General features: G+C 43.7%; 1 protein-coding gene and 1 long non-coding RNA gene across 2 annotated transcripts; one reads left to right on the forward strand and one right to left on the reverse strand.

Annotated features, from left to right (window-relative positions):
• Positions 1-32,220: 32,220 nt before the first annotated feature.
• Positions 32,221-34,281, reverse strand: LOC109766843 (pentatricopeptide repeat-containing protein At5g06540). Its single transcript, XM_020325605.4, has one exon. It carries the CDS (start codon positions 34,197-34,199, stop codon positions 32,400-32,402), a length of 1,800 nt encoding a protein of 599 aa, XP_020181194.1. The 5' UTR covers positions 34,200-34,281; the 3' UTR covers positions 32,221-32,399.
• A 792-nt stretch (positions 34,282-35,073) lies between these two features.
• On the forward strand, positions 35,074-38,357 carry LOC123495042 (uncharacterized). Its single transcript, XR_012190019.1, has 2 exons — positions 35,074-35,332; positions 35,409-38,357. It is a non-coding gene; the product is annotated as an uncharacterized lncRNA (long non-coding RNA).
• Positions 38,358-72,089: the final 33,732 nt, after the last annotated feature.

The following is a 72,089-nucleotide window of genomic DNA, read 5'->3' on the forward strand; positions in this document are numbered from 1 at the left end:
TCTAGAAGGGCAAGGGCAAGAAGGGATACTTCATGAAACGGCAAATCAGTTGCTGCTCTAGTGAAGAAACCCAAGGTTGAACCCAAACCCGAGACTAAGTGCTTCTGAAATGAGGGGAACGGTCACTGAAGCAGAACTACCCTAGATACTTCGTAGATGAGAAGGCTGGCAAGGTCGACAGAAGTATATTGGATATACATTATATTAATGTGTACTTTACTAATACTCCTAGTAGCACCAGGGTATTAGATACCGGTTCGGTTGCTAAGTGTTAGTAACTCGAAATAAAAGCTGCGGAATAAACGGAGACTAGCTAAAGGTGAGATGACAATATGTGTTTCCAAGGTTGATGTGATCAAGCATCGCATGCTCCCTCTACCATCGAGATTGGGGTTAAACCTGAATAGTTGTTATTTGGTGTTTGCGTTAAGCATAGACATGATTGGATTATGTTTATCGCAATACGGTTATTCATTAAAGGAGAATAATGGTTACTCTGTCTATTTGAATAATACCTTCAATGGTCTTGCACCTAAAATGAATGGTTTATTGAATCTCGATCGTAGTGATACACATGTTCATGCCAAAAGATATAAGATAGTAATGATAGTACCACATACTTGTGGCACTGCCACTTGAGTCATATTGGTATAAAACACATGAAGAAGCTCCATGTTGATGGATCTTTGGACTCACTCGTTTTTGAAAAGATTGAGACATGCGAACCATGTCTATTAGTATATATGCATGAAGAAAGTGCTTGAGACATGCAAATCATACCACATGGGCAAGATGACTGAAAGGCCTCGTTTTCAGTAAGATGGAACAAGAGAGCAACTTGTTGGAAGTAATACATTTGATGTGTGCAGTCCAATGAGTGTTGAGGCACGCAGTGGATATCGTTATGTTCTTACTTCACAGATGATTTGAGTAGATGCTGAGAATATTTACTTGATGAAACACAAGTCTGAATTATTGAAAGGTTCAAGTAATTTCAGAGTGAAGTTGAAGATCGTCGTGACAAGAGGATAAAATGTCTGTGATATGATCATAGAGATGAATATCTGAGTTACGAGTTTGGCACACAATTAAGAAATTGTGGAAATTGTTTCACGACTAATACCTCCTGGAACACCATATTGTGATGGTGTGTCCGAACATCATAACTGCACCCTATTGGATATGGTGCATACCATGATGTCTCTTATTGAATTACAACTATCGTTTATGGGTTAGGCATTAGAGACAACCGCATTCACTTTAAATAGGGCACCACGCAATTCCGTTGAGACAACACCGTATGAACTATGGTTTAGAGAAACCTAAGCTGTCGTCACTTAAAAGTTTGGGGCTGCAACGCTTATGTGAAAAAGTTTCACGCTGATAAGCTCGAACCCAAAGCGGATAAATGCATCTTCATAGAATACCCAAAACAGTTGGGTATACCTCCTATTTCAGATCTGGAAGCAAAAGTGATTGTTTCTAGAAACAGGTCCTTTCTCGAGGAAAAGTTTCTCTCGAAAGAATTGAGTGGGAGGATGGTGGAGACTTGATGAGGTCATTGAACCGTCACTTCAACTAATGTGTAGCAGGGCACAGGAAGTTGTTCCTGTGGCACCTACACCAATTGAAGTGGAAGCTTATGATAGTGATCATGAAACTTCAGATCAAGTCACTACCAAACCTCATAGGACGACAAGGATGCGTACTACTTCAGAGTGGTACGTAATCCTATCTTGGAAGTCATGCTGTTAGACAACAATGAACCTACGAGCTATGGAGAAGCGATGGTGGGCCCGGATTCCGACGAATGGCTTGAGGCCATAAAATACGAGAGGATCCATGTATGAAAACAAAGTATAGACTTTGAAAGAACTACTTGATGGTCGTAAGGCTATTGGGTACAGATGGGTTTTAAAAGGAAGACGGACAATGATGGTAAATGTCACCATTAAGAAAGCTCGACTTGTCATTAAGATGTTTTCCGACAAGTTCAAGGAGTTGACTACGACGAGGCTTTCTCACTCGTAGCGATGCTAAGAGTCTGTTGGAATTATATTAGCAGTTACTGCATTATTTTTGAAATCTTGCAAATAGGATGTCAAAACATTGTTTCCTCGACGATTTTCTTGAGGAAAGGTTGTATGTGATACAACCAGAAGGTTTTGCCAATCCTGAAATATGCTAACAAGTATGCAAAGCTCCAACAATCCTTCTAAGGACTGGAGTAAGCATCTCGGAGTTGGAATGTACACTTTGATGAGATGATCAAAGATTTTGGGTTTATACAAAGTTTAAGAGAAACTTGTATTTCCAAGGAAGTGAGTGGGAGCACTATAGAATTTTTGATGAGTATATGTTGTTAACATATTGTTGATCAGAAATGATGTAGAATTTCTGGAAAGCATCCAGGGTTATTTGAAAAGTGTTTTTTAATGGAAAACCTGGATTAAGCTACATGAACATTGAGCATCAAGATCTATAAGGATAGATCAAATACGCTTAATAGTACTTTCAAATGAATACATACCGTGACAGGATTTTGAAGGAGTTCAAAATAGATCAGCAAAGAAGGAGTTCTTGGCTGTGTTACAAGGTGTGAGTATTGAGTAAGACTCAAGACCTGACCACGGCAGAAGAGAGAGAAAGGACGAAGGTCATCCCCTATGCTTCAGACGTAGGCTCTACAGTATGCTATGCAGTGTACCACACCTGAAGTGTACCTTGCCATGAGTCAGTCAAGGGGTACAAGAGTGATCCAGGAATGGATCACATGACAGCGGTCGAACTTATCCTTAGTATCTAGTGGACTAAGGAATTTTCTCGATTATGGAGGTGGTAAAAGAGTTAGTCGTAAGGGGTTACGTCGATGCAAACTTTGACACTAATCCGGATGATTCTGAGTAGTAAACCGGATTCGTATAGTAGAGCAGTTATTTGGAATAGTTCCAAGTGGCGCGTGGTAGCTGCATCTACAAGATGACATAGAGATTTGTAAAGCACACACGGATCTGAATGTTGCAGACCCGTTGACTAAAACCTCTCTCGTAAGCATAACATGATCAAACCCTAGAACTCATTGAGTGTTAATCACATGGTGATGTGGACTAGATTATTGACTCTAGTAAACTCTTGGGTATTAGTCACATGGCGATGTGAACTTTGGGTGTTAATCACATGGTGATGTGAACAAGATTATTGACTCTAGTGCAAGTGGGAGACTGTTGGAAATATGCCCTAGAGGCAATGATAAAATGGTTATTATTGTATTTCCTTGTTCATGATAATTGTCTGTGGTTCATGCTATAATTGTATTAACTGGAAACCGTAATACATGTGTGAATACATAGACCACAACATGTCCCTAGTAAGCCTCTAGTTGACTAGCTCGTTGATTAATAGATGGTTATGGTTTCCTGACCATGGACATTGGATGTCATTGATAACGGGATCACATCATTAGGAGAATGATGTGATGGACAAGACCCAATCCTAAGCATAGCACAAGATCGTGTAGTTCGTTTGCTAGAGCTTTTCCAAATGTCAAGTATCATTTCCTTAGACCATGAGATTGTGCAACTCCCGGATACCATAGGAGTGCTTTGGGTGTGCCAAACGTCACAACGTAACTGGGTGGCTATAAAGGTGCACTACGGGTATCTCCGAAAGTGTCTGTTGGGTTGGCACGAATCGAGACTGGGATTTGTCACTCCGTATGACGGAGAGGTATCTCTGGGCCCACTCGGTAATGCGTCATCATAATGAGCTCAATGTGACCAAGTGTTTGGTCACGGGATCATGCATTATGGTACGAGTAAAGTGACTTGCCGGTAACGAGATTGAACAAGGTATTGGGATACCGACGATCGAATCTCGGGCAAGTAACGTACCGATTGACAAAGGGAATTGTATACGGGATTGATTGAATCCTCGACATCGTAGTTCATCCGATGAGATCATCGTGGAACATGTGGGAGCCAACATGGGTATCCAGATCCCGCTGTTGGTTATTGACCGGAGAGTCGTCTCGGTCATGTCTGCTTGTCTCCCGAACCCGTAGGGTCTACACACTTAAGGTTCGGTGACGCTAGGGTTGTAGAGATATTAGTATGCGGAAATCCGAAAGTCGTTCGGAGTCCCGGATGAGATCCCGGACGTCACGAGGAGTTCCGGAATGGTCCGGAGGTAAAGATTTATATATGGGAAGTCCTATTTTGGCCACCGGAAAATGTTCGGGATTTTTCGGTATTGTACCGAGAAGGTTCTAGAAGGTTCCGAAGTGGGGCCCACCTGCATGGGGGGACCCACATGAACGTGGGTAGTGGGGGCAAGGCCCCACACCCCTGGTCAAGGCGCACCAAGATCCCACCTTAGAAGGAATAAGATCATATCCCGAAGGGATAAGATCAAGATCCCTAAAAAAGGGGGATAACAATCGGTGGGGAAGGGAAATGATGGGATTTCTTTCCCGCACCTTTGCCAACGCCCCAGTGGACTTGGAGGGCAAGAAACCAGCCCCCTCCACCCCTATATATAGTGGGGAGGCGCATGGGAGCAGCACCCCAAGCCCTGGCGCCTCCCTCCCTCCCGTGACACCTCTTCCTCCCCGCTTGCGCTTGGCGAAGCCCTGCCGGGATCCCGCTACTTCCACCACCACGCCGTCGTGCTGCTGTATCTCCATCAACTTCTCCTCCCCCTTGCTGGATCAAGAAGGAGGAGACGTCCCCGCTCCGTACGTGTGTTGAACGCGGAGGTGCCGTCCGTTCGGAGCTAGGATCATCGGTGATTTGGATCACGACGAGTACGACTCCATCAACCCCGTTCTCTTGAACGCTTCTGCTCGCGATCTACAAGGGTATGTAGATGCACTCCTCCCCTCTCGTTGCTAGCATCTCCTAGATTGATCTTGGTGACACGTAGGAAAATTTTGAATTTCTGCTACGTTCCCCAACATCCACAACCTTGTTACTTCCGCTATTTGGATTGAGGTAATTGGTACTTACGTTATTTTATGCATGTGATTTACCTCTGTTACAAATCCTTCGAGTACTGTGTGTGTCAGCATACCGATCCAGGGATGACACTTAAGCACAGAGACTTGACCGTCTGAGGTCGGGTCGCTACAGCCTATGCCGATACCTGAATGGAAGTAGGATAAGCTTGGCATGGATTTCATTACCGGATTTCCCAGAACCCGAACGGGATATGATTCTATCTGGATAGTAATTGATTCGCTTGACCAAAGTGGCTCACTTTATCCTAGTGAAAACCACCTATACAAGTGCGAAGTTGGCCAAGATATATATGACCAGGATCGTATGTCTGCATGGAGTTCCGAGGACCATCGCATCGGATAGAGGAACACAGTTTACCTCAAAGTTTTGGAATCAGCTGCACCAGACTTTGGGTACTAGGCTAGAGTTCAGTACAACCTTTCATCCGCGGACAGATGGATAGACCGAGAGGGTCAATCAGATTCTGGAGGACATGTTGAGAGCGTGTGCACTAGATTATGGATCTAGTAGGGATGATAATCTACCTTACGCGGAGTTCTCATACAACAACAGTTACCAAGCCAGTTTGAAGATGGCCCTTTTGAAGCTTTGTATGGGAGAAGGAGCCAGACACCGTCGATGTGGGATGAAGTTGGAGACCGTCGGTTGCTTGGACCAAATGTGATCAAGGAGTCAGAAGAGAATGTTAAGTTGATTCGAGATAGACTGAAGGTAGCTCAGTCGAGGCAGAAGAGTTATGCAGACTCAAAATGCAAGGAGGTAGTCTATGAAATCGGAGACAGAGCATATCTACGTGTGCCACCTTTGCGAGGAGTTAAACAATTTGGAGTTAAGGAAAAGTTAGCCCCGAGATTTAAAGGACCCTACCGAGTTTTGGAGCGTATGAGAGAAGTGGCCTACAAGTTGGAGTTACCCGAAGGACTGTCAGGAGTTCATGATGTGTTTCACGTTTCCCAGTTAAAGAGTGCCATGCAGAGATGGCCAATATTCCCCTGTAAGGACGCTTGACCCAGGAAAGGATAATGATGTTCCACGAAGTGGAGTATGGACTTCATAAGTATAAGTTTTTATCTCGGTAGGTGGGATATCCCACGAGGATGAAGAGATGAATTACTATTGAATATAAAGGAGGTATGATGTTGGAAATATGGATCAATGGAAATTCCATGACGAGTCTGAGTAATCATGTCCTAGTTTGGTTCCAATAGAAGGAAGGAAGACAATACAATTGGATGGATCTAAGAATACTAGGAAGTTGGAAGTTGGAATAATGATCAGTTGTTCGATGATGAGTTCAAGGACTACAAGTGATGAGATGGGCCATAACCCACAGGCCCCAGGACCTGCCAAGAAGCAAGCACATTCTTGCTGAAGGAAAAACCCTGGAAGAGGATATACCTTTGTCGACACACGATTTTATAGGAGTTTACGCAAAACCTGAGAGTTGTGAAGGAACGATAGATGTTTGTTTGGCTTGCAGAATCCATGGATTTATCCGAACTTAGTTCGCCGACAAGAAAAATTCTGCAATGCTTGTGAGGATGACAGAGTGTTAGAATGCGAGATTCGCTAAACCATATACATGGTAATGATTTGGGTGCGGGATGGATTGATCACCATACCAACTTACTCTTATTATTCGCCTTGCTATATGGGATGGTAAATCTGAGTGACTTACCTATAGTCGAGAGACGACGGTATTAAACCTTGTTTGAACCTTAGAATGGTATAAGTATTTTCCCTTGTACAAGGCAACTCTTGTCAACTGTAGGTTATACGGTGAGGTTCAACCCAGACCCATTTCTTGCAGGAGAAACCATAAATGGTTGACCACCATGAGATATCGATAGTTGTTTAGTATTGGCGCCAGACCCATCAGCTAAGAAGACCCAGTCTCAGAATAACCTTATTAGGATGAAAGGACAGAAGAATTGAGGAAAAGGTTATGCCGCTATCGGAAGAGCCAGAGAAGGAATTTTTTCCGAGAATTTGAGAAGACCAACCCTGTCAACAAGAAGGATGAAGTATATGAGTTTTGATGGAACCGTAACCATGTTTCTAAGGGTGGTAGCACCCCAGACCCCCTGTGATGATCGACGGATTTTGAGAAGACCCCAAACCTAACCTATTTCTTGCTAGCCTCTCCGAATCTCGAGGACGAGATTCATTTTAAGGGTGGTAGGTTTGTAACATCCCAAAATTCTAAATTTTGGAATGTTATAATAAACACATAGATTGGATTGATTGACTGAAAGTGAGTGAATTCGAAATCTTTTGAAAGTTAAATGAGAGGGAATAAAAGGACTTTCCCAAACTTTCATTTTGGTTTTATGATCTCCATGAATTCAAATTCTTTTCATACAAAACCCTTGAGCGAAGATGATATGACTTCTTCCATTTAATTAAATAAAAGGGTATTTGAAAATATTTGAATTTCAATTGGAAATATTTCAATTCATAAACTTCATGCAACTCAATGATTTTCATGAGAGAAGATAAAATGACTTCTTCAAAACAGATGAAATATGAGTTGGAAGTTTAAAAGGATCAAATTAAAATCCTTTTGAAAATTATTTTCAATTTGGAGTTATTTGGGTTTTATTCAAATTATTTTTCTCCAAAACTAAAATATATGGAAATTAGGGTAACATGATTCCCAACAACAGAAAATTGGAGAGAAATAAATTTGAAATCATTTTGGTATTTTTAAAATGATTTTTATTGGATTTTATTAGAACAATAGCACTCTTTGCTTTATTCAAATTTGTGTGGATTTTATTTGACTTCACAAAAATGTGCATGTTGTTGGAAATCTTTTTCTGAAAATTTTGATATATTATATGCCTATATAATATTCTTATTTTGTTTTGTGTTATTATTTTTGTTTGTCTGAAAAAATGTTTTCAAAAAAATCACTCTGGACCGACGGACCGGGCCGGCCCACGCCAGTGCCCCGCCGTCCCCGAGCTCCCGCAGGAGTTCGTCTCCCGCACGTGAGCGCCGCCACCGGAGTCCGACCGGACTCCGCGTCCGCTTTGCCCCTTCCGCACGCAAGAGCCGCCGCCTCTCCCTCCTATAAAGCTGCCCCTCTATCCCGCCTCGCCTCGCCTCGCATCCGAGCTGCCGCCACCGCATATCGCCGCCGCCGCCCGCGCCCAATCCGAGCCGCCGCCGCCGCTTTGGTTCGCCGCCGCCGCCTGCTGCTGCCGCTGTTACCGTCGCGGCCGCCGCACACGCGCCGCCTCGCCTCGCCCCCGCCGCCGACGCCCGTCGCCGGACTCACCGGAGCCGCCGCCCGCCGCCCGCTGTTCGTCGTCCCGCCAGCGGTTTTCTCCGCCTAAACCACCAAGCCGGCCGAACCGGTATAACCCCGATCCGGTTTTTTTTAGTTTTTGGTTTTTCTTTTTAGGCCGGTTTAGTTTTTTTAGTTAGATCTATTCAATGAACGTTCTCTGTTTAGAACTAGTTAACGAACGTTCGCTTTTTAGGTTTTTCCTTTTCTGTTATTTTTTTGTCAGGGACCTATCTGCGATTAAAGTTTTACAAATTAGTCCTTAGTCTTCAAACGACCACATCTTTTTACCCGTTTATCCAAATCCAACAAAACCAACGCCCACTTCTTCGTTATGATCCCCTCTATCCAGTAAAACAACTTAAACATATTTTTGAAAGTTTTAAAATTTTAATTCAAATAGATTTGTATTTGAACTTCGTTTGATCATAACTTGAGTTTTATAACTCCGATTTAGTTGATTCTTTTTGCAAATCGAAGCTCTTGACCTAAACTTTTTGATAAGGCCAAATTTACATAATTTTGGTACTGTTAGAAATTGTTTTATGTTGCAAGAGTTATTTGCTTGGTTTTGAAGTTTTCCGAATTGTTTTCTTTGTTCTTTCTGATCTTTTGAGTGATTGCTTATGTCTGGTTACTATTGTTTGCTTATGATAGATTGATCGGAGTGTGACGAGTAGAACTATCAAGAGTTATGAGTGCGAATCATCTTCATCAACATTGCAGGCAAGTTCACACTTTGATCATATCCCTTCCATACCCAATTTTTATGCATTAGTTTCACCCTCAAACATTGCATGTGTAGGATTGATAACATGTGGGTATTGGGAAGTAGTTGATGAGGTAGGAACCTATTGCCCTGCATTCAAACCTTGGGATTTACTATTACGTTATGCTTATACTGCTATGCTATGCTCGTAGACGTGGATTGGGTTTGAGAGTATTCATGACAGATGTGAGATTGTTAATTAATGGTTCAACTTAAGGTGGCAACTCGAACACACATCTGGGTGGATTGAGGCACCTGGGCATTCCAGCGATTGCCTGTTTTTTTTACCGCCACCCAGGCTCAAAGGGATCATGAGATTATTCATGCTAGAAACTTCCGTGTGCAGCCACAAGCTATTATGGGCTCTAGCATAGTTGATTAAGTTGTGTGAACTCTTACAGTGGTAGACTAGCAGATGTAGGGGTTGTAGGTGGTACTGTCTACCCGATCGTAAGGTGCAAACGCTTCTGAAAGACTATGTCTCGGTCATCCGTTTCTCAAACATCATGTAGTGCGAGAATCCCAACGGAGGAGATCGAGTCTTGTGGGGAAAAGTGCGCAAACCTCTGCAGAGTGTACAAACTAATCATGGTTAGCCGTGTCCCCGGTTATGGACAATCTTGAGTATCTGGTTCTTGGATTATCCTGTTGATCTCATCACGTTACTTAAATAATTTGTTGGGTTGTTAATGATTACTTTTAATTGGTATTGAGAGGGTTTACCTTCTCAATATTTTTCAACAAACTTTGTAGTTAAATAAAATATATTCCTTTGCAGTAGGGAAAAATTGGCTTTTCACAAAACTGTAACCATAGAGCTTTCCACCAGCCATATATGCATGTAGTGATAGCATTTATCCTGTTCATTAGTCTCCTGTGTTATCTTGCCAGTACATTCAATGTACTGACCCGTTTCGGGCTGCAACGTCTTATGTTGCAGGATTCTTACGACGAGTAAGTGATACGTTAGGGTTACGATTTCTACACTCAACTTTGCCGTTGGTGTTGATGGGAATCCACAACCTTGTTACTTCCGCTATTTGGATTGAGGTAATTGGTATTTACGTTATTTTATGCATGTGATTTCCCTCTGTTATAAATCCTTCGAGTACTGTGTGTGTCAGCATACCGATCCAGGGATGACACTTAAGCACAGAGATTTGACCGTCTGAGGTCGGGTCGCTACATTAGTTTAGTAAGATGTGCCACAACAGTTTCAGATTCATAGCCATAAAAAGGATCAGATTGAACCAAAGTAATTATATCAGGATCAATAGAGAATTCATAATCCTTATCAGTAACAAAGATAGGTGAAGTAGGATAAGCAGGATCATATTTCATTCTAGCATTCAGAGTTTTTTGTTTAAGCTTAGCTAATAATTTCTTAAGATCACTTCTATCATTGCAAGCAAGAAAGTCTCTTTTAGTTTCTTCATCCATAACATAGCCCTCAGGCACAACAGGCAATTCATATTTATTGGGAGAGCCTTCATCATCACTTTCATCAATATTATCAGTTTCAATAATTTCATTCTCTCTAGCCCTAGCAAGTTGTTCATCAAGAAATTCACCAAGTGGCACAGTAGTATCAAGCATAGAAGTAGTTTCATCATAAGTATCATGCATAGCAGAAGTGGCATCATCAATAATATGCGACATATCAGAATTAATAGCAGAAGCAGGTTTAGGTGTCGCAAGCTTACTCAAAACAGAAGGTGAATCAAGTGCAGAGCTAGATGGTAGTTCCTTAACTCCCCTCGTAGTTGAGGGATAAATTTTTGTTTTCTCATCTTTCAAGTTCTTCATAGTGACCAGCAGATATAAATCCCAAGTGACTCAAAGAATAGAGCTATGCTCCCCGGCAACGGCGCCAGAAAATAGTCTTGATAACCCACAAGTAGAGGGGATTGCAACAGTTTTCGAGGGTAGAGTATTCAACCCAAATTATTGATTCGACACAAGGGGAGCCACAGAATATTCTCAAGTATTAGCAGTTGAGTTGTCAATTCAACCACACCTGCATAACTTAGTATCTGCAGCAAAGTATTTAGTAGCAAAGTAGTATGGAAGTAACGGTAACGGTAGCAAAAGTAATATTTTTGGTTTTGTAGTGATTGTAACAGTAGCAACGGAAAAGTAAATAAGAGGAGAACAATATGTGAAAAGCTCGTAGGCATTGGATCGATGATGGAGAATTATGCCGGGTGTGGTTCATCATGTAACAATCATAACATAGGGTGACACAGAACTAGCTCCAATTCATCAATGTAATGTAGGCATGTATACCGAATATAGTCATACGTGCTTATGGAAAAGAACTTGCATGACATCTTTTGTCCTACCCTCCAGTGGCAGCGGGGTCCTAGCGGAAACTAAGGGATATTAAGGCCTCCTTTTAATAGAGTACCGGACCAAAGCATTAACACATAGTGAATACATGAACTCCTCAAACTATGGTCATCACCGGGAGTGGTCCTTATTATTGTCACTTCGGGGTTGCCGGATCATAACACATAGTAGGTGACTATAGACTTGCAAGATAGGATCAAAAACTCACATATATTCATGAAAACATAATAGGTTCAGATCTGAAATCATGGCACTCGGGCCCTAGTGACAAGCACTAAGCATAGCAAAGTCATAGCAACATCAATTTCAGAACATAGTGGATACTAGGGATCAAACCCTAACAAAACTAACTCGATTACATGATAAATCTCATCCAACCCATCACCGTCTAGCAAGCCTACGATGGAATTACTCACGCACGGCGGTGAGCATCATGAAATTGGTGATGGAGGATGGTTGATGATGACGATGGCGACGAATTCCCCTCTCCGGAGCCCCGAACGGACTCCAGATCAGCCCTCCCGAGAGAGTTTAGGGCTTTGCGGCGGCTCCGTATCATAAAACGTGATGAATCTTTCTCCCTGATTTTTTTCTCCCCGAACACGAATATATGGAGTTGGAGTTGAGGTCGGTGGAGCACCAGGGGGCCCATGAGGCAGGGGGGCGCGCCCAGGGGGGCAGGCGCGCCCCCACCCTCGTGATAAGGGTGTGGGCCCCCTGGCCTTGATTCTTTCGCCAGTATTTTTTATTATTTCCAAAAATAATCTTCGTGGAGTTTCAGGTCATTCCGAGAACTTTTGTTTCTGCACATAAATAACACCATGTAAATTCTGCTGAAAACAGCGTCAGTCCGGGTTAGTTCCATTCAAATCATGCAAGTTAGAGTCCAAAACAAGGGCAAAAGTGTTTGGAAAAGTAGATACGACGGAGACGTACCACTGTCCTACAAACCTCTGCACTTGGAGGCCCAACAACGTCTACAAGAAGAAGGTTGTGTAGTAGACATCAAGGATCTTCAACATATACCAGGATCCTAATCACAAATCTCATCTCCTCGCAATTTACATTATTTTCCATTTACCTCTCGTTTTCCTCTCCCCCACTTCACAAAAATTTGCCGTTTTATTCGCCCCTCTCTTCCATTCTCCGTTCTCTTGCTTTACAGTCTTGATGGCTAGCTGATACGTCTCCAACGTATCTATAATTTTTTATTGTTCCATGCTATATTATATTCTGTTTTGGACATTATTGGGCTTTATTATACACTTTTATATTATTTTTGGGACTAACCTATTAACCGGAGGCCCAGCCCAGAATTGCTGTTTTTTGCCTATTTCAGAGTTTCGCAGAAAAAGAATATCAAACGGAGTCCAAACGAAATGAAACCTTCGGGAACGTGATTTTCGGAACGAACATGATCCAGAGGACTTGGACCCTACGTCAAGACATCAACCAGGAAGGCACGAGGTAGGGGGGCGCGCCTACCCCCTAGGCGCGCCCTCCACCCTCGTGGGCCCCACGTTGCTCCACCGACGTACTTCTTCCTCCTATATATACCTACGTACCCCCAAACTACCAGATACGGAGCCAAAAACCTAATTCCACCGCCGCAACCTTCTGTACCCGTGAGATCCCATCTTGGGGCCTTTTCCGGAGCTCCGCCGGAGGGGGCATCGATCACGGAGGGCTTCTACATCAACACCGTAGCCTCTCCGATGATGTGTGAGTAGTTTACCTCAGACCTTTGGGTCCATAATTATTAGCTAGATGGCTTCTTCTCTCTTTTTGGATCTCAATACAATGTTCTCCCCCTCTCTTGTGGAGATCTATTCGATGTAATCTTCTTTTGCGGTGTGTTTGTTGAGACCGATGACTTGTGGGTTTATGATCAAGTTTATCTATGAACAATATTTGAATCTTCTCTGAATTCTTTTATGTATGATTGGTTATCTTTGCAAGTCTCTTCGAATTATCAGTTTGGTTTGGCCTACTAGATTGATCTTTCTTGCAATAGGAGAAGTGCTTAGCTTTGGGTTCAATCTTGCGGTGTCCTTTCCCAGTGACAATAGGGGCAGCAAGGCACGTATTGTATTGTTGCCATCGAGGATACCAAGATGGGGTTTATATCATATTGCATGAGTTTATCCCTCTACATCATGTCATCTTACTTAAAGCGTTACTCTGTTCTTATGAACTTAATACTCTAGATGCATTCTGGATAGCGGTCGATGTGTGGAGTAATAGTAGTAGATGCAGGCAGGAGTCGGTCTACTTGTCTCGGACGTGATGCCTATATACATGATCATACCTAGATATTCTCATAACTATGCTCAATTCTATCAATTGCTCAACAGTAATTTGTTCACCCACCGTAATACTTATGCTCATGAGAGAAGCCACTAGTGAAACCTATGGCCCCCGGGTCTATTTTCCATCATATTAATCTCCCGACAACAAGCTATTTCTGGTGCCGTTTTTTATTTTGTTTTCTTTACTTTGCATCTTTATCATAAAAATACCAAAAATATCATCTTATCATATCTATCAGATCTCACTCTCGTAAGTGACCGTGAAGGGATTGATAACCCCTTATTGCGTTGGTTGCGAGGATTTATTTGTTTGTGTAGGTGCGAGGGACTCGTGCGTGGCCTCCTACTGGATTGATACCTTGGTTCTAAAAAACCGAGGGAAATACTTATGCTACTTTGCTGCATCACCCTTTCCTCTTCAAGGGAAAACCAAGGCAGTGCTCAAGAGGTAGCAAGAAGGATTTCTGGCGCCGTTGCCGGGGAGTCTACGCAAAAGTCAACATACCAAGTACCCATCACACACCCTTATCTCCCGCATTACATTATTTGCCATTTGCCTCTCGTTTTCCTCTCCCCCACTTCACCCTTGCCGTTTTATTCGCCCTCTCTTTTCCGTTCGCCTTTTCCTCGCTCGCTTCTTGTTTGCTCGTGTGTTGGGTTGCTTGCTTGTCACGATGGCTCTACTAGATTTGGTGATCTTCACCTTAAAAGGTTAGAAGAGATCGAAAGCAACGTCAGGAGTTTTATGGTCTTACAATTTTAGCATAATAATTTCTTTAGAAACGAGCTTAAGGAACAAAAAAGCTTTATGGGTTATATGAATAAAGAGCTCGATGATATGTCTAAAGAATTTGATGGTTTGAAATCTCAGATTGCTCATCTTGAGAAGTTAATAGCTGAAGTTTCGGATAAGCAGGCCACCTTAGTTAATAAGATGGCCGCTAAGCCGGATTTTTTTTAATGAAAATAAAAATGAAGATCTAAAAGTTATTGATGTGTCCCCTATTAAATCTTTGTTTTGCAATATGAATCTTGATAATGATGGGACTGAATATGACCCACCTTTACCTAGAAGGCGTTCCAAAAATTCGGAGTTTTTAGACCTTGATGCTAAAATTGGTAAAAGTGGGATTGAAGAGATCAAAACTTTAGATGTTAATTAACCCACTATTTTGGATTTCAAGGAATTTAATTATGACAATTGCTCTTTGATAGATTGTATTTCCTTGTTGCAATCCGTGCTATATTCTCCACATGCTTATAGTCAACATAAAGCTTTTACTAAACATATCGTTGATGCTTTGATGCAAAATTATGAAGAAAAACTTGAGTTGGAAGTTTCTATTCCTAGAAAACTTTATGATGAGTGGGAACCTACTATTAAAATAAAAATTAGAGATCATGAATGCTATTCTTTGTGTGATTTGGGTGCTAGTGTTTCCACGATTCCAAAGACTTTGTGCGATTTGCTAGGTTTCCGTGATTTTGATGATTGCTCTTTAAACTTGCACCTTGCGGATTCTACTATTAAGAAACATATGGAAAGAATTAATGATGTTCTTATTGTTGCAAATAGGAATTATGTGCCCGTACATTTTATTGTTCTTGATATAGATTGCAATCCTTCATGTCCTATTATTCTTGGTAGACCTTTCCTTAGAACGATCGGTGCAATTATTGATATGAAGGAAGGAAATATTAGATTCCAATTTCCGTTAAGGAAAGGCATGGAACATTTTCCTAGAAAGAAAATAAAATTAACTTATGAATCTATTATGAGAGCCACTTATGGATTGCCTACCAAAGATGGCAACACCTAGATCTATCCTTGCTTTTATGCCTAGCTAGGGGCGTTAAACGATAGCGCTTGTTGGGAGGCACCCAATTTTATTTTTAGTTTTTTTATTTTTGCTTCTGTTTAGGAATAAATATTTTTTCTAACCTCTGGTTAGATTTTTTTTATGTTTTAATTAGTTTTTGTGCCAAGTTTAACCTATAGGATCTTCTTGGATGATAGTTATTTGATCTTGCTGAAAATTGCAGAAACTTTCTGTTCACGAAAATAATTGTTAAAAATCAGCCGAACGTGATAAAATATTGATTCCAATTTCTGCTGATCAATAAACAAATTGTCCAGGTCTTCCTATTTTGGATGAATTTTTGGAGTTCCAGAAGTTTGCGTTAGTCACAGATTACTACAGACTGTTCTGTTTTTGACAGATTCTGTTTTTCGTGTGTTGTTTGCTTATTTTGATGAATCTATGGCTAGTAAAATAGTTTATAAACCATAGAGAAGTTGGAATACAGTAGTTTTAACACCAATATAAATAAATGAGTTCATTACAGTACCTTAAAGTGGTGTTTTGTTTTCTTTCGCTAACGGAGCTCACGAGATTTTCTGTTAAGTTTTGTGTTGTGAAGTTTTCAAGTTTTGGGTAAAAGATTTGATGGATTATGGAACAAGGAGTGGCAAGAGCCTAAGCTTGGGGATGCCCAAGGCACCCCAAGATAATCTAAGGACACTAAAAAGCCAAAGCTTGGGGATGCCCCGGAAGGCATCCCCTCTTTCGTCTACTTCCATCGGTAACTTTACTTGGAGCTATATTTTTATTCACCACCTGATATGTGTTTTGCTTGGAGCGTCTTGTATGATTTGATTCTTTGTTTGTTAGTTTGCCACAATCATCTTTGCTGTACACACCTTTTGAGAGAGACACACATGATTCAGAATTTATTAGAATACTCTATGCGCTTCGCTTATATCTTTTGAGCTATATAGTTTTTGCTCTAGCACTTCACTTATATCTTTTAGAGCACGGTGGTGGATTAGTTTTATAGAAACTATTATTCTCTCATGCTTCACTTATACTATTTTGAGAGTCTTAAACCACATGGTAATTTGCTTAAATAATCCTAATATCCTAGGTATTCAAGACTAGTAAAAACTTTCTTATGAGTGTGTTGAATACTAAGAGAAGTTTGATGCTTGATGATTGTTTTGAGATATGGAGGTAGTGATATTAAAGTTGTGCTAGTTGAGTAGTTGTGAATTTGAGAAATACTTGTGTTGAAGTTTGCAAGTCCCGTAGCATGCACGTATGGTAAATGTTATGTAACAAATTTGAAACATGAGGTGTTCTTTGATTGTCCTCCTTATGAGTGGCGGTCGGGGACGAGCGATGGTCTTTTCCTACCAATCTATCCCCCTAGGAGCATGCGCGTAGTGCTTGGTTTTTGATGACTTGTAGATTTTTGCAATAAGTATGCGAGTTCTTTTTGACTAATGTTGAGTCCATGGATTATACGCACTCTCACCTTTCCATCATTGCTAGCCTCTTCGGTACCGTGCATTGCCCTTTCTCACATTGAGAGTTGGTGCAAACTTCGCCAGTGCATCCAAACCCCGTGATATGATATGCTCTTTCACACATAAACCTCCTTATATCTTCCTCAAAACAGCCACCATACCTACCTATTATGGCATTTCCATAGCCATTCCGAGATATATTGCCATGCAACTTTCCACCGTTCCATTTATCATGACACGTTCATCATTGTCATATTGCTTTGCATGATCATGTATTTGACATAGTATTTGTGGCAAAGCCACCATTCATAATTCTGTCATACATGTCACTCTTGATTCATTGCATATCCCGGTACACCGCTGGAGGCATTCATATAGAGTCATACTTTGTTCTAGTATCGAGTTGTAATCATTGAGTTGTAAATAAATAGAAGCGTGATGATCATCATTTTCTAGAGCATTGTCCCAAGTGAGGAAAAAAAGGCCATAAAAAAAAGAAGAAGGCCCAAAAAAATGAGAGAAAAAGAGAGAAGGGACAATGTTACTATCCTTTTTACCACACTTGTGCTTCAAAGTAGCACCATAATCTTCATGATAGAGAGTCTCTTGTTTTGTCACTTTCATATACTAGTGGGAATTTGTCATTATAGAACTTGGCTTGTATATTCCAACAATGGGCTTCCTCAAATGCCCTAGGTCTTCGTGAGCAAGCAAGTTGGATGCACACCCACTTAGTTTCTTTTGTTGAGATTTCATGCATTTATAGCTCTAGTGCATCCGTTGCATGGCAATCCCTACTCCTTGCATTAACATCAATCGATGGGCATCTCCATAGCTCATTGATTAGCCTCGTTGATGTGATACTTTCTCCTTTTTTGTCTTCTCCACATAACCCCCATCATTATATTCTATTCCACCCATAGTGCTATATCCATGGCTCACGCTCATGTATTGCGTGAAGGTTGAAAAAGTTTGAGATTACTAAAGTATGAAACAATTGCTTGGCTTGTCATCGGGGTTGTGCATGATGAGAGCATTCTTGTGTGACGGAAGTGGAGCAAGCCTAAACTATATGATTTTTTAGGGATGAACTTTATTTGGCCATGTTATTTTGAGAGGACATAATTGCTTAGTTAGTATGCTTGAAGTATTATTACTTTTATGTCAATATTGAACTTTTATCTTGAATCTTTCGGATCTGAATATTCATACCACAATTAAGAAGAATTACATTGAAATTATGCCAAGTAGCATTCCACATCAAAACTTATGTTTTTATCATTTACCTACTCGAGGACGAGCAGGAATTAAGCTTGGGGATGCTTGATACGTCTCCAACGTATCTATAATTTTTTATTGTTCCCAGTGACAGATGTATCAGATCTCTATAAAAAATACCAAAAATATTTATCTTATTATCTCTATCAGATCTCACTTTTGCAAGTGGTCGTGAAGGGATTGACAACCCCTTTATCGCGTTGGTTGTAAGGTTCTTATTTGTTTGTGTAGGTACGAGGCGACTTTCGTGTAGTCTCCTACTGGATTGATACCTTGGTTCTCAAAAACTGAGGAAAATACTCACCCTTTCCTCTTCAAGGGAAAAACCAACGCAAGCTCAAGAGGTAGCAAGAAGGATTTCTGGCGCCGTTGCCGGGGAGATCTACGCCAAGTCAAGTCAAGATTTGATCTCCGAGCGCCATTGCTGGTGCAGTTGCCAAGTCAAGTCAAGACATACCAAGTACCCATCACAAACTCTTATCCCTCGCATTACATTATTTGCCATTTGCCTCTCGTTTTCCTCTCCCCCACTTCACCTTTGCCATTTTATTCGCCCTCTTTTTTGTCCGTCCGTTTCTTTTCGCTTGCTTCTTGTGTGCTTGTGTGTTGGATCGATTGTCACGATGGCTCAAGACAATACTAAATTATGTGACTTTTCCAATACCAACAACAATGATTTTCTTAGCACTCCGATTGCTCCTATTACCGATGTTGGATCTTGTGAAATTAATGCTGCCTTGTTGAATCTTGTCATGAAAGATCAATTCTCTGGCCTTCCTAGTGAAGATGCCGCTACCCATCTAAACAACTTTGTTGATTTGTGTGATATGCAAAAGAAGAAAGATGTGGATAATGATATTGTTAAATTGAAGCTATTTCTGTTTTCGCTTAGAGATCGTACACCTAAAAATAGTATTGATTCATGGAATAAGTGCAAAGATGCTTTTATCTCTAAGTATTTTCCTCCCGCTAAAATCATCTGTCTTAGAAACGATATTATGAATTTTAAGCAACTTGATCATGAGCATGTTGCACAAGCTTGGGAGAGGATGAAATTAATGATACGTAATTGCCCTACACACGGTTCGAATTTATGGATGATTATACAAAAAAATTATGCCAGATTGAATTTTGCTTCTAGAAATCTTTTAGATTCGGCTGCGGGAGCCACTTTTATGGAAATCACTTTAGGAGAAGCTACTAAACTCCTAGATAATATTATGGTTAATTATTCTCAATGGCACACCGAAAGATCTACTAGTAAAAAGGTTCATGCGATAGAAGAGATTAATGTTTTGAGTGGAAAGATGGATGAACTTATGAAATTGTTTGCTAATAAGAGTCTTCTTCTGATCCTAATGATATGCCTTTGTCTGCTTTGATTGAGAATAATAATGAATCTATGGATGTGAATTTTGTTGGTAGGAACAATTTTGGTAACAACGCGTATAGAGGAAACTTTAATCCTAAGCCGTTTCCTAGTAATTCCTCTAATAATTATGGTAATCCCTACAACAACTCTTGTGGAAATTTTAATAAGATGCCCTCTGATTTTGAGACTAGTGTTAAAGAATTTATGGTTTTGCAAAAGATTTCCAATGCTTTGCTTGAAGAAAAATTGCCTAAGATTGATGAGTTGGCTAGGAACGTGGATAGAATTTCTCTTGATGTTGATTCTTTGAAACTTAGATCTATTCCACCTAAGCATGGTATCAATGAGTCTCCCAAAGCCATGAGAATTTCCATTGATGAGTGCAAAGAAAGAACCGCTAGGATGCGTGCTAAAAAAGATTGCTTTGTGAGAGTGTGTTCTTCTAGTTTTCATGATAATAAGGATGAATATCTAAAAGTGATTGATGTGTCTCCTATTAAATCTTTGTTTTACAATATGAATCTTGATAATGATGGGACTGGAGATGAGTCAACTTTAGTTAGAAGGCATCCCAATGATTCAGAGTTTTTAGATCTTGATGCAAACATTGGTAAAAGTGGGATTGAAGAGGCCAAAACTTTACATAGCAATGAACCCACTATTTTGGATTTCAAGGAATTTAATTATGATAATTTCTCTTTAATAGATTGTATTTCCTTGTTGCAATCCGTGTTAAATTTCCTCATGCTTATAGTCAAAATAAAGCTTTTACCAAACATATCGTTGATGCTTTAATGCAATCCTATGGAAAAGCTTGAATTAGAAGTTTCTATCTCTCGAAAACTTTATGATGAGTGGGAACCTACTATTAAAATTAAGATTAAAGATCATGAATGCTATGCTTTGTGTGATTTGGGTGCTAGTGTTTCCACGATTCCGAAAGCTTTGTGTGATGTGCTAGGTTTCCGTGAATTTGATGATTGTTCTTTAAACTTGCATCTTGCGGATTCCACCATTAAGAAACCTATGGGAAGAATTAATGATGTTCTTATTGTTGTATATAGGAATTATGTGCCCGTAGATTTCGTTGTTCTTGACATAGATTGCAATCCTACATGTCCTATTATTCTTGGTAGACCTTTCCTTAGAACGATTGGTGCAATTATTGATATGAAAGAAGGAAATATTAGATTCCAATTTCCATTAAGGAAAGGCATGGAACACTTTCCTAGGAAGAAAATTAAATTATCTTATGAATCTATTAGAGAGCCACTTACGGATTGCATACCAAAGATGATAATACCTAGATCTATTCTTGCCTTAATGCCTAGCTAGGGGCGTTAAACGATAGCGCTTGTTGGGAGGCAACCCAATTTTATTTTTGTTTCTTGCTTTTTGGTTCTGTTTAGTAATAAATATTTGATCTAGCCTCTGGTTAGATCTGTTTTATGTTTTAATTAGTGTTTGTGCCAAGTGAAACCTATAGGATCTTCCTGGATGATAGTTATTTGATCTTGCTGAAAAAGTCAGAAACTTTCTGCGCACGAAAACAATTGTTAAAAATCACCAGAACGTGATAAAATACTTATTCCAATTGCATTAGATCAATAAACAAATTATCTAGGTCGTCCCATTTTAGTAGATTTTTCTGAGTTACAGAAGTTTGCGTTAGATACAGATTACTACAGACTGTTCTGTTTTTGACAGATTCTGTTTTTCGTGTGTTGTTTGCTTATTTTGATGAATCTATGGCTAGTATCGGAGGTTATGAACCATAGAGAAGTTGGAATATAGTAGGTTTAACACCAATATAAATAAAGAATGATTTCATTACAGTACCTTAAAGTGGTGGTTTGTTTTATTTCGCTAACGGAGCTCATGAGATTTTCTGTTGAGTTTTGTGTTATGAAGTTTTCAAATTTTTGGGTAAAGATTTGATGGATTATGGAATAAGAAGTGGCAAGAGCCTAAGCTTGGGGATGCCCAAGGCACCCCAAGGTAAAATTCAAGTACAACCAAAAGCCTAAGCTTGGGAATCCCCCGGAAGGCATCCCCTCTTTCGTCTCCGTCCATGGGTAACTTTACTTGATGCTATATTTTTATTCACCACATGATATGTGTTTTGCTTGGAGCGTCTTGTATGATTTGAGTCTTTGCTTTTTAGTTTACCATAATCATCCTTGCTGTACACACCTTTTGGTAGAGACACACATGAATCGGAATTTATTAGAATACTCTATGTGCTTCACTTATATCTTCTGAGCTAGATAATTTTGCTCTAGTGCTTCGCTTATATCTTTTAGAGCACGGTGGTGGTTTTATTTTATAGAAATTGTTGATCTCTCATGCTTCACTTATATTATTTTGAGAGTCCTTTACAACAGCATGGTAATTTTCTTTGGCTATAAAATTGGTCCTAATATAATAGGCATCCAATTTGGATATAATAAAAACTTTCATAAAAAGTGCATTGAATACTATGAGAAGTTTGATACTTGATGATTGTTTTGAGATATGGAGATGGTAATATTCGAGTCATGCTAGTTGAGTAGTTGTGAATTTGAGAAATACTTGTGTTGAAGTTTGCATGTCCCGTAGCATGCACGTATGGTAAATGTTGTGTAACAAATTTGAAGCATGAGGTGTTCTTTGATTTTCATCCTTATGAGTGGCGGTCGGGGACGAGCGATGGTCTTTTCCTACCAATCTATCCCCCTAGGAGCATGCGCGTAATGCTTGGTTTTTGATGACTTGTAGATTTTTGCAATAAGTATGTGAGTTCTTTATGACTAATGTTGAGTCCATGGATTATACGCACTCTCACCTTTCCATCATTGCTAGCCTCTTCGATACCGTGCATTGCCCTTTCTCACCTTGAGAGTTGGTGCAAACTTCGCCGGTGCATCCAACCCCCGTGATATGATACGCTCTATCACACATAAACCTCCTTATATCTTCCTCAAAACAGCCACCATACCTACCTATTATGGCATTTCCATAGCCATTCCGAGATATATTGCCATGCAACTTTCCACCGTTTCATTTACTATGACACGCTTCATCATTGTCATATTGCCTTGCATGATCATGTAGTTGACATCGTATTTGTGGCAAATCCACCATGCATAATTTATCATACATGTCACTCTTGATTCATTGCCCATCCCGGTATACCGTCGGAGGCATTCATATAGAGTCATATTTTGTTCTAAGTATCGGGTTGTAATCATTGAGTTGTAAATAAATAGAAGTGCGATGATCATCATTAATAGAGCATTGTCCCAAATAAAAAGAAGAAGAGAAAAAAAAGAAAAAAAGGCCAAAAAAAGGAAAGGTCAAAAAAAGAGAAAAGAAATAAAAAGGGACAATGCTACTATCCTTTTTTCCCACACTTGTGCTTCAAAGTAGCACCATGATCTTTATGATAGAGAGTCTCTTGTTTTATCACTTTCATATACTAGTGGGAATTTTTCATTATAGAACTTGGCTTGTATATTCCAACAATGGGCTTTCTCAAATGCCCTAGGTCTTCGTGAGCAAGGAAGTTGGATGCACACCCACTTAGTTTCTTTTGTTGAGCTTTCGTACATTTATAGCTCTAGTGCATCCGTTGCATGGCAATCCCTATTCCTTGCATTGACATCAATTGATGGGCATCTCCCTAGCCCGTTGATTAGCCGCGTCAATGTGAGACTTTCTCCTTTTTTGTATTCTCCACATAACCCCCATCATTATATTCTATTCCACCCATAGTGCTATATCCATGGCTCATGCTCATATATTGCGTGAAGGTTGGAAAAGTTTGAGATTACTAAAGTATGAAACAATTGCTTGGCTTTTCATCGGGGTTGTGCATGATGAGAGCATTCTTGTGTGACGAAAATGAAGCATGACCAAACTATATGATTTTGTAGGCATGAACTTTCTTTGGCCATGTTATTTTGAGAAGACATAATTGCTTAGTTAGTATGCTTGAAGTATTATTATTTTTATGTCAATATTAAACTTTTGTCTTGAATCTTTCGGATCTGAACATTCATGCCACAATAAAGAAAATTACATTGAAAATTATGCTAGGTAGCATTCCACATCAAAAATTCTGTTTTTATCATTTACCTACTCGAGGACGAGCAGGAATTAAGCTTGGGGATGCTTGATACGTCTCCAACGTATCTATAAATTTTTATTGTTCCATGCTATTATATTATCTGTTTTGGATGTTTAATGGGCTTTATTATACACTTTTATATTGTTTTTGGGACTAACCTATTGACCGAAGGCCCAGTGCAAATTGTTGTTTTTTGCCTATTTCAGTGTTTCGCAGAAAAGGAATATCAAATGGAATCCAAACGGAATGAAACCTTCGGGAGAGTGATTTTTGGAACAAACGTGATCCAGGGGACTTGGAGTGGACGTCAAGAAAGAAGCGAGGAGGTCACGAGGTAGGGAGGCGCGCCTGCCCCCCTGGGCGCGCCCCACCCTCATGGGCCCCTCGCAGCTCCGTCGACCTACTTCTTCCTCCTATATATATCCATATACCCTGAAAACATCCAGGAGCACCACGAAACCCTATTTCCACCGCCGCAACCTTCTGTACCCGTGAGATCCCGTCTTGGGGCCTTTTCCGGCGCTCCGCCGGAGGGGGAATCGATCACGGAGGGCTTCTACATCAACACCATAGCCTCTCCGATGATGTGTGAGTAGTTTACCACAGACCTTCGGGTCCATAGTTATTAGCTAGATGGCTTCTTCTCTCTCTTTGGATCTCAATACAAAGTTCTCCTCGATCTTCTTGGAGATCTATTCGATGTAACTCTTTTTGTGGTGTGTTTGTCGAGATCCGATGAATTGTGGGTTTATGATCAAGATTATCTATGAACAATATTTGAATCTCCTCTGAATTCTTTTATGTATGATTTGTTATCTTTGCAAGTCTCTTTGAATTATCAGTTTGGTTTGGCCTACTAGATTGATCTTTCCTGCAATGGGAGAAGTGCTTAGCTTTGGGTTCAATCTTGCGTTGCTCGATCCCAGTGACAGAAAGGGAAACGACACGTATTGTATTGTTGCCATCGAGGATAAAAAGATGGGGTTTATATCATATTGCTTGAGTTTATCCCTCTACATCATGTCATCTTGCCTAATGCGTTACTCTGTTCTTATGAACTTAATACTCTAGATGCATGCTGGATAGTGGTCGATGTGTGGAGTAATAGTAGTAGATGCAGAATCGTTTCGATCTACTTGTCGCGGACATGATGCCTATATACATGATCATGCCTAGATATTCTCATAACTATGCACTTTTCTATCAATTGCTCGACAGTAATTTGTTCACCCACCGTAATACTTATGATATCTTGAGAGAAGCCACTAGTGAAACCTATGGCCCCCGGGTCTATTCTCCATCATATAAGTTTCCAATCTATTTTACTTTGCAATCTTTACTTTCAATCTTTATCATAAAAAATACCAAAAATATTTATCTTATTATCTCTATCAGATCTCACTTTTGCAAGTGGCCGTGAAGGGATTGACAACCCCTTTATCGCGTTGGTTGCAAGGTTCTTATTTGTTTGTGTAGGTACGAGGCGACTTGCGTGTAGTCTCCTACTGGATTGATACCTTGGTTCTCAAAAACTGAGGGAAACACTTACGCTACTTTGCTGCATCACCCTTTCCTATTCAAGGGAAAAACCAACGCAAGCTCAAGAGAAAGAGGTGAACCTCGGTTGGGGGGGCATGCATTCATAGCTTCGGATTCCCTTCGTGCCGACACGAGGGAGGGGGGCTGCTAGCTACTTCGCACTTTGCTAGGGTGAACCTCGTTCGGGAGGGGCATCCATTCATAACTTAGGATTCCCTTCGTGCCGACACGAGGGAGAGGGGGCTGCTAGCTACTTCGCACTTTGCTAGGGTGAACCTCGGTTGGGGGGCATGCATTCATAGCTTAGGATTCCCTTCGTGCCGACACGAGGGAGGGGGGGCTGCTAGCTACTTCGCACTTTGCTAGGTGAATGAACCTCGGTTGGGGGGCATGCATTCATAGCTTAGGATTCCCTTCGTGCCGACACGAGGGAGGGGGGGCTGCTAGCTACTTCGCACTTTGCTAGGTGAACCTCGGTTGGGGGGGGCATGCATTCATAGCTTAGGATTCCCTTCGTGCCGACACGAGGGGGGTGGGGGCAAGCAATACCGTGCGCTTTGCGAGAGAGGTGCCACATCGAAGTTGCATTTGGTATTTGAAAATCAAACCACCCTTTTGATACATAAATTTGGTCCACATGCAAGTGTGTTCGTGTTCTGACCCTCTCCCGCGTCATTTTTCGCCAAATTTATGAACATTAGACAAGTCGGATGACGCAACAGACATGGTTCACTCAAACTAACCGTGTGCCATGCCGGTGCACCTGTCACGCACACATCCGCACAGTACATTGGGCTCCACGAGGCTCCCGCTCTCAAAAATATCTGCCCGCCTCGAGGGTTTTTCTGTTTCATAACACACGGTTGTTATCTCCGGACCGTGTGCGATGCTTCTTGTTCCCAATCCCGCCTGCATCCCTAGAAAATATCTACCCGCCTCGTGGGTTTTTTGTTTCATAACACACAGTTGTTATCTCCGGACCGTGTGCAATGTTTCTTGTTCCCAATCCCGCCTGCATCCCTAGAAAATATCTGCCCGCCTCAAGGGTTTTTCTGTTTCATAACACACGGTTGTTTTCTTCGGACCGTGTGCGATGCACTATCATCAAAATTTTCAATAGCCCGGCATTTCACTCCCACGTAGTAAAATTTTCAGTACCCGCGTCATTTCCTCAAACACCCCGCGGCCCCCTCCACACACACACACACACCAAAACCTCCTCGGGCATGCACGCACACACACACACACCCCTTCCCTCGCTCGAAACCCTATAATAGTGAACCGTTTGTGATGGGCCGCACATCGTAACCGTAGCACCACAGAATACCGACTGCGATGGCAATGCGAGCAGAAACGAGTAGGAGTACTATAGGGGCCCTATCCCCGACGGTTTCTGGGTCGTGTGGGAAGAACCCCCTATCGCCCACACTCACTTGACGACGGTTCCAAATGTCATCGCGGAAAGGGGTTAAAAACCGTTTGTTTAGGACTGACGCGTACCAGTGCAAGAAACTCAGAAAGATTGTTAGGATAAAGAAATTAGCGACGAAAAACAACAAGATCTTTGTCTGCACAATGAAGAAGACATCAATTTACTACATGGTGGTACTAACTATTATACCTTGCCTTTTTATTCCTTTGCCCCATTTCCAATATAGAGAAGATATTTATGCACATCCTTGTTTTCAGGCCTTTCCAAAGTAGTTCACTGATGATTACCTCTCAAACCACCTGTATGGTCAGGAGGCGAGGAAGGTATTCATACAACACCCACGGCTCAATTTTGAAGTGTTCCTGAAGAGAACGAAGGATGGACGGTCAATCATCCACAGGCAGTGGCCTAAAGTTACAAAGACCTTCAACATCAATGAAGGCTCAATATTCTCCTTTTGCTTCAACAGTTTTCCAGATGAGATACATATGTCTATGTATCATCTATGATGCTAATTTCGAAAGGTTATAGATGTTGCATGTGAAACTTGGTGCTGGTGTAGTTGTGTAATGGGGTAGCTGAGTGCTGAAGCTATATGATGTTGTACTCTCATGTATTTCAATTATGAAAATGAAATATATTTTGGGCTTAATATGAAATGTCAATTAGATTAATAAATGGATTATTAATAATCAGATAATTAGCCTGCTAATTGGGTTTTTCTATTGCAAACGGTTATTGAGAAAACACCGTGTGTAATGCATTCAATAACGCACACAGTTTTTAGGAATAAACCATGTTAGATTAATGAACAATCACACACGACATCCTCTTGAAAACTGTTTGCGTTAGGCCACCTGGCGCAAATGTTTACCACATAAAAATTGTGTGTGATGGACAGCCTTTGCCACACAGTTTCTTCTACGCACCGTGTGTGATGCATTCAATAACGCAAACGATAAAATTGTTAATATCGTGTGCAATGGCAACACTATCACAAACGATTTAACGGGGAAAATTGTGTGTGATGTACCTATGAACGGAAACGTTTTCCTTGGAGCGACTGTGTGGGATGTACATACGAACGAAAACGTTTAGCGGGGACTGACTGTGTGGGATGTACTTGCGACCGGAAACAATTTTGCCTGTATACTTGTATTTTTTAGCTCTACTGTATGTATTTCCGTATTTGAGGGCTCGTCGGTCTCACACGACCTCATTTTGCCGAGCGTGTGTGCCAGGAGGGAATATCCCCGACGGTTTCTGGGTCGTGTGGGAAGGACCCCCTTATCGCCGTCACTCACTAGGCGACAGTTCCGAATGCCGTCGCGGAAAGGGGTTAAAAACCGTTTGTATAGCACCTCGCTGTACTGGTGTTAGTGTCATCATCCAAGGAACATAAATTTGCATTTTACATACATGTCCATGTGAGGAAGAACATTTATCAAAAATGTAGAAAGGGACCAAAACTTGATTGTCATAATCCTAAATAATGACATCCCACATTTAAGAAGATAAAAATCCCTTTGCCACTCAAATTTACCAACTCACATTAGAGCCACATAAATAAAATGAACCCATATAATGGTACCTTCATAATATTAGAGTAGTCCTTGCCAGGAGGAAAATACTCTTCCAAATGGCAACACCTTCACTCCTAAGCTAATGGAGATCAATCTAGAGTAGCTAAATCCATCAGATCTCCTAACACTGTCGGTTGAAGAATTGGCTCATAGACATATGTAGAGTTACCCACTACAACTTCAAGGAATTTTCCTTGTTCAAAGAAGCCAGGGGGAATACATGCACTTGAAGAGCCATTAGATGAATTAGAATCACTTTCTTCCCTTGTCATATTTGGGAGCATAGAATATCATAGGAGCTCAGAATTGTGGATGAGTTGACACTTTGACTTTACGACTTAAGCATTGGAGGAAGCATTCAACTCTCAATATCCAATAACTCATGACTCAGAGAAATTTCAGATATCATATGGTCCTTCATAGTTTCTTTGTAGAGCAGTTGACTAAGGTCCAGTCGGATTAGAAATGACCAAATCAGAGGGCGGAACAGTAGCTTGAAAATGGGCAACAGATGGGGCAAGTTGGATTGCAAGAATAGGTACAGAAAGCACACCAACATTGAGAGAAGTTCCTCGGACAACTGATGTAGGAGTTGGCTTTTCAATATTAGCAGAGACATCATTAATCACAATGATACTAGTATTAATGGGCAGGTCACTACTACCTTCAACAAACATCATGCTGAAAGAAAAGACTCATGTCAAACTCATGATCATTAACCACAGTAGGTGCCAACCTATTAAAATTTAGAGCCATATCTGGTCAAGCTCAGGCATATGAGCAACCAAAGGTAATGGGCCAAAATTCATAGGCCCATCAAGGAGTATCATCTCTGGGCCAAGAGAAGCCAAATTCAAATCCAATGCGAGTTGAGCTACAAGTCCAGACCACCCAAAAAACTAGTTGTACTTGAATTACCGGAGATATTTAAAGAGAGAATGAGCCCAGTATTATCTTCTAATTCATGTTGTGGATTTTTGATTGACTTCAATATCTAGTAGTCGGTCATGGAGTTCTAAAAATTCCTCATGCTGAATTTTAATATGAATCAGTTGTTGCCGATGTGGCATAGCCCAATGCCCCTAGTCAGGATCTTCCTCTATATTCATTTGGCCATGTGCATCTTGAGGTTTAGCAGCAGGTGCAACACGTGGATCATTCCAGGGAAAATGACCAATAATATGATTTTCCTTGTTTGGGTGAAACTGTTCCTGATCAGGCAATGGATGGCAATTTACATTTAGAGGAATTGTGCCCTCATGTTGTGCCCCCCTCAAAGGAGGTTTTGCTGCAAAAATGTAACAAGAACATATTACGACCTTCCCCCTCTCAAGCCATGTGATTTGGACTGCACCACTATGCTTTACATAAATATCTTTAAGTCATCCACTCTTATTTTGATGATGATACCAACTTTTGTGCTCCCCCTTTTATCACAAACTAACATCTTTACAAAGCTTCTAATATCATTAAAAATATAAAATTTCTAAGATCATCATGAAACCCTACAAGTATGAGCCAAGCTTCTCTATTGAGCTGAAACTTTCTCCAATTTAAACCCTAATCATGTTTTCAAAAACAATAGCAACATCGTCATAACTAAGTGGACTATTACCAACCAACTCATCTGTGTCAAAAATCGATTCGAGACTGACAAATGCTTGCCCATGGGGACAAGAGGTGACCTCCTTAAACCCTAATATGTCGAAATCTCTTAAGAATTCAGTAATGATCTCTCTCATATTTATGAAATGAACCTCACCTTGGGCATAGGAACAAATGTTACAATGGCAAGGTCTTCATTTGCAAGATGAATGTGTGGAAAGATTACCCTAACTCGGGGAAGCCGAGCGTCAACCTCAATCGCTTGATGCCCCAGCGACAGGAAGGGCGTCGGATCGAAGGGGAACGATGTAGTCGGTTCTGGCATACAATGGTCTTCAACATTGTTTGGAGCAGAGATTGGGCAAAGGAGGAATTGAGCAAGGAAGCTGAAGAGGCCACCTTTCTATGTTCTTTAGCTGCCCCGCTGACATCATCCCGAGAACCGCCAATGTTGATGATGATCCAGGGGAGATCACAACCTTCTGTACCAATGAGACTAATTAGGCTGATGACGTGAAATTTGAGTTGTAGTGGTTCCCACCTATGATTTGGGATGAGTGGAGGATTAGGAAGTCTAGGCTCGGTGGGGCAAGAGCATGCCACATGGCCCAACCCTTGGAGGCCCTACATCAAATCTTGTTAGTGCATGCAGGACGAAAGTGGCAAACACCTGACGGAGAACACAAAATGTTTGCCCATTGCGAGGCCTTGGGCTCGACCCATAAGAAGTTATAGCTTGCTTCTTAGACTTTTGAAATTCCTGAGATCCCACCCATGAATGATCCCTGAAGGTCTCTTCTGTTGCACCCCCCCCCCCCCCCCCTGAAAATTCAAGGCCTTGGAAAACTAAATTTTGGTGCTTGCTTGGAAGAGGATTCTTCGGACGAACTCGGTCATAAAAAAATGAGGAGATCTAACAACATTTGCAAAAGATTTACCTTGGTCTTTTGAACGAGTGACCATGGTCCAATTCATCTTGTTCTTTGCAATATAATCCAAACTCCTTGGTAGAATTCATGCCTCCTTTGCCCCTAAGCCAGAATTGCAGATTGATTTATTAGCAATATTACCGCCATTATAATAGGAAACCCACATCTCTAGATGAAACAATGAATTTGAATGACCAATATTGAACATGAGAAAGTTTGAACCTGGCTGCATTTCGCCAAATCAAGATTAAAGAATAAGCGCAACTGATTCAACATTCAAATGGATCCTTGACCTCGAGACTTCAGCCACCAAGAGAAATTCATGAAGATTATGACCATCAAGAAAATTGACTGGAACTCCAAAGTTCTTCCAAATCATCGCTTCAAAATCTAGCTTTGGTTGAATTGGAGATCGTAAAACGCCATGCGGTGACGGGAAGGAAGGACAGTAATATGGTGGCTGACATGGTTGGAGTGGCCAACATCGGTTCTGTTTTTTTGGGCGGGGGGGGGGGGGGGGGGGGGGGAGGGGAGGGGTAGATGGCCACCAACGACGGTAGGTTGGAGGAGGAGGGGGGGTGATCTTTGCATGTATTTTAATTTAGCGAGAGCCAACCTTGAAAATAAATCTATGTTTCTTCAGTGCAACATAGTCATAGGCGCCAATCGAGTAAGTCACACGCCATTAGAAGGTGTTCTGACATGCGCTCTTTGACATGATTTGTCAGTGAACATAACTTCCAATGACAAAATATCACTTAGAAACCAAGTTCGGTGAAAACCGATGAAAACCACATGAAAACTGTAAGTTTTGGGAAAATCTAAAAAAATGGAATCTTAAGATGATGTTTTATTAGCACGTGAAATTCCCAAGTTCAAAAACATTACCATTTACAAACAAAATCAGCATTGAATAGTGTCAAATAGTAAACATCACTTAATAATTGCTGAATTTGTTTTTTATAGCTCGTAAATGGTAATGTGTTTGAACTTGGAATTTCGCATGGCAAGCTCTTCACATCTCTTTTTTTTCTTCAGATTTTTAAAATTTTCAAACATGGTTTTTATGAAATTTTCTTTGAAACTTGGTTTCCATCTGATATTCTCTCACTTATAATAAGGTGGGAGAGAATATCTGAAACTTGGTTTCCATGTGATATTCTCTCACTTATAATAAGGTGGGAGAGAATATCTGCTGCTCCCAGCGGTAAGGCGTTTCCATGCTCACATGTCTAAAAATGCAATTTCAAATGTTTAAAAAATTCTGAAAAAATGTGAATGTTCCCAAGACATCTGTCCATGACCTTTGAAAAATTTAGATCCAGACTCAAAATACACAATGCTCTATAAATATATAAAGACTACAGCAAAATTTACATTATTCACGTCAAGATTTTTCTTTTTTGTTTCTCAATGTGCATTTGGATTATCTAAATTGCTAGGGGTTATTTTCCCGAATAAGGCGGTATCTACTTTCACCAAGACGATTTTCTGCATATGTTTCGGGTATACTTACCAATAATCATTACACGAACACGCCCCATCCCTGAAATGGTGGAACCGGTTCCTGTCCCTCACCACGATCTCCCGCTCAAACACGCGAGATATCAATTTGGTCGCCTCATGGCAGTCTCGGCAAACCCGCAGGTTCTTCGTGACGCGCATCGTGTCACCTGGCCTGGTGCGCAGCAGCCCGAACGCGATGGCCAGCTTCTCGCTGTGATACAGCAGCGACGCCTCCTTCGCTTCCTCCGCGACGTCGTGCAGCACGTCGCTGGTGTCCGGCGCGTAGCCCTCCAGCCCGATCTTCCTCATCATGTCCTTCGCCATGGCGAATATCTCCTTCTCCTCGGGATGGCGCAGGGTCCCGCACTGGAACTCGCAGACCTCGCTGTCGATTTCGATCACGGACCGCCCCGCCTCCTTGCTCACGTTGCGCTCGTCCATCAGCTGCCGGACCCTGGCCACGTCTCCCCATCGGCCGGCGCTGGCCAGAAGGTTGGCCAGCAGCACGTACCGCCCGCTGTTCTGGGGATCCAGCTCGATGACACGCCATCCGATCGCCTCGCCTAGATCGAGGTCCCTGTGGATCTTGCATGCTCCGAAGAGTGCTCCGAGGACACCAATGTCAGGCTCCATTGGCATGTCGTCGATCACCTTCTTGGCTTCGTCCAACAGCCCTGCCCTCCCGAACAGGTCGACCATACAGCCATAATGCTCCATCTTGGGCTCAATACCGTATCTCTGCACGATGTAGTCGAAGTAGTGGCGACCGCCGCTGACATTGCCGGTGTGGGCGCAGGCAGTGAGGACGTTCACCAGCGTGACATCATCGGGCGCCACATCTTCCCTCTCCATCTGGTGGAACAGCTCAATGGCTTCCTTGCACCTCCCGTGCACCGCCAACCCACCGATCATACAGTTCCACGACGTGAGCCCCTTCGTCGGCAGCCCCTGGAATACGCGCCATGCCTCCTCGACAGACCCACACTTGCAGTACATGTCGACCACCGCTGTAGCTAGCTTCTCATCCATCTGTATCCCGCTCTGCTCCACCCACCGGTGCACCTCCCTCCCACGGGCCAGCGCGCCAGCACCGGTGCACGCCACCACCGCGCTCGCCGCGACAAACCCATTCCTCTCTAGCCCCGTCACCCGCATTTGGTCGAACACCTCCAACGCGTCCAAGAACCGCCCAGCCTTGACATACCCGGAGATCATCGCGTTCCAGGAAATAAGGTTTCTCTCGGGCATTCCGTCGAACAGCTCCCGCGCGTCGTCCACGTGGCCCAGCCTGCACAGCCCGCCCACCATGGTGGTCCACGACACGACGTCGAGGACCGCCGACGAGCCGCCGCCGACGAAGAGGCGGAAGGCGAGGTCCGCGCGCCCGTTGGCGTGGTAGGCGGCGAGGAGCGCGTTGAAGGAGTGCGCGTGGGAGTGGAAGTTGAGCTTGAGGAGGAGCGCGTGGAGCTGGACGGCGAGCGGGAGCGGCGCGGCGGGGAGGATGCGGGGCAGGGTGAAGTGGTCGGGGCGCAGGGGCAGGGAGAGCATGAGGGAGAGGAGCGCCGCGGCGTGGCGCGGCGGGAGGGAGGCGAAGAGCGGGTTGAAGAGCGCCGGGTGCGGGTCCGGGTGGTGCGCCAGGAGGCGCGCGGCGTAGGGGAGGCCGGCCGGGTCGCGCGCGAGGAAGGCGAGGAGGCGGCGCGCGTGGGCGGGGTGGGAGGCGAGGCCGAGGCGGACGAGCTGCGAGTGGTGCTGCTTCAGCTCGTAGATGGTGGTGATGGGGATGGGGGTCACGCTGGGGGCGGACATTGCCGGGGCTCAGATGAAGAGGGGGTGACCCGATGGCCGGGGAGAGCAGCTCCCGCGCTTCTGGTGGATAAGACACGACACGAGCGATGCTATTCCCACGCACTACAAGTTCTACAAAAACAAAAAAGTTACGCACTGGTTTATTAGTGCCATCATATTTTGGATCCAATTTTGATCACATATTTAAATAACAAAATATTAATGCATATTATTAAAATTTATATTGTTGAATTCGTATTTAAATATTGTTTTCAATGCTATTATTTTACTATATATACTACTCCTTTCGTAAAGAAATATAGGAGCTTTTAGATCACTAAAGTAGTGATCTAAACACTCTTATATTTATTTACAGAGGAAGTATATTTTTATTAGTTGATTCATGGTTAAAATATGACATAAAATAGGAGGAGAGCTAGTAAATTGGGACGAAGGTAGTGGTTTATTAGGACGGTTAACAAGAATCAAGGGGTACTTACCAGGCCGAATCAACCTAGTACGTAAATATTTTGTAGAAGCCGTAGGTAAGAATATGATTTTCGGATAAGATACCGTGGCTGCCTTTGATAGATCTAGAAACTACGAGTATGTTTTCACTCAAATATACAAAGCTTGTATTTTCGTTCTCTTACCTAAAGTTCAAATGTTTTCTCTTAGAAACATTACACCCAATAAGAGTCATACAAGACGCGGCTGCTACCTATAGCCACGTCATCTTTTTTTACTATGCCGAAGTAAGAAAGTAACAAAGCGAATGGGATAGGAAAATGTGATGGGGAGAGAAAAACGTGTTCACACCTACCGCCCTGAGATAACGCCTCCACCGAGTAAAAGTTCCTTACCCACGAAGCCAACCCGTCCCATTCTGCTCGTCTCTGCATCTCCCTCCTCCATGACCGTGGCCACTAGCTACCCCTTGCCTCTTCCCTTTCCGCTCCTCTTGTGGACGGTGAAGGAGAGAGCGACGGGGCACGAGTATCCTCACCACAGTATAAACGGAACACCCACCTTCTTAGTTGTGGCTAACTAACGGCTCGGCAAATTTGTGGCGGCGACGACCGCCCACGCTCCTCTTCCTCCGCTTTCTCGGAATCGTGGCCTCCTCTTTGATCAAGCTCGTCGTCTTCCACAAGGTACGACTCGCCCCGTCCTGGCCTAGCGACCTCCCAGATTCCCTCACCTCACGCCCTCAATCCATTGATTTATTAGGGCGGCGTCAACGCAGGAGGCTCTGGGTGGCCGTGGCGGCTGCGAGGAGGTAGCCTATGGAGTCTAGCGACCGGACAAGGGCAAGGGTGCTGATCCCCCCTACCCCCAATCCCGATGGGGCCACCATCGACCAGATCTTCAGCACGCCAGGTTCGCCCACTCTTTCCCTTTCCGCAACACTTGGATCCCTATTTTCTTCCCCGTTCTCTTTTACATCGAAATATCAACTGATGATGAACAAATTAATGTGTCGATGCATCTTGTTAGTTAGTAGTATTACTGATGGTGGCATTATTTTACCCTTGTCTATTAGATCAGAAATAGTTAGGAAATAAGCACATGTATCTCATATTTGGAAACAGTGGCAATGACTTCATCCATTAATTCGTGCACACAATCATGTTCCACTGTGATGATTGAAGTTCAATTGGTAATCCTGTGGAAGCTAACTCATTGATTTACAAGGATGGAAGATCTATGATTTGATGGACGTAGTTAGCAAACAATTGGATTTCATGTAAGTTTCTTCGTCCTATATTCACTGGAATATTGTTACTGAACTGTGTCTCAGAGGTTCATTAGTAGAGTTGTCCTAGACTCCTAGTCATGAATTATTGAAATGGGTGCTTATGTCCTCAACTATCCGGGAGAATAGTTGTTGGATATCAAAATTTACATTATAGAAAGCACTTTTGGTATTATTTGTTTGTTCTCGATTTTCATTTAATATAAAGCCCTTGATTTTAATACAACAAGGATCTAGAGAAAATTTATCATTGGTCAATGGCGTGATGCTGAGTTTGCATAATTATATTCACGAGGTTCACAACTCTCGTCATCTCTTATCATTTTTCTATCTCGCTGTCTAATGCGTTGGTGAGACTCTAATTAGATGCATTAGTGATTTTCTTTTGAAGCATCATTATTGATGCCCACCACGATTTGTCAAAATGACGTGTTGAATGCGCCATGTGTATTAGTAATGCCTCTTTTGATGTTCACCTAGAGTAATTCCATTGAGTTACATCTTTGAACTTTCCCAGATTTCTCCTTCGCTTATTTTATGAATTTTCTATTGATTCAACTCTCTGTTGCATAATAGTTTTTGTAAAATGGTTTGCACAGACTTTGATTGAGCAAAAAATACACACACCATTATCGTCATGTCAATCAAACTGTAATTGAGGGAATGGTAGCAAAGGAGATGTTCCACAAGCACTAACAAACCATCGAGCAGACAAATCGACAAGTAAGTTTATTTGGCAACGCAATGATGTTATGTCAACTAGGGGTATATTAGGAGGATCTTATGAGTGATGCTTATTTTCATTTTGAGTAGTTAATTACACTTTCCATGGGTGCTTTGATTGCTTGACAGTTGTACTTAAAAACTCACATATTCTAATGGGCATGTCATTATCGTCAATGGCGGTGTCGGGACAGGTAGTAAGATATATAGATCTTGATTTTCATGAGCTATAAATCTCTGATCCTAAGCCTTTAGCTGCTGTCAATTTGTGGAATTTATGACAATACCCTTTTTCCTGTGCACTGTTTGAGTGTCCGTTCTCATATGTTTGCCTCGCATAAGCAGATGCGCTAGTAGATCAGGAAATATGATGGGTTGGTAGAAGCTCACTAACTGGCTGAAATTTGTGCAATTCTTCCTATTCTACTTTCCCTTTTTTTGGAAGGTCCAGCAATAGCTGACCTTCATTGATCATTAGCAGAGAGCAGCGGCAGAATGTGACAAGGTGGTTGAAAGAACATGCGGTGCCCCCATGTTTGGTTTTGGTAATTGATGACAATCTCTATGGACTAATGGTTGCCTTGAGTTATATTTGAAGGATTTGTCCATAGGCATTTCTTGAAGTTCATGTGTTGGTTTCAAGGAGTTTATGTGGTGACCAAGGTGTTATTAAGGAATTATCCAAAGATTGGTCATGTGAGAGTTGAGCTTATTGCAAGCATGTCTTGGAGAAGAAGATTGTGTGATCATTCATGTATATCTTCAAGACATCATCCAAATGAAGAGAGTTGAAAAGATTCAAGGTTGATCAAGACTAAGTCAAGAGTGAATCAACTTGATCAACTCACAAAGCGTAGAAGATGTACCGAGAGGGATCAAGCGATCACGTGGTGTGGTAAGCATTGTCAATTACGCTTCGTGTACTAACCCATGATCTTCGTGAGAGTTCTTTGTGGGGTTAGGTTGCGGTGTGCAAGTTCAAGTGAAGCATCATGAAGAGATCAAATGCTTGAAGCTTGCCGTCCATTGTGGTGACAATGGACTTGTGAAGATGTTGCGGTGTGCAAGTTCAAGTGAAGCATCATGAAGGGATCAAATGCTTGAAGCTTGCCGTCCATTGTGGTGACAATGGACTTGTGAAGATGTGCGGAAGAGTGGCTCACCCATAGTGGAGTATGGGGGAGCAATCAACTAGTCTTCATCGAGCCAACGCAACCAAGAAAGGTGGTCCAACTTGAGGGAGTCAAGATCGTCATCATCTAGCTCAAGTGGACCATGTGCAAGGCAAAGGTTTGCCCTTGGTAGGTTTTCTATTTTACCGGTCTCATGATGGTAGTTGGGAGACCGTGTTATAGGATCGATTGCCGTACTATCAAGGGGGGCTCTCGATGAGTAGCTTGATCATATAATTCGTAGAGAGCTCAAACCATTGCATCCTTGCATCATCTTTCTTGGTTCTTGTTTGTTTTTTCTCTTTGTGAGTTTTGGAGCTTATGGTCATCTTGATGACAAGCTCGAATTCATCGAAAGCGGAGTTCACTTGCATCTTCTATGATGTTTTCGATGTTGGAAGGTTATGCCGGTTCTTCTCGGTTGGAGGTTTCACTCCTCTATTTTGATGCTACTCGTCGTCTTGTATCCAACAAGCTTGAGTTTGCTCAATTCGGAGCTCATATGCAGAAGTTATGGCAGTTTTGGTTTCCCGTGGAGTATACTTGTTTTCGTGGAAGTGGCTTTAGGATGGTCCCAGCGGTAGTACCGCGGTACCCAGCGGTAGTACCGCTTAGGGGTCATAAGCGGCAATACCGCTCCGCAGCGGTAGTACCGCTGGTGGGTCCTCAGCAGTAGTACCGCTACGGTACCAGGCCCCTACCACGTTGACTCGAGGGGTCATTTTTCGTGTCGGATAGTGCGGTACTTCGCAGCGGCAGTACCGCTCACGAGCGGTAGTACTGCCCAACCACCGCGGCAGTACCGCTCGGGTCTGTCTCTCTCCTGCCCTCCAGACTCCACGGTAGTACCGCCCGGGGGAGCGGTAGTACCGCTGTGATCAGCGGTAGTACCGCTGCCTCCTGCGGTAGTACCGCCCTCTGCGGGGCTGTTTTGGGGGTAACGGTTGGATTGTTCCCCCCACTATATAAGGGGGTCTTCTTCCCCATTCTACCTTATCTCTTGAGCTCGTGTTCTTCCCCCATTGTTGACCTTCTTCAAGCTTGCTAACTCTCAATCCCTCCATGGATTCTTGCTAGTTTTTGAGGGAAAAGAGAGAGGAGATCTAGATCCACATTTCCACCAATCACTTTCTCCTCTATGTGAGGGGAACCCCTTGGATCTAGATCTTGGAGTTCTTGGTGTTCTCCTTCTTGTTCTTCCTCTCTTTTTCCTCCCTAGCATTAGTTGCTTTGGTGGGATTTGAGAGAGAAGGACTTGGGCACTCCGTGTGCCCTTGCCATTGCATTTGGTGCATCGGTTTGAGTTCTCCACGGTGATACGTGGAAGTTACAAGTTGAGAAGCTTATTACTCTTGGGTGCTTGGTGCCCTTGAGCTTGTTCCTCTTGGGTGCTTCTTGGGCGCCCTAGACGGTTGGTGGTGTTCGGAGCTCAATCATTGTGGTGTAAAGCTCCGGGCAAGCGTCGGGGTCTCCAATTAGGTTGTGGAGATCGCCCCGAGCAATTTGACGGGTACCGGTGACCACCCCCAAGGGTTGCCAAAGTGTACGGGTTCGGTGACCGCCCCCAAGGGTTGCCATTTGTACGGGTTCGGTGACCGCCCTCAAGGGTCCCTTAGTGGAATCACGGCATCTTGCATTGTGCGAGGGCGTGAGGAGATTACGTGGCCCTAGTGGCTTCTTGGGGAGCATTGTGCCTCCACACTGCTCCAAACGGAGATTAGCATCCGCAAGGGTGTGAACTTCGGGATACATCGTCGTCTCCGCGTGCCTCGGTTATCTCTTACCCAAACCCTTTACTTATGCACTTTACTTTGTGATAGCCATATTGTTTCTTGTCATATACCTTGCTATCACTTAGTTGTTTATCTTGCTTAGCAAAAGTTGTTGGTGCACATAGGTGAGCCTAGTTGTTGTAGGTTTTGTGCTTGTCAAATTAACCGCTAGGTTTATTCCGCATTTGTTCAAGCCTAAACCGTAATTATTTTAAAGCGCCTATTCACCCCCCTTCTAGGCGACATCCACGATCTTTCAGTGGTGATCTATGGATCAAAGAAGAAACCAAAAAGAAAGTAGAAAAACTAGATGCCCAAAGGCAAAACCTGTTGGGGAACGTAGTAATTTCAAAAAAAATCCTACGCGCATGCAAGATCAAGGCGATGCATAGCAACGAGAGGGGAGAGTGTTGTCCACGTACCCTCGTAGACCGTAAGAGGAAGCGTTATGACAACGTGGTTGATGTAGTCGTATGTCTTCACGATCAACCGATCCTAGTACCGAAAGTACGACACCTCCGCGATCTGCACACGTTCGGCTCGGTGACGTCCCACGAACTCACGATCCAGCAGAGTGTCGAGGGAGAGCTTCGTTAGTACGACGGCGTGATGACGGTGATGATGAAGCTACCGGTGCAGGGCTTCTCCTACGCACTGCAATGATATGACCGAGGTGGATTATGGTGGAGGGGGGCACCGCACACGGCTAAGAGATCAATGATCAACTTGTGTGTTCTAGGGTGCCCCCTGCCCCCGTATATAAAGGAGCAAGGGGGGAGGCCGGCCGGCCCTTGGGGCGTGCCAAGGAGGGGAGGAGTCCTGCTCCTAGTAGGAGTAGGACTCCCCCTTTCCTAGTCCAACTAGGAGGAGGAAGGGGGGAGGAAGGAGAGGGAGAGAGGGAGGGAAAGAGGGGGCGCCGCCCCCCTCCTTGTCCAATTCGGACTCCCAAGGGGGGGCGGCCAGCCCTATGGCCCCTCCTCTCTCTCTCACAAGGCCCATGTTGGCCCATTAGTTCCCCCGGGGGTTCCGATAACCCCCCGGCACTCCGATAATTATCCGGTGACCCCCGGAACTCATCTGGTGTCCGAATATAGTCATCCAATATATCAATCGTTATGTCTCGACCATTTCGAGACTCGTCGTCATGTCCGTGATCACATCCGGGACTCCGAACTATCTTCGGTACATCAAAACACATAAACTCATAATACTGATTGTCACCGAACGTTAAGCATGCGGACCCTACGGGTTCGAGAACTATGTAGACATGACCGAGACACGTCTCCGGTCAATAACCAATAGCAGAACCTGGATGTTCATATTGGCTCCCACATATTCTACGAAGATCTTTATAGGTCAAACCGCATAACAACATACGTTATTCCCTTTGTCATCGTTATGTTACTTGCCTGAGATTCGATCATCGGTATCTCAATACCTAGTTCAATCTCTTTACTGGCAAGTCTCTTTACTCGTTCCGTAATGCATCATCCCGCAACTAACTCATTATTCACATTGCTTGCGAGGCTTATAGTGATGTGCATTACCGAGAGGGCCCAGAGATACCTCTCTGACAATCGGAGTGACAAATCCTAATCTCGATCTATGCCAACTCAACAAGTACCATCCGAGACACCTGTAGAGCACCTTTATAATCACCGAGTTACGTTGTGAGATTTGGTAGCACACAAAGTGTTCCTCCGGTATTCGGGAGTTGCATAATCTCATAGTCATAGGAACATGTATAAGTCATGAAGAAAGCAATGGCAACATACTAAACGATCAAGTGCTAAGCTAACGGAATGGGTCAAGTCAATCACATCATTCTCTAATGATGTGATCCCGTTAATCAAATGACAACTCATGTCTATGGCTAGGAAACTTAACCATCTTTGATTCAACGAGCTAGTCAAGTAGAAGCATACTAGTGACACTCTGTTTGTCTATGTATTCACACATGTACTAAGTTTCCGGTTAATACAATTCTAGGATGAATAATAAGCATTTATCATGATATAAGAAAATATAAATAACAACTTTATTATTGCCTCTAGGGCATATTTCCTTCAGTCTCCCACTTGCACTAGAGTCAATAATCTAGATTACACAGTAATGATTCTAACACCCATGGAGTCTTGGTGCTGATCATATTTTGCTCGTGAGAGAGGCTTAGTCAACGGGTCTGCAACATTCAGATCCGTATGTATCTTGCAAATCTATATGTCTCCCTCCTTGACTTGATCGCGGATGGAATTGAAGCGTCTCTTGATGTGCTTGGTTCTCTTGTGAAATCTGGGTTCCTTTGCCAAGGCAATTGCACCAGTATTGTCACATAAGATTTTCATTGGACCCGATGCACTAGGTATGACACCTAGATCGGATATGAACTCCTTCATCTAGACTCCTTCATTTGCTGCTTCCGAAGCAACTATGTACTCCGTTTCACACGTAGATCCCGCCACGACGCTTTGTTTAGAACTGCACCAATTGACAGCTCCACCGTTCAATATAAACACGTATCCGGTTTGTGACATAGAGTCATACGGATCAGTGTCAAAGCTTGCATCGACGTAACCATTTACGACGAGCTCTTTGTCACCTCCATAAACGAGAAACATATCCTTAGTCCTTGTCAGGTATTTCAGGATGTTCTTGACCGCTGTCCAGTGATCCACTCCTGGATTACTTTGGTACCTCCCTGCTAAACTGATAGCAAGGCACACATCAGGTCTGGTACACAGCATTGCATACATGATAGAGCCTATGGGTGAAGCATAGGGAACACCTTTCATTTTCTCTCTATCTTCTGTAGTGGTCGGACATTGAGTATGAATCAACTTCACACCTTGTAACACAGGCAAGAACCCTTTCTTTGCTTGATCCATTTTGAACTTTTTCAAAACTTTATCAAGGTATGTGCTTTGTGAAAGTCCAATTAAGCATCTTGATCTATCTCTATAGATCTTGATGCCCAATATATAAGCAGCTTCACCGAGGTCTTTCATTGAAAGACTCTTGTTCAAGTATCCTTTATGCTATCCAGAAATTCTATATCATTTCCAATCAACAATATGTCATCCACATATAATATTAGAAATTCTACAGAGCTCCCACTCACTTTCTTGTAAATACAGGCTTCTCCAAAAGTCTGTATAAAACCATATGCTTTGATCACACTATCAAAACGTTTATTCCAACTCGGAGATGCTTGCACCAGTCCATAAATGGATCGCTGGAGCTTGCACACTTTGTTAGCATCCTTTGGATCGATAAAACCTTCAGGTTGCATCATATACAACTCTTCTTCCAGAAATCCATTCAGGAATACAGTCTTTACATCCATTTGCCAAATTTCATAATCATAAAATGCAGCAATTGCTAACATGATTCAGACGGATTTAAGCATCGCTATGGGCGAGAAGGTCTCATCGTAGTCAACTCCTTGAACTTGTTGAAAACCTTTCACAACAAGTCGAGCTTTGTAGACAGTAACATTACCGTCAGCGTCAGTCTTCTTCTTGAAGATCCATTTATTCTCGATGGCTTGCCGATCATCGGGCAAGTCAACCAAAGTCCACACTTTGTTCTCATACATGGATCCCATCTCAGATTTCATGGCCTCAAGCCATTTCGCGGAATCTGGGCTCATCATCGCTTCCTCATAGTTCGTAGGTTCGTCACGGTCAAGTAACATGACTTCCAGAACAGGATTACCGTACCACTCTGGTGCGGATCTTACTCTGGTTGACCTACGAGGTTCAGTAGTAACTTGATCTGAAGTTACATGATCATCATCATTAGCTTCCTCACTAATTGGTGTAGGAGTCACAGGAACAGATTCCTGTGATGAACTACTTTCCAATAAGGGAGCAGGTACAGTTACCTCATCAGTTCTACTTTCCTCCCACTCACTTCTTTCGAGCGAAACTCCTTCTCTAGAAAGGATCCATTCTTAGCAACGAATGTCTTGCCTACGGATCTGTGATAGAAGGTGTACCCAACAGTCTCCTTTGGGTATCCTATGAAGACACATTTCTCCGATTTGGGTTCGAGGTTATCAGGTTGAAGCTTTTTCACATAAGCATCGTAGCCCCAAACTTTAATCAACGACAACTTTGGTTTCTTGCCAAACCACAGTTCATAAGGTGTCGTCTCAACGGATTTAGATGGTGCCCTATTTAACGCGAATGCAGCCGTCTCTAAAGCATAACCCCAAAACGATAGTGGTAAATCAGTAAGAGACATCATAGATCGTACCATATCTAGTAAAGTATGATTACGACGTTCGGACACACCATTACGCTGTGGTGTTCTGGGTGGCGTGAGTTGCAAAACTATTCCGTATTGTTTCAAATGAAGACCAAACTCGTAACTCAAATATTCTCCTCCACGGTCAGATCATAGAAACTTTATTTTCTTGTTACGATGATTTTCCACTTCACTCTGAAATTCTTTGAACTTTTCAAATGTTTCAGACTTATGTTTCATCAAGTAGATATACCCATATCTGCTCAAATCATCTGTGAAGGTGAGAAAATAACGATACCCGCCGCGAGCCTCAACATTCATTGGACCACATACATCGGTATGTATGATTTCCAACAAATCTGTTGCTCGCTCCATTGTTCCGGAGAACGGAGTTTTAGTCATCTTGCCCATGAGGCATGGTTCGCAAGTACCAAGAGATTCATAATCAAGTGATTCCAAAAGTCCATCAGAATGGATTTTCTTCATGCGCTTTACACCAATATGACCCAAACGGCAATGCCACAAATAAGTTGCACTATCATTATCAACTCTGCATCTTTTGGCTTCAATATTATGAATATGTGTGTCACTACTATCGAGATTCAACAAAAATAGACCACTCTTCAAGGGTGCATGACCATAAAAGATATTACTCATATAAATATAACAACCATTATTCTCTGATTTAAATGAATAACCGTCTCGCATCAAACAAGATCCAGATATAATGTTCATGCTTAACGCTGTCACCAAATAACAATTATTCAGGTCTAAAACTAATCCCGAAGGTTGATGTAGAGGTAGCGTGCCAACCGCGATTACATCGACTTTGGAACCATTTCCCACACGCATCGTCACCTCGTCCTTAGCCAATCTTCGCTTAATCCGTAGTCCCTGTTTCGAGTTGCAAATATTAGCAATAGAACCAGTATCAAATACCCAGGTGCTACTGCGAGCATTAGTAAGGTACACATCAATAACATGTATATCACATATACCTTTGTTCACCTTACCATCCTTCTTATCCGCCAAATACTTGGGGTAGTTCCGCTTCCAGTGACCAGTCCCTTTGAAGTAGAAGCACTCAGTCTCAGGCTTAGGTCCAGACTTGGGCTTCTTCACTTGAGCAGCAACTTGCTTGCCGTTCTTCTTAAAGTTCCCCTTCTTCCCTTTGCCCTTTTTCTTGAAACTGGTGGTCTTGTTTACCATCAACACTTGATGCTCCTTCTTGATTTCTACCTCCGCGGCCTTTAGCATTGCGAAGAGCTCGGGAATTGTCTTATCCATCCCTTGCATGTTATAGTTCATCACGAAGCTCTTGTAGCTTGGTGGCAGTGATTGAAGAATTCCGTCAATGACACTATCATCAGGAAGATTAACTCCCAGTTGAATCAAGTGATTGTTATACCCAGATATTTTGAGTATATGCTCACTGACAGAACTATTCTCCTCCATCTTGCAGCTGTAGAACTTATTGGAGACTTCATATCTCTCAATTCGGGCATTTTCTTGAAATATTAACTTCAACTCCTTGAACATCTCATATGCTCCATGACGTTCAAAACGTCGTTGATGTCCCGGTTCTAAGCCGTAAAGAATGGCACACTGAACTATCGAGTAGTCATGAGCTTTGCTCTGCCAAGCGTTCATAACATCTGGTGTTGCTCCTGCAGCAGATTTGGCACCTAGCGGTGCTTTCAGGACGTAATTCTTCTGTGCAGCAATGAGGATAATCCTCAAGTTATGGACCCAGTCCGTGTAGTTGCTACCATCATCTTTCAACTTAGCTTTCTCTAGGAACGCATTAAAATTCAACGGAACAACAGCATGGGCCATCTATCTACAACAACATAGACATGCAAAGTACTATCAGGTACTAAGTTTATGATAAATTAAAGTTCAATTAATCATATTACTAAAGAACTCCCACTTAGATATACATCCCTCTAATCATCTAAGTGATCACGTGATCCATATCAACTAAACCATGTCCGATCATCACGTGAGATGCAGTAGTTTTCAATGGTAAGTATCACTATGTTGATCATATCTACTATATGATTCACGCTCGACCTTTCGGTGTCAGTGTTCCGAGGCCATATGTGCATATGCTAGCCTCATCAGGTTTAACCCGAGTATTCTGCGTGTGCAAAACTGGCTTGCACCCGCTGTATGTGAACATAGAGCTTATCACACCCGATCATCACCTGGTGTCTCGGCACGACGAACTTTCGCAACGGTGCATACTCAGGGAGAACACTTGTACCTTGAAATTTAGTGAGAGATCATCTTATAATGCTACCATCGAAGCAAAATAAGATGCATAAAGGATAAACATCACATGCAATCAATATAAGTGATATGATATGGCCATCATCATCTTGTGCCTTTGATCTCCATCTCCAAAGCACCGTCATGATCACCATCGTCACTGGTGACGGTGTCCTGGACTAGGGGGTACTCACCACGTCGTCTCCCGATTAGTTAGATTGGGCCGAGGACCCCCATGGCCGTTTACTCATGGGCCAGTTCGGACATCCGATGTATACACGAGGAAGATTTCACAAGACTTGGTGATCAAGAAAAGGACTCCTCTCCACTGGCGTATTCGACTAGGACTCTTGTTATCATAGGCCTCTGGTACATTATATAAGCTGAGGCCAGGCTAGTCGTTAGATTATTATGACATTACTCATCATACCCTTAGGTCTTAGACCACAACATATGATCTCGAGGTAGGTCAACTCTTGTAACCCTATATTCATCAAGATCAATCAAGCAGGAAGTAGGGTATTACCTCGATCGAGAGGGCCCGAACCTGGGTAAAACATCGTGTCCCCTGTCTCTTGTTACCCATCGATCCATGATGCACAGCTTGAGACCCCATACCTGAAGGAAATATGCCCTAGAGGCAATAATAAAGTTATTATTTATTTCCTTATATCATGATAAATGTTTATTATTCATGCTAGAATTGTATTAACTGGAAACTTGATACATGTGTGAATACATAGACAAACAGAGTGTCACTAGTATGCCTCTACTTGACTAGCTCATTGATCAAAGATGGTTATGTTTCCTAGCCATAGACATGAGTGTCATTTGATTAACGGGATCACATCATTAGGAGAATGATGTGATTGACTTCACCCATTCCGTTAGCTTAGCACTCGATCATTTAGTATGTTGCTATTGCTTTCTTCATGACTTATACATGTTCCTATGACTATGAGATTATGCAACTCCCGTTTACCGGAGGAACACTTTGTGTGCTACCAAACGTCACAACGTAACTGGGTGATTATAAAGGTGCTCTACAGGTGTCTCCAAAGGTACTTGTTGGGTTGGCGTATTTTGAGATTAGGATTTGTCACTCCGATTGTCGGAGAGGTATCTCTGGGCCCACTCAGTAATACACATCACTATAAGCCTTGCAAGCATTGTGACTAATGAGTTAGTTGCGGGATGATGTATTACGGAACGAGTAAAGAGACTTGCCGGTAACGAGATTGAACTAGGTATCGAGATACCGACGATCGAATCTCGGGCAAGTAACATACCGATGACAAAGGGAACAACGTATGTTGTTATGCGGTCTGACCGATAAAGATCTTCGTAGAATATGTGGGAACCAATATGAGCATCCAGGTTCCGCTATTGGTTATTGACCGGAGAGGTGTCTCGGTCATGTCTACATAGTTCTCGAACCCGTAGGGTCCGCACGCTTAACGTTACGATGACAGTTATATTATGAGTTTATAAGTTTTGATGTACCGAAGGTCGTTAGGAGTCCCGGATGTGATCACGGACATGACGAGGAGTCTCGAAATGGCCGAGACATAAAGATTGATATATTGGAAGCCTATGTTTGGACATCGGAAGTGTTCCGGGTGAAATCGGGATTTTTCCGGAGTACCGGGAGGTTACCGGAACCCCCCGGTAACTTAATGGGCCTTAGTGGGCCTAGGTGGAAGAGAGGAGAGGAGGCCAGGGCAGGGCTGCACGCCCCTCCCCCCCAATCCGAATAGGACAAGGAGAGGGGGGCGGCGCCCCCCTTTCCTTCCTCCCCTCCACCTCTTCCCCCTCTCTCTCCTAGTCCAACATGGAAAAGGGGGGAGTCCTACTCCCGGTAGGAGTAGGACTCCTCCTGGCGTGCCTCTCCTCTTGGCCGGCCGAACCCCCCTTGCTCCTTTATATACGGGGGCAGGGGGCACCTCTAGAGACACAATTGATCATTGATCTCTTAGCCGTGTGCGGTGCCCCCCTCCACCATATTACACCTCGATAATATCGTAGCGGTGCTTAGGCGAAGCCCTGCGTCGGTAGAACATCAACATTGTCACCACGCCGTCGTGCTGACGAAACTCTCCCTCAACACTCGGCTAGATCGGAGTTCGAGGGACGTCATCGAGCTGAACGTGTGCTGAACTCGGAGGTGCCGTGCGTTCGGTACTTGATCGGTCGGATCGTGAAGACGTACGACTACATCAACCGCGTTGTGTTAACGCTTCCGCTTTCGGTCTACGAGGGTATGTGGACAACACTCTCCCCTCTCGTTTCTATGCATCACCATGATCTTGCGTGTGCGTAGAATTTTTTTGAAATTACTACGTTCCCCAACAGTGGCATCCGAGCCTGGTTTTATGCGTTGATGTTATATGCACGAGTAGAACACAAGTGAGTTGTGGGCGATATAAGTCATACTGCTTACCAGCATGTCATACTTTGGTTCGGCGGTATTGTGAGATGAAGCGGCCCGGACTGACATTACGCGTACGCTTACGCGAGACTGGTTTCACCGTTGCGAGCACTCGTTGCTTAAAGGTGACTGGCGGGTGTGTGTCTCTCTCACTTTAGTTGAACCGAGTGTGGCTACGCCCGGTCCTTGCGAAGGTTAAAATAGCACCAACTTGACAAACTATCGTTGTGGTTTTGATGCGTAGGTAAGAACGGTTCTTGCTAAGCCCGTAGCAGCCGCGTAAAACTTGCAACAACAAAGTAGAGGACGTCTAACTTGTTTTTGCAGGGCATGTTGTGATGTGATATGGTCAAGACATGATGCTGAATTTTATTGTATGAGATGATCATGTTTTGTAACCGAGTTATCGGCAACTGGCAGGAGCCATATGGTTGTCGCTTTATTGTATGCAATGCAATCGCCATGTAATTGTTTTACTTTATCACTAAGCGGTAGCGATAGTCGTAGAAGCAATAGTTGGCGAGACGACAACGATGCTACGATGGAGATCAATGTTGCGCGCCGGTGACGATGGTGATCATGACGGTGCTTCGGAGATGGAGATCACAAGCACAAGATGATGATGGCCATATCATATCACTTATATTTGATTGCATGTGATGTTTATCTTTTATGCATCTTATCTTGCTTTGATTGACGGTAGCATTATAAGATGATCTCTCACTAAATTTCAAGATAAAAGTGTTCTCCCTGAGTATGCACCGTTGCCAAAGTTCGTCGTGCCCAGACACCACGTGATGATCGGGTGTGATAAGCTCTACGTCCATCTACAACGGGTGCAAGCCAGTTTTGCACATGCAGAATACTCAGGTTAAACTTGACGAGCCTAGCATATGCAGATATGGCCTCGGAACACTGAGACCGAAAGGTCGAGCATGAATCATATAGTAGATATGATCAACATAGTGATGTTCACCATTGAAAGCTACTCCATTTCACGTGATGATCAGTTATGGTTTAGTTGATATGGATCACGTGATCACTTAGAGGATTAGAGGGATGTCTATCTAAGTGGGAGTTCTTAAGTAATATGATTAATTGAACTTAAATTTATCATGAACTTAGTCCTGATAGTATTTTGCAAATTATGTTGTAGATCAATAGCTCGCGTTGTTGCTTCCCTGTGTTTATTTTTGATATGTTCCTAGAGAAAAATTATGTTGAAAGATGTTAGTAGCAAAGATGCGGATTGGATCCGTGATCTGAGGATTATCCTCATTGCTGCACAGAAGAATTATGTCCTTGATGCACCGCTAGGTGACAGACCTGTTACAGGAGCAGATGCAGACGTTATGAACGTTTGGCTAGCTCAGTATGATGACTACTTGATAGTTTAGTGCACCATGCTTAACGGCTTAGAATCGGGACTTCAAAGACGTTTTGAACGTCATGGACCATATGAGATGTTCCAGGAGTTGAAGTTAATATTTCAAGAAAACACCCGAGTTGAGAGATATGAAGTCTCCAACAAGTTCTATAGCTAAAAGATGGAGGAGAATAGCTCAAGCAGTGAGCATGTGCTCAGATTGTCTGGGTACTACAATCGCTTGAATCAAGTGGGAGTTAATCTTCCAGATAAAATAGTGATTGACATAATTCTCTAGTCACCATCACCAAGTTAGTAGAACTTCATGATGAACTATAGTATGCAAGGGATGATGAAAGTAATTCCCGAGCTCTTCGTGATGCTGAAATCGACGAGGTAGAAATCAAGAAAAACATCAAGTGTTGATGGTTGACGAGACCACTAGTTTCAAGAAAAGGGCAAAGGGAAGAAGGGGAACTTCAAGAAGAACGGCAAGCAAGTTGCTGCTCAAGTGAAGAAGCCTAAGTTTGGTCCTAAGCCTGAGACTAAGTGCTTCTACTGCAAAGGGACTGGTCACTAGAAGCGGAACTACCCCAACTATTTGGTGGATAAGAAGGATGGCAAAGTGAACAAAGGTATATTGGATATACAGGTTATTGATGTGTACTTTACTAGTGTTTATAGAAACCCCTCAGTATTTGATACTGGTTCAGTTGCTAAGAGTAGTAACTCGAAACGGGAGTTGCAGAATAAACAGACTAGTAAAAGGCGAGGTGACGATGTGTGTTGGAAGTAGTTCCAAGATTGATATGATCATCATCGCACACTCCCTATACTTTCGGGATTAGTGTTGAAACTAAATAAGTGTTATTTGGTGTTTGCGTTGAGCATGAATATGATTTGATCATGTTTGTTGCAATACGGTTATTCATTTAAATTAGAGAATAATTGTTGTTCTGTTTACATGAATAAAACCTTCTATGGTCATACACCCAATAAAATGGTTTGTTGGATCTCGATCGTAGTGATACACATATTCATAATAATGAAGCCAAAAGATGCAAAGTTAATAATGATAGTGCAACTTATTTGTGGCACTGCCGTTTAGGTCATATTGGTGTAAAGCGCATGAAGAAACCCCATACTGATGGGATTTTGGAATCACTTGATTATGAATCACTTGATGCTTGCGAACCGTGCCTCATGGGCAAGATGACTAAAACGCCGTTCTCCGGAACTATGGAGAAAGCAACAGATTTGTTGGAAATCATACATACAGATGTATGTGGTCCGATGAATATTGAGGCTCGTAGCGGGTATCATTATTTTCTGACCTTCACAGATGATTTGAGCAGATATGGGTATATCTACTTAATGAAACATAAGTCTGAAACATTTGAAAAGTTCAAAAAATTTCAGAGCGAAGTTGAAAATCATCGTAACAAGAAAATAAAGTTTCTACGATCAGATCGTGGAGGAGAATATTTGAGTTACGAGTTTGGCCTACATTTGAAACAATGCGGAATAGTTTCGCAACTCACGCCACCCGGAACACCACAGCGTAATGGTGTGTCCGAACGTCGTAATCGTACTTTACTAGATATGGTGCGATCTATGATGTCTCTTACTGATTTACCGCTATCGTTTTGGGGTTATGCTTTAGAGACGGCTGCATTCACTCTAAATAGGGCACCATCAAAATCCATTGAGACGACGCCTTATGAACTATGGTTTGGCAAGAAACCAAAGTTGTCGTTTCTTAAAGTTTGGGGTTGCGATGCTTATGTGAAGAAACTTCAACCTGATAAGCTCGAACCTAAATCGGAGAAATGTGTATTCATAGGATACCCAAAGGAGACTATTGGGTACACCTTCTATCACAGATCCGAAGGCAAGACATTCGTTGCTAAGAATGGATCCTTTCTAGAGAAGGAGTTTCTCTCGAAAGAAGTGAGTGGGAGGAAAGTAGAACTTGATGAGGTAACTGTACCTGCTCCCTTATTGGAAAGTAGGTCATCACAGAAACTAGTTTCTGCGACACCTACACCAATTAGTGAGGAAGTTAATGATAATGATCATGAAACTTCAGATCAAGTTATTACTGAACCTCGTAGGTCAACCAGATTAAGATCCGCACCAGAGTGGTACGGTAATCCTGTTCTGGAGGTTATGTTACTAGACCATGACGAACCTACGAACTATGAAGAAGCGATGGTGAGCCCAGATTCCGCAAAATGGCTTGAGGCCATGAAATCCGAGATGGGATCCATGTATGAGAACAAAGTATGGACTTTGGTTGACTTGCCCGATGATCGGCAAGCTATTGAAAATAAATGGATCTTCAAGAAGAAGACTGATGCTGATGGTAATGTTACTGTCTATAAAGCTCGACTTGTTGCAAAAGGTTTTCGACAAGTTCAAGGGATTGACTACGATGAGACCTTCTCACCCGTAGCAATGCTCAAGTCTGTCCGAATCATGTTAGCAATTGCCACATTTTATGATTATGAAATTTGGCAAATGGATGTCAAAACTGCATTCCTGAATGGATTTCTGGAAGAAGAGTTGTATATGATGCAACCGGAAGGTTTTGTCGATCCAAAGGGAGCTAACAAAGTGTGCAAGCTCCAGCGATCCATTTATGGACTGGTGCAAGCCTCTCGGAGTTGGAATAAACGGTTTGATAGTGTGATCAAAGCATTTGGTTTTATACAGACTTTTGGAGAAGCCTGTATTTACAAGAAAGTGAGTGGGAGCTCAGTAGCATTTCTGATATTATATGTGGATGACATATTGCTAATTGGAAATGATATAGAATTTCTAGATAGCATAAAGGGATACTTGAATAAGAGTTTTTCAATGAAAGACCTTGGTGAAGCTGCTTACATATTGAGCATCAAGATCTATAGAGATAGATCAAGACGCTTGATAAGTTTTTTCAATGAGTACATACCTTAACAAGATTTTGAAGTAGTTCAAAATGGAACAGTCAAAGAAAGAGTTTCTTGCCTGTGTTACAAGGTGTGAAATTGAGTAAGACTCAAAGCCCGACCACGGCAGAAGATAGAAAAAGAATGAAAGTCATTCCCTATGCCTCGGGCATAAGTTCTATAAAGTATGCCATGCTGTGTACCAGATCTATTGTATACCCTACACTGTTTGGCAAGGGAGTACAATAGTGATCTAGGAGTAGATCACTGGACAGCGGTCAAAATTATCCTTACTGGAATAAGGATATGTTTCTCGATTATGGAAGTGACAAAAGGTTCGTCGTAAAGGGTTACGTCGATGCAAGTTTTGACACTAATCTAGATGACTCTAAGTCTCGGTCTAGATACATATTGAAAGAGGGAGAAATTATCTAGAGTAGCTCCGGGCAGAGCATTGTAGACATACAAATTTGCAAAATACTTACGGATCTGAATGTGACAAACCCGTTGACTAAAATTATCTCACAAGCAAAACATGATCACACCTTAGTACTCTTTGGGTGTTAATCACATAAGCGATGTGAACTAGATTACTGACTCTAGTAAACCCTTTGGGTGTTGGTCACATGACGATGTGAACTATGGGTGTTAATCACATGGTGATGTGAACTATTGATGTTAAATCACACGGCGATGTGAACTAGATTATTGACTCTAGTGCAAGTGGGAGACTGAAGGAAATATGCCCTAGAGGCAATAATAAAGTTATTATTTATTTCCTTATATCATGATAAATGTTTATTATTCATGCTAGAATTGTATTAACTGGAAACTTGATACATGTGTGAATACATAGACAAACAGAGTGTCACTAGTATGCCTCTACTTGACTAGCTCGTTGATCAAAGATGGTTATGTTTCCTAGCCATAGACATGAGTTGTCATTTGATTAACGGGATCACATCATTAGGAGAATGATGTGCTTGACTTGACCCATTCCGTTAGCTTAGCACTCGATCGTTTAGTATGTTGCTATTGCTTTCTTCATGACTTATACATGTTCCTATGACTATGAGATTATGCAACTCCCGTTTACCGGAGGAACACTTTGTGTGCTACCAAACATCACAACGTAACTGGGTGATTATAAAGGTGCTCTACAGGTGTCTCCAAAGGTACTTGTTGGGTTGGCGTATTTCGAGATTAGGATTTGTCACTCCGATTGTCGGAGAGGTATCTCTGGGCCCACTCAGTAATACACATCACTATAAGCCTTGCAAGCATTGTGACTAATGAGTTAGTTGTGGGATGATGTATTATGGAACGAGTAAAGAGACTTGCCGGTAACGAGATTGAACTAGGTATCGAGATACCGACGATCGAATCTCGGGCAAGTAACATACCGATGACAAAGGGAACAACATATGTTGTTATGCGGTCTGACTGATAAAGAGCTTCATAGAATATGTGGTAACCAATATGAGCAACCAGGTTTCGCTATTGGTTATTGACCGGAGAGGTGTCTCGGTCATGTCTACATAGTTCTCGAACCCGTAGGGTCCGCACGCTTAACGTTACGATGACAGTTATATTATGAGTTTATATGTTTTGATGTACCGAAGGTCGTTCGGAGTCCCGGATGTGATCACGGACATGAAGAGGAGTCTCGAAATGGTTGAGACATAAAGATTGATATATTGGAAGCCTATGTTTGGACATCGGAAGTGTTCCGGGTGAAATCGGGATTTTTCCGGAGTACCGGGAGGTTACCGGAACCCCCCGGTAACTTAATGGGCCTTAGTGGGCCTAGGTGGAAGAGAGGAGAGGAGGCCAGGGAAGGGCCGCACGCCCCTCCCCCCCAATCCGAATAGGACAAGGAGAGGGGGGCGGCGCCCCCCCTTTCCTTCCTCCCCTCCACCTCTTCCCCCTCTCTCTCCTAGTCCAACATGGAAAAGGGGGGAGTCCTACTCCCGGTAGGAGTAGGACTCCTCCTGGCGCGCCTCTCCTCTTGGCCGGCCGAACCCCCCTTGCTCCTTTATATACGGGGGCAGGGGGCACCTCTAGAGACACAATTGATCATTGATCTCTTAGCCGTGTGCGGTGCCCCCCTCCACCATATTACACCTCGATAATATCGTAGCGGTGCTTAGGCGAAGCCCTGCGTCGGTAGAACATCAACATTGTCACCACGCCGTCGTGCTGACGAAACTCTCCCTCAACACTCGGCTAGATCGGAGTTCGAGGGACGTCATCGAGCTGAACGTGTGCTGAACTCGGAGGTGCTGTGCGTTCGGTACTTGATTGGTCGGATCGTGAAGACGTACGACTACATCAACCGCGTTGTGTTAACGCTTCCGCTTTCGGTCTACGAGGGTACGTGGACAACACTCTCCCCTCTCGTTGCTATGCATCACCATGATCTTGCGTGTGCGTAGAAATTTTTTGAAATTACTATGTTCCCCAACACTACCCGAGATCTGCCGGTTTTGACACTAACAATGGTGCTTTCATTGAGAGTTCCGTTGTGTGATCGGCAAAGGATCAATGGCTCGTCTGCAGATTAACTGCGACGTCGGAATCTTCGTCACCGGCTCGACTGGTCACCTTGGCTCGACCGAGGACAGCACTCCACGTCGGATCGTCATGTCCGGACAATGACCTTCATCAACATCAACTCTGATCTCTCTCAAGATCATGAAGGAATCATCCATGGAGCCTGGGGGCTCAACGTCAACATTGCCCCCGTGTGACCGTGCTGTTTTTCTGGACAGCAAAATTGTATCCGCTGCCACCACCTCCTCGAGCATCGCTTTGACGATTCCTTCAGTGGAATTGTGCGGAATTAAGTCTACAACAACCATGCAAAATTTCGTCGAGTTCCGATGGAGGAATCTCCGGCAATCTACGATAATACCGGAGCCCTGTCAAATCTGGACGGGGATTCGGACGAGTTTAGGGCGTGGTCTGCAGAGCCCGGCTTGTAGGTCCTTTGGAAGATCCAACCGTTCATCTGCTGCGGAATTCCCATATCTACCACCCCTCCAAATTTCAGCTCGATCCGATGGTTCAAACTCCGGAAACCTTCTGATGAGTGGACCAATTTTTCGGATCTGTTTTCTGCGCGAATAGGAATCCGGCCCGAGTTCATGTTTCTTCATGAACGGGATATTGGACAACCTCTTTGAAGGATTTTTTTCTAGGTTATTATGCATTGTTTTTAAACACGTGCCCATAAAATTTTAAGCCTCCTCTGAGGTAATCTTCACCATCACGCTGGTGTCAAACCAGTCCGGCAATATTGCTCCACGGCTGCCGACCTGTGCTAGACACGTCGTCGCTTTGTTGAGCCGAGCTCAACTTCTTCGGATCCCCATCTCGGCGAGCCGAACAAGAGTTCGGAATCGCCAAGGATAAATCATCACCAACATCGCCGCCCCGCGGATTACACGGAGCGGGCACACCGGCATCACCGCATGGTCACTTTATCAAACCGGCATTGACCGTGTCACAAGTTATGACCTGCGTCGGCATGGCCGCACTGTTGCTTCTTCAAGCCGATGTCCATCACGCCGAACTACTTCAACACCTCGGCTGACATGTTAGCTACAATGTCTCCTTACCGACCTGCTCCGTCACCTCGTCTGGACCGGGGGCTTCGCCATCTCTTCATCAACCTACTCCGGAGACTTCGGCATCACCAGCCGACCGGCTTCATCACATTAGCTGGACCGGGGCTTTGCCTCGACGAGCCAACCTTTGCCAGCATCGCCATGCCGTCATTTCATCGCCCATCAGGCAATGGGTGTGCGGATCGAGTCCCAATTTTGGGTGCCACTTTCCTTCGAACTGCTACAACAAATAAACCAGGTGCTATTAATCCTAGCAATTTTTGCTTGTTTGGGTTTATTTTTCCCAAGGAATTATTACTCTCGTTTGTTCCATCATCTATACACTGGTCTATCAAATGGTGGCCGCATTAATGACGGTCACGTTGTGGTTCGGTCTGTTTCCGTACATAGTTCGGCGAACGCCGCATCCGGAACTCGGACCGACCTGTGAATTCAGGCTTTGCCACGCCTTTACCGCATCACGCCGACGCCCTACATCTACATTGACTTCGGCGCCAGGCCACATATCTTTAAATAAATTATTTTGCGTAAATTAATTACACGAGGATTTTTATGTATTTATATTATTATTGTTGGCCTGCACTATTCTACATGTGCAGGTAATGGACTTCGACTGCGTCACGTGTTCTCTTCTGCAAGCCAACGCCGTCGTCCCAATCGGCGTAAATCGGCTCACATGATCACCTTGTTGGTCGTGTTGCCATACCAACATGTTCGACTGGCTCGGGGACTTCGGCATCGCCGAGAGAGCTCTACCTCATCCAATGTAAATGATTCGGGCCGGGCAGTGTTGTCACCTCGGCGTACTGACATGCCACATCACGTCTGCTGGACAGGGGGCTTCGTCAACACTTCATTAACCCACGCCGGGGGCTTTGGCGTCACTCTGCCGGCCTGCGTTGGCCGTGCTATGTCACCACTTCGGAGTGCCGAGCTCTTCGCCCCGCCACCTCGGGACCGGCTTGGGGGATGGAACCTTGTCCTGCATCAAGCTCGGACCGTGTCATCAATGCCGAACACATTAACCAGCTAAGTCGTTTTCATGCTCAAAAACTTTCAGTTTTAAATTTTGATTCGGTTCGACCAAGCATTATACTTTTTTGGCAAAAAGTAGTTTGCGAAAAACTTCCTTGTCAAAACTTTGTTTGTGACACACAAATTCAAATACCCCATTTGCTTGGGGGCTTCCTTTATGAAGCCTTTCCTCTTGCATATGATTATACTTGTATGGCTTCGTTCCTTGTTCGTGTATTACGCCACAATATGCACCATGTTGACTTAAGTGTTCCGCAAGTTGGGTTGCCTTGCTCCTGTGTTTACCCCTACGTTCCCGATTGTTCGTCTAGGGAGTAAAGGGAGCACCTCTGCGATTGTCACGATCAGGTCATCCGAGCTCGGACCTCAGACTGGGTGAAGCCGAAAGCTAGCGCTCTTATTGTTTTCAATCATGGTCGGCACACAACGGAACTCATGAGTACAAAAAATCTATTGCAAAAGTCTCTGTTGGGGAACGTAGTAATTTCAAAAAAATTCCAACGCACACGCAAGATCATGGTGATGCATAGCAACGAGAGGGGAGAGTGTTGTCCACGTACCCTCGTAGACCGAAAGCGGAAGCGTTAGCACAACGCGGTTGATGTAGTCATACGTCTTCACGATCCGACCGATCAAGTACCGAACGCACGGCACCTCCGAGTTCAGCACACATTCAGCTCGATGACGTCCCTCGAACTCCGATCCAGCCGAGCTTTGAGGTAGAGTTCCGTCAGCACGATGGCGTGGTGACGATGATGATGTTCTACCGATGCAGGGCTTCGCCTAAGAACCGCTACGATATTATCGAGTTGGAATATGGTGGAGGGGGGCACCGCACACGGCTAAGAGATCAATGATCAATTGTTGTGTCTATGGGGTGCCCCCCTCCTCCGTATATAAAGGGGGGAGGAGGAGAGGGCCGGCCAAGGGGAGAGGCGCGCCCAAGGGGGGGCAATCCTACTCCAAGTAGGTTTGCCCCCCTTCCTATTCCAACTAGGAGAAGGGGGGAGGAGGAGGAGGAGAGAAGGAAGGAGAAGGGGGGCCGCCGCCCCCTTCCCATTCCCAATTCGGATTGGGGTAAGGGGGGCCGCACGCCACCTCTTGGCCTCCCTCTCTCCTTTCCACTAAGGCCCATAAGGCCCAATAGCTTCCCCGGGGGGGGGGGTCAGGTAACCCCCGGTACTCCGATAAATATCCGATAACCCCCAGAACCATTCCGGTGTCCGAATATAGTCGTCCAATATATCAATCTTCATGTCTCGACCATTTCGAGACTCCTCTTCATGTCCGTGATCACATCCGGGACTCCGAACAACCTTCGATACATCAAAACTCATAAATTCATAATATAACCGTCATCAAACTTTAAGCTTGCGGACCCTACGGGTTCGAGAACTATGTAGACATGACCGAGACACATCTCCGGTCAATAACCAATAGCGGAACCTGGATGCTCATATTGGCTCCCACATATTCTACGAAGATCTTTATCGGTCAGACCGCATAACAACATACGTTGTTCCCTTTGTCATCGGTATGTTACTTGCCCGAGATTCGATCGTCGGTATCTCAATACCTAGTTCAATCTCGTTACCGGCAAGTCTCTTTACTCGTTCTGTAATACATCATCCCGCAATTAACTCATTAGTTGCAATGCTTGCAAGGCTTATAGTGATGTGCATTACCGAGTGGGCCCAGAGATACCTCTCCGACAATCGAGTGACAAATCCTGATCTCGAAATACGCCAACCCAACAAGTACCTTCAGAGACACCTGTAGAGCACCTTTATAATCACCCAGTTACGTTGTGACGTTTGGTAGCACACAAAGTGTTCCTCCGGTAAACGGGAGTTGCATAATCTCATAGTCATAGGAACATGTATAAGTCATGAAGAAAGCAATAGCAGAATACTAAACGATCGTGTGCTAAGCTAACGGAATGGGTCAACTCAATCACATCATTCTCCTAATGATGTGATCCCGTTAATCAAATGACAACTCATGTCAATGGCTAGGAAACATAACCATCTTTGATCAACGAGCTAGTCAAGTAGAGGCATACTAGTGACACTCTGTTTGTCTATGTATTCACACAAGTATTATGTTTCCGGTTAATACAATTCTAGCATGAATAATAAACATTTATCATGATATAAGGAAATAAATAATAACTTTATTATTGTTTCTAGGGCATATTTCCTTCAGTCTCCCACTTGCACTAGAGTCAATAATCTAGATTACACAGTAATGATTCTAACACCCATGGAGCCTTGGTGCTGATCATGTTTTGCTCGTGGAAGAGGCTTAGTCAACGGGTCTGCAACATTCAGATCCGTATGTATCTTGCAAATTTCTATGTCTCCCACCTGGGCTAGATCCCGGATGGAATTGAAGCGTCGCTTGATGTGCTTGGTTCTCTTGTGAAATCTGGACTCCTTTGCCAAGGCAATTGCACCAGTATTGTCACAAAAGATTTTCGTTGGACCCGATGCACTAGGTATGACACCTAGATCGGATATGAACTCCTTCATCCAGACTCCTTCATTTGTTGCTTCCGAAGCAGCTATGTACTCCGCTTCACATGTAGATCCCGCCACGACGCTTTGTTTAGAGCTGCACCAACTGACAGCTCCACCGTTCAATGTAAACATGTATCCGGTTTGTGATTTAGAATCGTCCGGATCAGTGTCAAAGCTTGCATCGACGTAACCATTTACGACTAGCTCTTTGTCACCTCCATAAACGAGAAACATATCCTTAGTCCTTTTCAGGTATTTCAGGATGTTCTTGACCGATGTCCAGTGATCCACTCCTGGATTACTTTGGTACCTCCCTGCTAAACTTATAGCAAGGCACACATCAGGTCTGGTACACATCATTGCATACATGATAGAGCCTATGGCTGAAGCATAGGGAACATCTGTCATCTTCTCTCTATCTTCTGCAGTGGTCGGGCATTGAGTCTTACTCAACTTTACACCTTGTAACACAGGCAAGAACCCTTTCTTTGCTTGATCCATTTTGAACTCCTTCAAAACTTTGTCAAGGTATGTGCTTTGTGAAAGTCCAATTAAGCGTCTTGATCTATCTCTATAGATCTTGATGCCCAATATATAAGCAGTTTCACCGAGGTCCTTCATTGAAAAACTCTTATTCAAGTATCCCTTTATGCTATCCAGAAATTCTATATCATTTCCAATCAGCAATATGTCATCCACATATAATATCAGAAATGCTACAGAGCTCCCACTCACTTTCTTGTAAATACAGGCTTCTCCAAAAGTCTGTATAAAACCAAATGCTTTGATCACACTATCAAAGCGTTTATTCCAACTCCGAGAGGCTTGCACCAGTCCATAAATGGATCGCTGGAGCTTGCACACTTTGTTAGCTCCGTTTGGATCGACAAAACCTTCTGGCTGCATCATATACAACTCTTCTTCCAGAAATATACTCAGGAATGCAGTTTTGACATCCATTTTCCAAATTTCGTAATCATAAAATGCGGCAATTGCTAACATGATTCGGACAGACTTAAGCATCGCTGCGGGTGAGAAAGTCTCATCGTAGTCAATCCCTTGAGCTTGTCGAAAACCTTTTGCAACAAGTCGAGCTTTATAGACAGTAACATTACCGTGAGCGTGAGTCTTCTTCTTAAAGATCCAATTATTCTCAATGGCTTGCCGATCATCGGGCAAGTCAACCAAAGTCCACACTTTGTTCTCATACATGGATCCGATCTCAGATTTCATGGCCTCAAGCCATTTTGCGGAATCTGGGCTCACCATCGCTTCTTCATAGTTCGTAGGTTCGTCATGGTCTAGTAACATAACCTCCAGAATAGGATTACTGTACCACTCTGGTGCGGATCTTACTCTGGTTGACCTACGAGGTTCGGTAACAACTTGATCTGAAGTTTCATGATCATCATCATTAACTTCCTCACTAATTGGTGTAGGTGTCACAGGAACCGGTTTCTGTGATGAACTACTTTCCAATAAGGGAGCAGGTACAGTTACCTCATCAAGTTCTACTTTCCTCCCACTCACTTCTTTTGAGAGAAACTCCTTGTCTAGAAAGGATCCGAATTTAGAAACAAAAGTCTTGCCTTCAGATCTGTGATAGAAGGTGTACCCAACAGTTTCCTGTGGGTATCCTATGAAGACACATTTCTGTTGGAAATATGCCCTAGAGGCAATAATAAATGGTTATTATTATATTTCCTTGTTCATGATAATTGTCTATTGTTCATGCTATAATTGTGTTATCCGGAAATCGTAATACATGTGTGAATACATAGACCACAACGTGTCCCTAGTAAGCCTCTAGTTGACTAGCTCGTTGATCAACAGATAGTCATGGTTTCCTGACTATGGACATTGGATGTCATTGATAACGGGATCACATCGTTAGGAAAATGATGTGATGGACAAGACCCAATCCTAAGCATAGCACAAACGATCGTGTAGTTCGTTTGCTAGAGCTTTTCCAATGTCAAGTATCATTTCCTTAGACCATGAGATCGTACAACTCCCGGATACCGTAGGAGTGCTTTGGGTGTGCCAAACGTCACAACATAACTGGGTGACTATAAAGGTACACTACGGGTATCTCCGAAAATGTCTGTTGAGTTGGCACGGATCGAGACTGGGATTTGTCACTCCGTATGACGGAGAGGTATCTCTGGGCCCACTCGGTAATGCATCATCATAATGAGCTCAATGTGACTAAGGAGTTAGGCACGAGATCATGCATTATGGTACGAGTAAAGTGACTTGCCGGTAACGAGATTTAACAAGGTATTGGGATACCGACGATCGAATCTCGGGCAAGTAACGTACCGATTGACAAAGGGAATTGTATACGAGATTGATTGAATCCTCGACATCATGGTTCATCCGATGAGATCATCGTGGAACATGTGGGAGCCAACATGGGTATCCAGATCCCGCTGTTGGTTATTGACCGGAGAGGCGTCTCGGTCATGTCTGCATGTCTCCCGAACCCGTAGGGTCTACACACTTAAGGTTCGGTGACGCTAGGGTTGTAGAGACATTAGTATGCGGAAACCCGAAAGTTGTTCGGAGTCCCGGATGAGATCCCGGACGTCACGAGGAGTTACAGAATGGTCCGGAGGTGAAGAATTATATATAGGAAGTCCAGTTTCGGCCACCGGGAAAGTTTCGGGGGTTATCGGCATTGTACCGGGACCACCGGAAGGGTCCCGGGGGTCCACCGGGTGGGGCCACCTATCCCGGAGGGCCCCATGGGCTGAAGTGGGAAGGGAACCAGCCCTTAGTGGGCTGGGGCGCCCCCCTGGGCCTCCCCCTGCGCCTAGGGTTGGAAACCCTAGGGGTGGGGGGCGCCCCACTTGCCTTGGGGGGCAAGCCACCCCCTTGGCCGCCGCCCCCCCCCCCCCTCAGATGAGATCTCCAGGGGGTCGGCGCCCCCCAGGGCCCCTATAAATAGTGGGGGGAGGGAGGGCAGCAGTACCACAGCCCCTGGCACCTCCCTCTCCCTCCCGTGACATCTCTCTCTCCCGCTTGCGCTTGGCGAAGCCCTGCCGGGATCCCCGCTACTTCCACCACCACGCCGTCGTGCTGCTGGATCTCCATCAACCTCTCCTTCCCCCTTGCTGGATCAAGAAGGAGGAGACGTCGCTGCTCCGTACGTGTGTTGAACGCGGAGGTGCCGTCCGTTCGGCGCTCGGTCATCGGTGATTTGGATCACGACGAGTACGACTCCATCAACCCCGTTCACTAGAACGCTTCCGCTCGCGATCTACAAGGGTATGTAGATGCACTCCTTTCCCCTCGTTGCTAGTAGAGTCCATAGATGGATCTTGGTGATGCGTAGAAAATTTTAAAATTCTGCTACGATCCCCAACAGTGGCATTATGAGTCAGGCCTATGCGTAGTTACTATGCACGAGTAGAACACAAAGCAGTTGTGGGCGTAGATGTTGCCAATTTTTCTTGCCACTACTAGTCTTATCTTGTTTCGGCGGTATTGTGGGATGAAGCGGCCCGGACCGACCTTACACGTACGCTTACGTGAGACAGGTTCCACCGGCTGACATGCACTAGTTGCATAAGGTGGCTAGCGGGTGTCTGTCTCTCCCACTTTAGTCAGAACGGATTCGATGAAAAGGGTCCTTATGAAGGGTAAATAGAAATTGGCATATCACGTTGTGGTTTTACGTAGGTAAGAAATGTTCTTGCTAGAAACCTATAGAAGCCACGTAAAAACTTGCAACAACAATTAGAGGACGTCTAACTTGTTTTTGCAGCATGTGCCCTGTGATGTGATATGGCCAGAAGATGTGATGAATGATATATGTGATGTATGAGATTGATCATATTCTTGTAATAGGAATCACGACTTGCATGTCGATGAGTATGACAACCGGCAGGAGCCATAGGAGTTGTCTTTATTTTTTGTATGACCTGCGTGTCATTGAATAATGCCATGTAAATTACTTTACTTTATTGCTAAACGCGTTAGCCATAGAAGTAGAAGTAATCGTTGGCGTGACAACTTCATGAAGACACGATGATGGAGATCATGATGATGGAGATCATGGTGTCATGCCGGTGACGAAGATGATCATGGCGCCCCGAAGATGGAGATCAAAGGAGCAAAATGATATTGGCCATATCATGTCACTATTTGATTGCATGTGATGTTTATCATGTTTTGCATCTTATTTGCTTAGAACGACGGTAGTAAGTAAGATGATCCCTTATAATAATTTCAAGAAAGTGTTCCCCCTAACTGTGCACCGTTGCGAAGGTTCGTTGTTTCGAAGCACCACGTGATAATCGGGTGTGATAGATTCTAACGTTCGCATACAACGGGTGTTGACGAGCCTAGCATGTACAAACATGGCCTCGGAACACACGCAATACACTTAGGTTGACTTGACGAGCCTAGCATGTACAGACATGGCCTCGGAACACGGAAGACCGAAAGGTCGAGCATGAGTCGTATAGAAGATACGATCAGCATGGAGATGTTCACCGATCTTGACTAGTCCGTCTCACGTGATGATCGGACACGGCCTAGTTAACTCGGATCATGTTTCACTTAGATGACTAGAGGGATGTCTATCTGAGTGGGAGTTCATTGAATAATTTGATTAGATGAACTTAATTATCATGAACTTAGTCTAAAATCTTTACAATATGTCTTGTAGATCAAATGGCCCACGTTGTCCTCAACTTCAACGCGTTCCTAGAGAAAACCAAGCTGAAAGATGATGGCAGCAACTATACAGACTGGGTTCGGAACCTGAGGATCATCCTCATAGCTGCCAAGAAAGATTATGTCCTAGAAGCTCCGCTAGGTGAAGCACCCATCCTAGAGAACCAAGACGTTATGAACGCTTGGCAATCACGTGCTGATGATTACTCCCTCGTTCAGTGCGGCATGCTTTACAGCTTAGAACCGGGGCTCCAAAAGCGTTTTGAGAAACATGGAGCATACGAGATGTTCGAAGAGCTAAAAATGGTTTTCCAAGCTCATGCCCGGGTCGAGAGATATGAAGTCTCCGACAAGTTCTTCAGTTGTAAAATGGAGGAAAATAGTTCTGTCAGTGAGCACATACTCAGAATGTCTGGGTTACACAACCGCTTGTCTCAGCTGGGAGTTAATCTCCCGGATGACGCGGTCATTGACAGAATCCTTCAGTCGCTTCCACCGAGCTACAAGAGCTTTGTGATGAACTTCAATATGCAGGGGATGGAAAAGACCATTCCTGAGGTATATTCAATGCTGAAATCAGCGGAGGTGGAGATCAAAAAGGAACATCAAGTGTTGATGGTGAATAAAACCACTAAGTTCAAGAAAGGCAAGGGTAAGAAGAACTTCAAGAAGGACGGCAAGGGAGTTGCCGCGCCCGGTAAGCCAGTTGCCGGGAAGAAGTAAAAGAATGGACCCAAGCCTGAGACTGAGTGCTTTTATTGCAAGGGAAGTGGTCACTGGAAGCGGAACTGCCCCAAATACTTAGCGGACAAGAAGGCCGGCAACACCAAAGGTATATGTGATATACATGTTATTGATGTGTACCTTACCAGTACTCGTAGTAGCTCCTGGGTATTTGATACCGGTGCGGTTGCTCATATTTGTAACTCAAAACAGGAGCTGCGGAATAAGCGGAGACTGGCGAAGGACGAGGTGACGATGCGCGTCGAGAATGGTTCCAAGGTCGATGTGATCGCCGTCGGCACGCTACCTCTGCATTTACCTACGGGATTAGTTTTAAACCTCAATAATTGTTATTTAGTGCCAGCTTTGAGCATGAACATTGTATCTGGATCTCGTTTAATTCGAGATGGCTACTCATTTAAATCCAAGAATAATGGTTGTTCTATTTATATGAGGGATATGTTTTATGGTCATGCCCCGCTGGTCAATGGTTTATTCTTGATGAATCTCGAACGTGATGTTACACATATTCATAGTGTGAATACCAAAAGATGTAAATTTGATAACGATAGTCCCACATACTTGTGGCACTGCCGCCTTGGTCACATTGGTGTCAAACGCATGAAGAAGCTCCATGCAGATGGACTTTTGGAGTCTCTTGATTACGAATCATTTGACACGTGCGAACCATGCCTCATGGGTAAGATGACCAAGACTCCGTTCTCCGGAACAATGGAGCGAGCAACCAACTTATTGGAAATCATACATACTGATGTGTGCGGTCCAATGAGTGTTAAGGCTCGTGGAGGATATCGTTATGTTCTCACTCTCACTGATGACTTAAGTAGATATGGGTATGTCTACCTAATGAAACACAAGTCTGAAACCTTTGAAAAGTTCAAGGAATTTCAGAGTGAGGTTGAGAATCAACGTGACAGAAAAATAAAGTTCTTACGATAAGATCGTGGTGGAGAATATTTAAGTCACGAATTTGGTACGCACTTAAGGAAATGTGGAATCGTTTCACAACTCACGCCGCCTGGAACACCTCAGCGAAATGGTGTGTCCGAACGTCGTAATCGCACTCTATTGGATATGGTGCGATCTATGATGTCTCTTACCGATCTACCGCTCTCATTTTGGGGCTATGCTTTAGAGACTGCCACATTCACTTTAAATAGGGCTCCGTCGAAATCCGTTGAGAAGACACCGTATGAATTATGGTTTGGGAAGAAACCTAAGCTGTCGTTTCTAAAAGTTTGGGGATGCGATGCTTATGTCAAGAAACTTCAACCTGAAAAGCTCGAACCCAAGTCAGAAAAATGCGTCTTCATAGGATACCCTAAGGAAACCATTGGGTATACCTTCTACCTCAGATCCGAAGGCAAGATCTTTGTTGCCAAGAATGGGTCCTTTCTGGAGAAAGAGTTTCTCTCGAAAGAAGTGAGCGGGAGGAAAGTGGAACTTGATGAGGTGATAGTCACCCCTTCCGAACCGGAAAGTAGCGCAGCGCGGGAAGATGTTCCTGTGGTGCCTACACCGACTGGGGAGGAAGTTAATGATGATGATCATGAAGCTTCGGATCAAGTTACTGCTGAACTTCGTAGGTCCACAAGGACACGTTCCACACCAGAGTGGTACGGCAACCCTGTCCTGGAAATCATGTTGTTGGACAACGGTGAACCTTCGAACTATGAAGAAGCGATGGCGGGCCCGGATTCTGACAAATGGCTAGAAGCCATGAAATCCGAGATAGGATCCATGTATGAAAACGAAGTATGGACTTTGACTGACTTGCCCGATGATCGGCGAGCCATAGAAAATAAATGGATCTTTAAGAAGAAGACAGACGCGGATGGTAATGTGACCATCTATAAGGCTCGACTTGTCGCTAAGGGTTATCGACAAGTTCAAGGGGTTGACTATGATGAGACTTTCTCACCCGTAGCGAAGCTGAAGTCCGTCCGAATCATGTTAGCAATTGCCGCATACTATGATTATGAGATATGGCAGATGGACGTCAAAACGGCATTCCTTAACGGCTTTCTTAAGGAAGAATTGTATATGATGCAGCCGGAAGGTTTTGTCGATCCTAAGAATGCTAACAAGGTATGCAAGCTCCAGCGCTCCATCTATGGGCTGGTGCAAGCATCGCGGAGTTGGAACATTCGTTTTGATGAGATGATCAAAGCGTTTGGGTTTACACAGACTTATGGAGAAGCCTGTGTTTACAAGAAAGTGAGTGGGAGCTCTGTAGCATTTCTCTTATTATATGTGGATGACATACTATTGATGGGAAATGATATATAATTCTTGGAAAGTATAAAGGCTTATTTGAATAAGTGTTTTTCAATGAAGGACCTTGGAGAAGCTGCTTATATATTAGGCATCAAGATCTATAGAGATAGATCAAGACGCCTCATTGGTCTTTCACAGAGTATGTACCTTGACAAGATATTGAAGAAGTTCAATATGGATCAGTCCAAGAAGGGGTTCTTGCCTGTATTGCAAGGTGTGCAATTGAGCACGGCTCAATGCCCGACCACGCCAGAAGATAGAGAAAAGATGAGTGTCATCCCCTATGCCTCGGCCATAGGGTCTATTATGTGTGCCATGCTGTGTACCAGACCTGATGTAAACCTTGCCGTAAGTTTGGTAGGAAGGTACCAAAGTAATCCCGGCATGGAACACTGGACAGCGGTCAAGAATATCCTGAAGTACCTGAAGAGGACTAAGGATATGTTTCTCGTTTATGGAGGTGACGAAGAGCTTGTCGTAAAGGGTTACGTCGATGCTAGCTTCGACACAGATCTGGATGACTCGAAATCACAAACCGGATACGTGTATATTTTGAATGGAGGGGCAGTAAGCTGGTGCAGTTGCAAGCAAAGCGTCGTGGCGGGATCTACATGTGAAGCGGAGTACATGGCAGCCTCAGAGGTAGCGCAAGAAGCAATCTGGATGAAGGAGTTCATTACCGACCTAGGGGTGATTCCCATTGCGTCGGGCCCGATGACTCTCTTCTGTGACAACACTGGAGCTATTGCCCTTGCCAAGGAGCCCAGGTTTCACAGGAAGACCAGGCATATCAAGCGTCGCTTCAACTCCATTCGTGAAAGTGTTCAGAATGGAGACATAGATATTTGTAAAGTACATACGGACCTGAATGTAGCAGATCCGTTGACAAAACCTCTCCCTAGAGCAAAACATGATCAACACCAGAACTCTATGGGTGTTCGATTCATCACAATGTAACTAGATTATTGACTCTAGTGCAAGTGGGAGACTGTTGGAAATATGCCGTAGAGGCAATAATAAATGGTTATTATTATATTTCCTTGTTCATGATAATTGTCTATTGTTCATGCTATAATTGTGTTATCCGGAAATCGTAATACATGTGTGAATACATAGACCACAACGTGTCCCTAGTAAGCCTCTAGTTGACTAGCTCGTTGATCAACAGGTAGTCATGGTTTCCTGACTATGGACATTGGATGTCATTGATAACGGGATCACATCGTTAGGAGAATGATGTGATGGACAAGACCCAATCCTAAGCATAGCACAAACGATCGTGTAGTTCGTTTGCTAGAGCTTTTCCAATGTCAAGTATCATTTCCTTAGACCATGAGATCGTGCAACTCCCGGATACCGTAGGAGTGCTTTGGGTGTGCCAAACGTCACAACGTAACTGGGTGACTATAAAGGTACACTACGGGTATCTCCGAAAGTGTCTGTTGAGTTGGCACGGATCGAGACTGGGATTTGTCACTCCGTATGACGGAGAGGTATCTCTTGGCTCACTCGGTAATGCATCATCATAATGAGCTCAATGTGACTAAGGAGCTAGGCACGGGATCATGCATTACGGTATGAGTAAAGTGACTTGCCGGTAACGAGATTGAACAAGGTATTGGGATACCGACGATCGAATCTCGGGCAAGTAACGTACCGATTGACAAAGGGAATTGTATACGGGATTGATTGAATCCTCGACATCGTGGTTCATCCGATGAAATCATCGTGGAACATGTGGGAGCCAACATGGGTATCCAGATCCCGCTGTTGGTTATTGACCGGAGAGGCGTCTCGGTCATGTCTGCATGTCTCCCGAACCCGTAGGGTCTACACACTTAAGGTTCGGTGACGCTAGGGTTGTAGAGACATTAGTATGCGGAAACCCGAAAGTTGTTTGGAGTCCCGGATGAGATCCCGGACATCACGATGAGTTCCGGAATGGTCCGGAGGTGAAGAATTATATATAGGAAGTCCAGTTTCGGCCACCGGGAAAGTTTCGGGGGTTATCGGTATTGTACCGGGACCACCGGAAGGGTCCCGGGGGTCCACCGGGTGGGGCCACCTATCCCGGAGGGCCCCATGGGCTGAAGTGGGAAGGGAACCAGCCCTTAGTGGGCTGGGGCGCCCCCCTTGGGCCTCCCCCTGCGCCTAGGGTTGGAAACCCTAGGGATGGGGGCGCCCCACTTGCCTTGGGGGGCAAGCCACCCCCTTGGCCGCCGCCCCCCCCCCCTCAGATGAGATCTCCAGGGGGTCGGCGCCCCCCCAGGGCCCCTATAAATAGTGGGGGGGAGGGAGGGCAGCAGTACCACAGCCTCTGGCACCTCCCTCTCCCTCCCGTGACATCTCTCTCTCCCGCTTGCGCTTGGCGAAGCCCTGCCGGGATCCCCGCTACTTCCACCACCACGCCGTCGTGCTGCTGGATCTCCATCAACCTCTCCTTCCCCCTTGCTGGATCAAGAAGGAGGAGACGTCGCTGCTCCGTACGTGTGTTGAACGCGGAGGTGCCGTCCGTTCGGCGCTCGGTCATCGGTGATTTGTATCACGACGAGTACGACTCCATCAACCCCGTTCACTAGAACGCTTCCGCTCGCGATCTACAAGGGTATGTAGATGCACTCCTTTCCCCTCGTTGCTAGTAGACTCCATAGATGGATCTTGGCGATGCGTAGAAAATTTTAAAATTCTGCTACGATCCCCAACAATTTCTCCGATTTGGGTTCGAGCTTATCAGGTTGAAGCTTTTTCACATAAGCATCGCAGCCCCAAACTTTAAGAAACGACAACTTTGGTTTCTTGCCAAACCACAGTTCATAAGGCGTCGTCTCAACGGATTTCGATGGTGCCCTATTTAACGTGAATGCAGCCGTCTCTAAATCATAACCCCAAAACGATAGCGGTAAATCAGTAAGAGACATCATAGATCGCACCATATCTAGTAAAGTACGATTACGATGTTGGGACACACCATTACGCTGTGGTGTTCCAGGTGGCGTGAGTTGCGAAACTATTCCGCATTGTTTCAAATGAAGACCAAACTCGTAACTCAAATATTCTCCTCCACGATCAGATCGTAGAAACTTTTTTTTTGTTATGGTGATTTTCTACTTCACTCTGAAATTCTTTGAACTTTTCAAATGTTTCAGACTTATGTTTCATTAAGTAGATATATCCATATCCACTTAAATCATCTCTGAAGGTGATAAAATAACGATACCCGCCGCGAGCCTCAACATTCATCGGTCCACATACATCTGTATGTATGATTTCCAACAAATCTGTTTCTCGCTCCATAGTTTCAGACACCGGCATTTTAGTCATCTTGCCCATGAGGCACGGTTCGCAAGTACCAAGTGATTCATAATCAAGTGGTTCCAAAAGTCCATCAGTATGGAGTTTCTTCATGCGCTTTACACCAATATGACCTAAACGGCAGTGCCACAAATAAGTTGCACTATCATTATCAACTCTGCATCTTTTGGCTTCAATATTATGAATATGCGTGTCACTACTATCGAGATTCAACAAAAATAGACCACTCTTCAAGGGTGCATGACCATAAAAGATATTACTCATATAAATATAACAACCATTATTCTCTGATTTAAATGAATAACCGTCTCGCATCAAACAAGATCCAGATATAATGTTCATGCTTAACGCTGTCACCAAATAACAATTATTCAGGTCTAAAACTAATCCCGAAGGTAGATGTAGAGGTAGCGTGCCAACCGCGATTACATCGACTTTGGAACCATTTCCCACACGCATCGTCACCTCGTCCTTAGCCAATCTTCGCTTAATCCGTAGTCCCTGTTTCGAGTTGCAAATATTAGCAATAGAACCAGTATCAAATACCCAGGTGCTACTGCGAGCATTAGTAAGGTACACATCAATAACATGTATATCACATATACCTTTGTTCACCTTGCAATCCTTCTTATCCGCCAAATACTTGCGGCAGTTCCGCTTCCAGTGACTAGTCTGTTTGCAGTAGAAGCACTCAATCTTAGGCTTAGGTCCATACTTGGGTTTCTTCTCCTGAGCAGCAACTTGTTTGCTGTTCTTCTTGAAGTTCCCCTTCTTCTTCCGTTTGCCCTTTTTCTTGAAACTAGTGGTCTTGTTAACCATCAACACTTGATGCTCTTTCTTGATTTCTACCTCCACAGCCTTTAGCATTGCGAAGAGCTCGGGGATCGTCTTATCCATCCCTTGCATGTTATAGTTCATCACGAAGCTCTTGTAGCTTGGTGGCAGTGATTGAAGAATTCTGTCAATGACGCTATCATCCGGAAGATTAACTCCCAGTTGAATCAAGTGATTGTTATACCCAGACATTCTGAGTATATGCTCATTGA

This window comes from Aegilops tauschii, chromosome 7, assembly GCF_002575655.3.
Source record: "Aegilops tauschii subsp. strangulata cultivar AL8/78 chromosome 7, Aet v6.0, whole genome shotgun sequence".
NCBI classification, from domain to species: domain Eukaryota; kingdom Viridiplantae; phylum Streptophyta; class Magnoliopsida; order Poales; family Poaceae; genus Aegilops; species Aegilops tauschii.

Coding starts and splice junctions, on each gene's coding strand:
- LOC109766843 (XM_020325605.4), bottom strand. CDS start 34,199: ATGTCCGCCCCCAGCGTGACCCCCATCCCCATCACCACCATCTACGAG.